Source organism: Hordeum vulgare, chromosome 5H (genome assembly GCF_904849725.1).
Source record: "Hordeum vulgare subsp. vulgare chromosome 5H, MorexV3_pseudomolecules_assembly, whole genome shotgun sequence".
Taxonomy (NCBI): domain Eukaryota; kingdom Viridiplantae; phylum Streptophyta; class Magnoliopsida; order Poales; family Poaceae; genus Hordeum; species Hordeum vulgare.
In genome coordinates, this window is record NC_058522.1 from 293,739,778 (window position 1) to 293,811,866 (window position 72,089).

Sequence of the window (72,089 nt, forward strand, 5' to 3'; positions counted from 1 at the left end):
CCTCGAGAGAGGGCCTGGCAAACACTCGAACCACCAAACCCCTGCGTAGCACACCAAAGAGGTAGCGAGGCTAACGGCGAGAGCTCCATCTCCTTCCTCACGAACACCTCGAGGAGCACCATTGTACTATGATCATCCATAGTCACACTGACAGGACTAGGGGTTTTACCTCATCGGAGGGCCCTGAACCTGGGTACATCGGCATCATGTGTCTTGCGCCTACACCCGTTCCCACACGGTGACGGCGCCCGTCGGCCCCGAACCACGATCTAAGCCACCCCCTGGCATCTGTCGCAGAAGTACCACGAGAGTTCTCTTATTGTTTCAATAACCTTAGTTGTCACTATGGAAAATACTTATCTATACTGTGATGCATCATCCACTCCTGTTTGGGGGAATACCCAACAGAAATCACAAGTATGAGGAAGGAATTCTTGCATCGTTGCCCGGGAGTATCACCAATTTCCTATCAATTACCTTCTCACAAATTAGTATTCACTTATTCTACTTCTTATTTGTTGTCATATTTTTCTTGCTATAAAAATAAAAAATAAAAAATAATTTATCTTTTCTAGTTTACTTGTTCGCTTGCTTTATTTTCTTGTTTACTTGTTCTGCTTGTTACTTTGCTTGTTTCGTTTGTTTGAAGTTGCTATCATGTATGAGTTTGAAATTAATGGTTCTTCTTCCACTATTGTAGAGGCCCTAGATCATCCAACTTCACCTTTCGATGAGAACACTAAAAGAAATTTTGATGAAGTTGCTAAATAAAAACTTAGTAATCTTGTGGAGGATGATCCTTACAAAGGAGAACCTATTACGCAATCAAAGAAATTCCCCATAGGTAGTGGTAATATTATTGGGAAAAGTGTTATTCAAGAATTTTCACTTGTGTTGGCTCAATACCATTGATAGGACGATCTATTATTGCTAGAACTACTAGTTATGTGGATGCCTTATCTTTGCCCGTGGTTCAATAGAAAAGACAATTCGTTCATATGCATCCCTTGTAGAATTGTCTAATATTCAGGATGCTTCTACCAAACGCTTACCAACATTATTTCCCATTCATGTGTTCAATCACATTATGCATCAAGCTAGAAGAATATTTTCTCATTATAGGGTTAATGGCGAGTGCCCACCAATAGAAGGAATTTCTATGATTTGGAAGAAATAAGGAAATTGAGATCAATGGATTATGTTGCTTATAATGAGAACCTTAGAAAAAGGGTTCTGCCTAATGACTTAGTTGATAAAATTACTGAACATAATGATCAATTTCTTATGCCAAATCCTGGATTGCATCATGTGCTTGAGAGGGAATTAAGGAAGTTCCTTTATCGAAACCTATACAATGAAGAGCTTGTCATTACTTATGAAAAACCTAATGATGAGCCTACTCTACCTCTTGAAATAGATCCCACGGACCCTTATGTTGTGTAATATAGTCCAATTATTTTTCGTTACCTAATAGAAAACTTGTTGCTAAAAGAAGGGAATATGATTATAGCAGTATGAACTTTCCTCATGAATGTTACAACACTTGAAACTATGCATTATGCCTAGCTAGGGGCGTAAAACAATAGTGCCTCTTGGGAGGCAACCCAATAGTTATATTATTTTTCTTGTTCTCCTTTATGTTATTGTGGGTTCACATGATTATTGCTAATATAATGATTGTGTTTTTATGTTTAGATTAGTGTGTGTGCCAAGTAAAGCCATTGGGATGATTTGAATGATAAGTAGAATTGATACAATGCAAAAATAGAAACTTTTACGTCCAGTGTAGAATTTATTCGATTTTAAGGGAACGTCTTTTTGATCTGATTTTTTTACACAGTATTATTATCGTCAGGGTGTACTATTGTTTTAGAATATCTGTAGAAATATAAGTATTGTTTAAATGTTGATCACTATTGATTGTTCTGTTCTAGATTGATTCTATTTTTGCTTGTATAGTTTGCTTGTTTTTATGATGCTATGGATTATATCAGGGGGTATAAATCATGGAGAAGTTAGAACACAGTGCCTTATTCTATAATAAAATATGAATCAATTTATCACATCACCTATTGTTTATGGTTCGTCTATCCTACTAACGGATCTCACTAGTTTTCTATTGAGTTTTGTGTGCTAAAGTTTTAAAGTTATGGGTCTTATCACGATGGAGTAAGGAATAAGGAGCGGCAAAGAGCCCAAGACTTGGTATGCCCACGACACTCCAAGTCAAATTCTAGTAGGACTCAAGCATCTAAGCATGGGGATTCCCCGGAAGGCATCCCCTCTTTCGTCTCAATCCATCGCTATGCCACTTGAGCTACATTTTAATTCATCACATGATATGAGTTTTGTTTGGAGCATTGTGTATTATAGCTTTATTTTATTTTAGTTTTACACAATAATTTTTTGCTGGACACACTCACTTGAGAGAGACAGTTTTCACCATGATTTGTTAAAATACTCTATCTGCTTCACTTATATATTTTGAGCTAAGCAGTTTCTCTAGTGCTTCACGTATATCTTCTCGAGCACAATGGGGTATAAATTTTATAGAAATACTTGCAATCTAGTTCTTCAATTAAATTTGTTTGAGAGTTAATAAATAGTGACAATAATTTGCATGGGTTATAATAATATTCCAAAAATAGTAGGTATTCAATGATTGTATAATCAAAACCTTCATGTAGCACATAAAAGAGAAATTGTGGGTTAATGATATTGATGTGGTAATAAGAAAGGGTGTGAGTGCATGGTTGTTGGTTAGTACAAAAATCGATAGTTGAAGGGTGCCAATTTGTTGTTCAGTTAAATATTGGTTATGGCATGGTGATGATGTGTGAGCATTGTTATTCCTCGTTCAAATCCTACTGTTGTTTAGGACGGGCGCGCGCGTTTGTTAACTCCTACTAACCTCTTCCCTAGGGGCATGTGAGTTGTACTTTGCTTCGAGAGAGCTAATAAAACCTTGCAATAAGTATGTGAGTTCTTTATGACTAATGTGAATCCATGGATGTACGCACTCTCACATCCTCATATTTGCTAGCCTCTTCGGTACCGTGCATTACCCATTCTCACCTTGAGAATCGGTGCAAACTTCGCCGATGCATCCATACACCGCGACATGATACACTATGTTGCACATAGGCCACCTTATATCTTCCTCAAAACAGCCACCATACCTAACTAGGTTGGCATTTCCATAGCCATTCCGAGATATATTGCCATGCAACTTCCACCGTTACATCATATGTGAAAGGATCAATACAGTTGACTGGAGGGCGTTGAATAGGCAACTATCAATTTTAAGCTTTTCTATGACAAATTAAGTTTAGCAACAAATATGTTGTCTAGATATGCAGCTAGGTGAGCAACCTGCTGACAACAATATTAACAAGCAAGTAACAAATACAAGTAAAGGAAATAAATAACTACAAGTGGAATCGATGAAGACGAGGATGTATTTCTGAAGTTCCTTCCCTTTGAGGGGAAGCACGTCTCCATTGGAGTGGTCTGGAGGAACAATGCTCCTCAAGAAGACACTAAGGCCACCGTATTCTCCTCAAGCCCTCACATGGTGTGAGATGTCGTCATTACACTAGTGGTGCCCTTAAAGGCCGCGATTGAACCTTTACAAACAAGGTTTGAGCAGTCTCCACAATTGAATTGGAGGCTCCAAACAAAACCACGAAGCTTCACCACAATGGAATATGGATTCTAGGTGATCTCTTCCATCTAGGGTGCTCAAACACCCAAGAGTAACAAGATCCGCAAGGGATTAATGGGGGGACAAATTTCTCTTGGTGGAAGTGTAGATCAAGGCCTTCTACTCCAAACCCTAGAGCATCAACAAGAATCGATGTCTAGGGAGAGAGATTTGGGCAAGAGTAAGCTTAGGAGCAACAATGAAGCTTTTGGGGGAAGAAAGGTGTGGTCTCTTGGGGAAGAATACCCACTTAGATAGGGGAGCAGAATCAGACCGTTTTCTGCCAACAAGTCGTGGATAAGCGATAGTACTGCTCGAGGGAGCAGTACTTCCGCTTGCGCGGAAGTACCGAGCTTCACTGGCAGATTGACATAGTCAGGGAAGCGGTAGTTCTGCCGGAGCGATACTACCATTCCCGCTAGCAGTACTACCACTTCCGGGAGCGGTACTTCCGCTTTGCACTGTGTGAAGCCTAGACTTAGCAGAACTAAGGAGGGTTGCACACCAATACCGCCGAGAGTGGTACTTCCGCTCATTACTGGTGCTCAAAAATTGCTCGAGTGCCATAGACAACACAAAGCTAGAATAGGAGGAAGTGGGGCCAGAAGTGGAGGGCAGCAGTACCGCTAGTGCGGTCATACCGCTCCGCTCCCACTGATACTTGTGCTCAAAATAGTCAAAGGCACCGAAGACACCAGAGAGGTAATATAAGCGGAAGTGGGACCAGAACTGGAGGGCGGCAGTACCGCTAGATTAAGTTCACATCAATATCATTATAATTTTTCTCAATAAATGTAGACAAGGCCATATCATTGATATCAACATGAGCATATTTACTAGCATCCATATTCATAAGAGCATCCACTTTCTCACTCAAAGTAACGATTTCTCAACAGAATTTACCTTCTTACCAGGTGGAGCTCTTTCTGTATGCCATTGAGAATAGTTTGTGGCCTCTCCTAATGTCACCTAAATGAAGGTACCACCAGTTGCAGAATCTTGAAGATTCTAGATACAATGTTTAGTCCAACATAGAAATTTTGTATAACCATCCATAAGTTCAAACCATGAGCGGGACAACTTTTAATCATCAACTTCATCCTCTCCCAAAGCTTTGGAACACATGTTCTTAATCATGTTGCTTAAAATTCATAATTTCATTTCTAAGGGAGATGATCTTAGTAGGAGGAAAATACTTGGTAATAAAATCATATTTACATTTATCCCATGTTCCAATACTATTGTGTGGTAAATATGAGAACCAAGATTTAGTTTTATCTCGTAGTGAAAAAGTAAATAATTTTAATTCAACCACATCATTATCCATATCCTTTTTATTTTGCATATCACATAACTCAACAAAGGTGTTGAGATGAGCAATGGGATCATCAGTAGGACCTCCCGAGAATTGTTCTTTCATCACAAGATTTAGCAACACAACATTAATATCATAAAACTCCGCACTGGTGGAGGGTGGTATAAGAGTACTAATAAATTTGTTGTTATTAGTATTTTAGAAGTCACACAACTTTGTGTTATCTTGAGACATGGTGTAACATCCCAAATTTTGAAATGTTATAATAAATAGTTGACTGATTCTTTGATTGATTGAGTGATTTAATTTGAGTGAAAATTTGAAACTTTAAAAAATTTGAATGAGGGAATAAAATGACTTTCCCCTTTTCCTATGAATTCAAATTCATCCATTTCAAATTAGTGAGAGAAGATAACATGACTTCTTCAACTATAAAGAATTTGAAAGGTGGATTTGAAAACTACTAAAAAATTCCTATTTGGGTTTCAGTTTCGTATTTGATCCTATTGCTATTTCAAAGTTGGAAGAATTCAATTTTTTCTTGCAAAAAAAATTTTCGAAAAGTATGAGAGGAGGTAATATGACACCCCAAAGGTGAGAGGAAATCAGTGCCATTTTATTTCAAAGTGAAATTTGGTTTTAGTTTATTACTATTTTTTAAAATATTTTTTTATAAAATTTCTGTTTTGGCTCTTAAAAATATTCACGTTGTAGGAATTATTTTTCCGATCATTTTGGTATATAATACCCTATATTTATTTTTGTGTTTAGCATATGTTTTTGCCTTGTATTTTTTTGTTGCTATAAAAAACATATTAAAATAATACTAGGCAGGCCAGCGCACCGGTTGGCCTAGCCAGTGCACCAGCAAGCCACGTGCGAGCGCCTAGCCCAAGCGAGCGGTAGGGCAAGCTAGCGATCGAGCGCTTGCTCTTTACCAGGAGCCGCCGCCACACGTGAGTATCTCCCTCTTTTCTTTTTATTTCTGACAAAAAGGACCCACATCCATCTTCTTCCCCTGCACGAAGTCGAACAGGATGGCAACTCCCGCAAGTACCCGTACAGACGCCAACCTCGTTTCAAATCCTTCTCAAATTCTATCCCGAGTCAACCCTTGCCTCAAGTTTCTTGTCCTATAAATACTTATAGTTCTCCTCGACCGATTCCCCTAAAAATCCCACGCCAAAACCACCTATACGTCGCGAGCTCATCGTTTGGATCTCGCCGCAAAAGTTGATGTTCATCGTTTGGATCTTGTGTATTTTGACTTCTTTTGATCCCTAGTTTCTATTTGACAAGGTCTAATCTTGTCTCTCCGTCTACAGCAACCACCTCAAGCTCATGAAGCTGCTGTATTTCACAGAGTTCACCTCAATGCTCCGCTCGCTTCGGTCTCAACCAACCTTCACCTTCAGCAAAAATTGGTCGCCCTCGTTGTCCCGCATCTGTTGGACAACTTCCCCGATGCCGTTGATCGCCGGAACCGCCGCACCATCGTCATCTTCTTCCCTGCCTCCTCACGTTCCTTGTGTGTAAGTTATTTTCGTATTAGTTAAGTAGATATCGTTCACCTTTTAGCCCTTGTGGCGAATGCTTCCAGCAAACCAGTGATAGCCACGTGTCGCGTGTCCGCATTCTAACATTTTTAGATTAATCCCGTTTTAGATTAAATCCCAGTTTTTTTGTATCTTTAGTTTTGTAACTCAGATTTAGTTGATTCTTTTTGCTACTAATTCACAAAAATCCCCTATATCCCCTAGAACCATCAAACAAATATTTTTGGCCTTTTAAATTACGAGTTCAAACATAAATGTATTTAACACTAATTTAGGTATAACTTTTATTTAAAATTTTGTTTTTGAGTAATTATATTTGCTGCTGATTTCTATTAGTTTATATCTTTCGAGAGAAATAATAAAAGTAATTTTTTTTATTAAAAATTTGATCTGGACAGATTCAACATCTATTTTAATTAGGCCATAACTTTTATTTTACAAACCTTTTTATTTGATTCTTTTCGTGTAGAAAATTTTAGGTAAAATACTTTTTGTTATTTATTTGTTTTACGTTTTTTGTTTTCTATATTTTACTATTTTAGTGTTTTATTTTCTATTAACTTTAATTAGGAAAAAAACTATTATGTGTTGTTGTAGTAGAAGACTCCATAGTTTTTCTTTGAAGTTTCTTTTGGATTCTTATTTGATTTTTCTTATCGATTTATGGGATCAATTTTAAGTGTTGTTTGTTATACGGATTGTTAGGATGATTGCTAGTATGCTTGCTTATGTGAATACTATGTTTGATTATATAGATTTCATCGGAGAGTGACGAATAGTTCTATCAAGTTATTTTCTGTGAGCGATATTTATCTTCATCAACCTCGCCAGGCAAGTTCACATTGATCATCTTTTTACCTATGGTTTTATTGAATTAGTTCAACCTTCTCCACCCATTGCATGCAAAGTAGGTACTTGGAAATGGTGGGTCTTGAGTAATATACTGTGATAGGCACCCTTAAACCCTTGTTACTTTGGCCGGGACGTTATTTTGCTATGCTTCTAGTTGACGGGGTTTGGTTGAGTGTTTATCATGAGTGTTGTGAGAACTTAATACTCAAGACCTGAAGACTTCAAGACTTCCAAGACCTCATTATGCAATATACCTCTGTGTGAAGGACGGTTCAGATGGGCACCCTAGCGAAGCCAGTGGATGACCCGAGATGCATGGGGAAGCGCCATGACATCTTGCGGAAAGCTTCACCCAGAAAAAAGAGATGGATGGATTCTTCAAGAACTGAGTCTTACCTGCACAGCCACAAGTCATTATGGGCTCTGGCTTGGTTGGACATTGTGGTGACTCTGGACGGGTGGTGCTACGAGATGTAGAAGAACGGTAGGATTGGATGGGCACCGACAGTATCTCAGAGGAACCCTTTGGAAGACCCTGTTTTGATAATCCGGCTCTCAAACACCCTGAAGTATGATGACTTCAACGGAGGCGGTCAAATATTGTGGGGAACGTGTGCAAAACTCTGCAGAGTACTTAAACCTAATCGATTAGCCGTGTCCACGGTCATGGACAACTTGAGACAAAGGAACTGAAGCTATCAGGAATTCTCAACACCAATAATTTCATTGATGTGGGTGTTATTGATAACTTCGGTATGAGAAATGGTTGCTGAAACATTCTCATTACGAACCAACTATGTAATAAATATTTTGCTTTTACCCTTCTCTTGTTGTAGGAAAAATTTGCTTTATGCAAAACTGAAACTACAGCCCCACCTGCCATATATGCATATAGTATAGATGATATTTTCACCCCTCTTTTTTGTGACTTGCCGGCACCTACATGGCTGCAACATCTTATGTTTGCAGATACTTTCTACAACGAGTAATAGTACGATTCAGGGTTACGGTCTGCACTCAACCTGTCGTTGATGTTTATTGGGACTCCACTCCCTTTGACTGTTTCCGCTGAGATTTTGAGGTATATATCAGTATTACGTTATTTACATGCGATTGCACTTTGATATATACATTGATGTACTATGTGTTCCAGCATACTGATCCAGGGATGGCAGATAAAACATAGAGGCTTGACTTGTTTTGAGTCGGGTCGCTACAAATATGGTATCAGAGCACATGTTGACTATAGGACGTGACCCTAGGAAATGGCTTAGAAATAGGAAGACCTTGATAGGAACAACTTCTGTTTTCACTACTCTTGTACCTCTGAATTATTTTACTTAACAATTCCTATTTCAAAACTATAGATGGAGAGCTACACTCTGAACGAAAGAGAGCACTATACAAAGATGTTCTCGGAGGCCCATTTCTCATGGAGCTGGTACAGATGATGAAGTTGCCGATACCAAAGATTAAGGTGACTAAGAGGAAGTCTGGATTTTGGGGTGTTAGAACTAAAGTTTTTGGACATAAAGAAGACCCCAAGACTAAAGACATCAACTATGGCACATTGACCCATGAATGTGATATGGGCATGAACACTGTTGTTCATGATGCTATCGCCTATTTGAGCTATCGTCATCGTGTTGAGTTAGGTACTCACTACTTTGGAAGGCTTGGATGGCAGAAGCCTGAGGGAGCACACATCATCCTGACAGACGAGGAGAAGGTGAAGTTTTCATTTGTACTGGTGTATAATCAAGAACTGGAACATTATATCAAGAACCTTCAAATGACCCTTCTCTCAGAATTATTTGAGAATGACAGAAGCTTACGGCGGCAGAAAAGTGTTTTCGTGGCTCTCTTGATTTTTTCTGGGATTTTAGGGAATATATAGGTGAAAGACCTACGACAGAGGAGGCCCAGGGAGCCCACAAGCCTGGGAGCGTGGGCTCCACCTTGCCGCGACTAAAGGGCTTGTGGGGTCCTTGGTGACCCTCTGCCTTGGTTCTCAAGTCTCACGATCGTCTTCTGTTTCGGAAAAAAATCTTTTTGGAAGTTTCATTCCGTTTGGACTCCATTTAAAATCCTCCTCTGAAAAGGGTCAAAAACACGGAAAAAACAGGAACTGGCACTTGGCACTTAGTTAATAAGTTAGTCCCCAAAAAGATATAAAAGGCATACAAAACATCCAAAGTTTGACAAGATAATAACATGAAACCATAAAAAATTATAGATACGTTGGAGACGTATCAAGCATCCCCAAGCTTAACTCCTGCTCGTCCTTGAGTAGGGAAGTGATAAAGACTGAATTTTTGATGTGGAATGCTACCTAGCATAGTTGTCCTTCGTAACTTCTTTCATGTGACATGAATGTTCAGATCCGTAATATTCAAAACAATAGTTTGCTATTGACATGAAAACAATAATACTTCAAGCAAACTAGCAAGGTAATCATGAAATTTCGAAATAACAAGGCCAAAGAAAGTTATCCCTACAAAATCATATAGTCTGGCTATGCTCCATCATCCCCACACAACTAATGTAATCATGCACAACCCCGGTATTGGCCAAGTAATTGTTTTCGCACCTTACTTTCTCAAACCTTTTACAACTATCACGCAATACATGAGCGTGAGCCATGGATATATCACTATAGGTGGAATAGAGTGTGGTGGTGGTTGTGAGACAAAAAAGGAGGAGATGGTCACATTGACTCGGCATATCAAAGGGTTATGGAGATGCCCGTTAATAGATATCAATGTGAATGAGTAGGGATTGCCATACAAAGGATGCACTAGAGCTATAAGTATGTGAAAGCTCAAAAGGAGAACTAGTGGGTGTGCATCCAACTTGCTTGCTCATGAAGACCTAGGGAAATTTGAGGAAGCCCATCATTGGAATATACAAGCCAAGTTATATAATGGAAATTCCCACTAGTATATGGAAGTGTCAAAATAAGAGGCTCTCAATCATGAAGAACATGGTGCTATTATGAAGCACAAGTGTGGAAAAAGATAGTAGCATTGTCCCTTCTCTCTTTTTCTCTTTTTTTATTTGGGCTCTTTTGGCCTCTCTTTTTTCGTTTGGGCTCTTTGGCCTCTTTTTTTCCTCACATGGGACCATGCTCTAATAATGATGATCATCACACTTTTATTTACTCACAACTCAATACTTAGAGCAATGATGACTCTATAGGACATGCCTCCAACAGTGTACCGGGATGTGCAACGATCTATCTTGGCGTATGACGTTGACACATCTTGCTAGCTATCTTACGATCATGCAAGGGCAATATGAGAGTGATGGCAAAAGTCATGAGACGGAACGGCGGGAGTTGCATGGCAATATATCTCGGAATGGCTATGAAAATGCCATAGTAGGTAGGTATGGTGGTTGTTTTGAGGAGTGCATATGGTGGGTTTGTGCACCGGCGAAAGTTGTGCGGCGCTAGAGAGGCTAGCAATGGTGTAAAGGTGAAAGTGGATCTATACCATGGACTCACATTAGTCATGAAGAACTCACATACTTGTTGCAAAAGTTTTTATTAGTAATCGAAATAAAGTGCTAAACGCATACTCCTAGGGCAAGGGTTGGTAGGTGTTAACCATCGCGCGATCACGACCGCAACACAAAGGATGACAATCAATAGATCAATTATGCTCCGACTTCCTAACATAGCGGTTCACCATACGTGCATGTTACGGGAATCACTAACTTCAACACAAGTATTCCTAGATTCAAAACACCCTACTAACATAACTCTTAATATTACCAAATCCACGTCTCAAAACTAATTGAGAGGAATCAAAACTTCTCTTTCTACTCAATGCACATGAATATGGAGGTTTTTGTATCCTCTTTGGGTACCTATCACCTTTGTACTACTTTCATAGCACAAGACAACTACCAACTCACGCACCGCCGTGCTCTAAAAGATCTAAGTGAAGCACATAGAGCAAAATTATCTAGCTCACAAGATATAAGTGAAGCACGATGAGCATTCTAGCAAAATCACGATGAGTGCATGCCTCTCTCAAAAGGTGTGCAGCAAGGATGATTGTGACACAACAAAAAGAAAATACTCCTACGATACAAGACGCTCCAAGCAAAACACATATCATGTGGTGAATAAAAGTATAGCTCCAACTTATGTTACCGATGGATTGAAGATGAAAGAGGGGATGCCTTCCCGGGGCATCCCCAAGCTTAGGATTTTTGGTGTCCTTGAATTTGGCTTTGGATGCCTTGGGCATCCCCAAGCTTGATCTCTTTCCACTCTTTATCCATTTGTCCATGAGAACATCACCCAAAACTGGAAAACTTCACAACACAATACTTAATCAGAAACTCGTGATATCATTAGCAAAAGAAAACAAACTACCACCCCCTTAGGCACTGTAGCAATCTTGATTTATATTTATATTGGTGTTAGATTACTGTATTCTAACTTTTCCATGGCTAGTACCCCCCGATACTATCCATAGTTTCATCAAAACAAGCAACCAACTCAACAAAAACAGAATCTGTCAAAAACACACCAGTCTGTAGAAATTTGTATACTTTGTATACTTCTGGTACCTCACAAATTCTAAAAAATTACGATTGCCTTGGAAACAGACATATAAACCAGAAGCAAAAAGAATCAACTCAAATGCTCTTTCTGAATAAAATGAAAAATAATCTCGTGAGAGAAAAGTTTCTGTCTTTTTCCAGCAGGATCAAACAACCATCACCAAGACTAGTCATAAAGGTTTTGCTTGGCTCAAACACAAAAAGAAATACAAAAGACACAATCATAACAGAATTATGATAGTGTGGACGCAACAAAATAGAAAGAAAAGGATAAATTCATTGTGTTGCCTCCCAACAAGCGCTATTGTTTAACACCCTTAGCTAGGCATAAAGCGATAGAATCACGTATCGTCGTCTTTGGTGCTCAAACCATAAGTAGCCCTCATCATGGATTCATAAGGCAATCTTATTTTCTTTCTAGGAAAGTGTTCCATGCCCTTCTTTACAGGAAATTGAAATCTAATATTCCCTTCGTTCATATCGATGATAGCACCGATAGTCCTTAGGAAAGGTCTACCAAGAATGATAGGGCATGTAGGATTGCAATAAATGTCAAGCACAATGAAATCCACGGGTACATAGTTCCTATTTGAAATAATAAGAACATCATTGATCCTTCCCATGGGTTTCTTGACAGTAGAATCCGCAAGATGCAAATTAAGAGAACACTCCTCAATCTCATTAAAACCCAGAACATCACATAAAGACTTTGGAATCGCGGAAACACTAGCACCCAAATCACACAAAACATTGCATTCATAGTTTTTCATTTTTATTTTGATAGTAGGTTCCCACTCATCATGAAGCTTTCTATGGATAGAAACTTCCAATTCAAGTTTCTCTTCAAGAGATTTTATCATAGCTTCGACGATATGATCGGTAAAGGCCTTGTTTTGGCTATAAGCGTGTGGAGAGTTTAGCATGGATTGCATCAAGGAAATGCATTCAATCAAGGAGCAACTATCATAATTGAATTCCTTGAAATCCAAAGTAGTAATTTCATTACTACTCAAAGTTTTAATATCTTCTACTCCACTTTCAATGCTTTTAGCATCAAGATAGATGGACTCCGAATCAATGGCGCGTTTTTCAACCAAAGTGGATTCATATCCAGCCCCATCGTCATTAGGTTTGACACAAGAAAACAAAGATTCAATGGGAGTCATACCAAGCACTTTAAGATCTTCGCGATTCTTATCATGAGAACACTCCTTTTTAAGCCATTCATGTCTAGCACGAATTTGGGCGGTTCTTTCTTTGCTCTCACTCATGGAAACACGCATAGCTTTCAAAGTTTCATCCATATTGATCTTGGGAGGAGCACATCTAACTTTCAAAGCATCAATATCACTAGACATTCTGTCAACGCTCGTAGCCAAATCGTCAATTTTGAGTAGTTTTTCCTCTATGGACGCATTGAATATCTTTTGTGAGTTGATAAACTCTTTGATATTACTCTCTAGATCAGAGGGTAATCTATTGTAATTTCCATGAGTATTGTTGTAGGAGTTGCCAAAGTTATTAGAGGGGTTACTAGGAAAAGGACTAGGAACATAGTTTCCTCTAAAAGCATTGTTGTTGCCAAAATTACTCCTACCAACAAAATTAACGTCCAAGCTAGCGTTGCTACTCTCAATCAATGAAGACAAGGGCATATAATTAGGATCTAAAGGAGCACTTCTACTAGCAACCAAATTCATCAACTCATCCATCTTAGCACTCAACGAGTTAATTTCTTCTATAGTGTGTACCTTCTTACTAGTAGGTGACCTTTCAGTGTGCCACTCAGAGTAGTTCGTCATGATGTTGTCTAGGAGTTTTGTAGCTTCTCCTAATGTGATTTCCATGAACGTTCCACCTGAGGCGGAGTCCAAGATATTTCTAGAAGAGAAATTCAAGCCAGCGTAAAAGATTTGTATAATCATCCAAAGACTCAAGCCATGAGCAGGACAATTTTTAATCATCAATTTCATCCTCTCCCAAGAATGTGCAACATGTTCATGATCAAGTTACTTAAAATTCATGATATCATTACGGAGAGAGATAATCTTAGTCGGCGGAAAAATACTTGGATATATAAGCATCTTCGCACTTGTTCCAAGAATCAATACTATTTTTGGGCAAAGACGAAAACCAAGTTTTTGCTCGATCTCGCAACGAGAAAGGAAAAAGCTTCAATTTAATCACATCATTATCCACATCTTTCTTCATTTGCATATTGCAAAGCTCAATCAAGGTATTAAAATGGGATGCGACATCTTCACTAGGAAGGCCAGAGAATTGCTCTTTCATAACAAGATTCAACAAAGCAGCATTGATTTCGTATGACTCCACACTAGTGGCGGGAGCAATCGGAGTACTAATAAAATCATTATTATTAGTATTCGAGAAGTCACAAAGTTTGGTGTTTTCAGTCAGGCTGACTTCAGCAAGCAAGCAAGCACACAAGCGAAGAGAGAGCAAGCGAGAGAAGCGGCCGAGCGAAAAAGGCAAATGAAAAAGGGCAAATATTTTTGTAAATTTTTGTTTTTCAGAAGTGGGGGAGAAGAAAACGAGAGGCAAAAATGTAAATGCAAGAGATGAGTTTGCGACACTTACTTGGATGAGTTCCTGACTTGATCCTCCCTGGGAAAGGCGCCAGAAATCCTTCTGCTACTACTCAAACAACAGCGCCAAAAATTGACACGTTGACGGAGACTTGCTTGCGTTGGTTTTTCCCTTGAAGAGGAAAGGGTGATGCCGCACAGGAGCAGTAAGTATTTCCCTCAGTTTGAGAACCAAGGTATCAATCCAGTAGGAGAATAGCGTCAAGTCCGGAGTACCTGCGCAAACACAAAAGAGCTTGCACCCAACGCTATAAAGGGGTTGCCAATCCCTTCAAGATTGATTGCAAAGTGAGATCTGAAGGCGGAAAGTGCAACGAAGTAAAAGTGTAAGGCTGAAAATATGATGTGAAGTAGAGCCGGGGGCCATAGTGTTCACTAGAGGCTTCTCTCAAAATAGCAAATATTATGGTGGGTGAACAAATTACTGTCGAGCAATTGATAGAACCGCGCAAAGTCATGACGATATCTAAGGCAATGATCATACATATAGGCATCACGTCTGAGACAAGTAGACTGATACTTTATGCATCTACTACTATTACTCCACATATCGACCGCTATCCAGCATGCATCTAGTGTATTGAGTTCATGACGAACAGAGTAACGCCTTAAACAAGATGACATGATGTAGAGGGATAAACTCAAACCAATGATGAAAACCCCATCTTTTTACCCTTGATGGCAACAACACGATGCGTGCCTCGCTACTCCTTCTATCACTGGATGAGGTCACCGCACGGTATGAACCCAAAACCAAGCACTTCTCCCATTGCAAGAATCATAGATCAAGCTGGCCAAACAAAACCCACAACTCGAAGAGAATTACAAGGATACGAAATCATGCATAAGAGAGATCAGAAGAAACTCAAATAAGATTCATAGATAATCTGATCATAAATCCACAATTCGTTGGATCTCGACAAACACACCGCAAAAGAAGATTACATCAGATACATCTCCATGAAGATCATGGAGAACTTTGTATTGAAGATCCAACAGAGAGAAGAAGTCATCTAGCTACTAGCTATGGACCCGAAGGTCTATGGTGAACTACTCATGCATCATCGGAGAGGTCATGTTGTTGATGAAGAAGCCCTCCATATCCGAATCCCCCTCCGGCAGGGCACCAAAACGTGCCCCAGATGGGATCTTGCGGAGACAGAAGCTTACGGCGGCGGAAAAGTGTTTTCGTGGCTCTCTTGATTTGTTTTGGGATTTTAGGGAATATATAGGAGAAAGACCTATGGCAGAGGAGGCCCAGGGAGCCCACAAGCCAGGGAGGCGCCCCCCCCCCCCCGGCCGCGGCTAGGGGGCTTGTGGGGTCCCTGGTGACCCTCTGCCTTGGTTCCCAAGTCTCACTATCGTCTTCTGTTTCGAAAAAAATCTTTTTGGAAGTTTCGTTCCGTTTGGACTCCATTTAAAATCCTCCTCTGAAAAGGGTCAAAAACACACAAAAAAACAAGAACTGGCACTTGGCACTAATTTAATAAGTTAGTCCCAAAAATATATAAAAGGCATACAAAACATCCAAAGTTTGACAAGATAATAGCATGAAACCGTAAAAAATTATAGATATGTTGGACACGTATCAACCACCATGACGACTTCCTCTTATACTACTCTTGCTATTCGAAATGGTAAATCTGAGTGACTTACCCATAGTAAAGAGGCGATGCCCTTTGAAGCTTTTGTTTAAACCTTAGAACGATATGATGGAGACCCCTTATACTTGGCAGTTGTTGCCAAACGTAGGAATTTTTCAGTGAGGATGAAACCAAGACCCTTTTCACTGCAGAATAACCACAAATGGTAGACCACCATGAGATCATCGATAAGTTAATTAGAATGACCACGAGACTTGTCAGCTAAGAAGACCTAGTATCAGAAGAAAATCTACTTGTTATGAGAACAGAACACTTTGAATGAAAACGGAAGAGCTTCACCAAAAGATTACTGCAAAGAATGTGAAGAGACGCATATTTCCAAGGACCCCAGAGGATTGCCATGAAATTTGAGGGACCGGTAACTCTCATTTTAAGTGTGGTGGCACCCACACATTGAAAGACAATTGATTCGTTAGAAGACCCCCAAACCCTAACCTTTTCTTTCTAGCCTCTTCAAATCTCGAGGACGAGATTCATTTTAAGTGTGGTAGGTTTGTAACATCCCAAATTTTGGAATGTTATAATAAATAGTTGATTGATTGTTTAATTGATTGAGTGATTTAGTTTGAATGAAAATTTGAAACTTTTAACACTTTTGAATGAGAGGGAATAAAATGACTTTCCCCTTTTCCTATGAATTCAAATTCATCCATTTAAAATCGGTGAGAGAAGATAACATGACTTCTTCAACTATAAAGAATTTGAAAGGTGGACTTGAAAACTACTAAAAGTTTCCTATTTGGGTTTCATTTTCGTATTTGATCCTATTACTATTTCAAAGTTTGAAAAAATTGATTTTTTTTCTTGCAAAACAAAAATTCAAAAAGTATGAGAAGAGGTAATATGACAACCCAAAGGTGAGAGGAAATTAGAACCATTTTATTTGAAAGACAAATTTGGTTTTAGTTGATTTGTTTTTGAATTTTTTTTGTTTTGCCTCTAAAAAATATTCACGTTGTAGGACTTATTTTTCCGATCGTTTTGGTATATAATACCCTATATTTATTTTTGTGTTTAGCATATGTTTTTGCCTCGTTTTATTTTTGTTTCTGAAAAAAGTATTAAAAAACTGCTGGCCAGGCGAGCGCACTGGCCGGCCCAACCACTGCACCAGCCAGCCACGTGCGAGCGCCCAGCCCAAGCGAGCGCTAGGGCAAGCTAGCGATCGAGCGCTAGCTCTTTCCCAGGAGCCGCCGCCACACGTGAGGATCTCCCTCTTTTTTTCTGACAAAAAGGACCCACATCCATCTTCTTCCCCTGCACGAAGGTGAACCCGCAAGTACGAGTACACACGCCGATCTTGTTTCAAATCCTTCTCAAATTCTATCACGAGTCAACCCCTGCCTCAAGTTTCTTGTCCTATAAATACTTATGACTCTCCTCGACCGATTCCCCAAAAAATCACACGCCAAAACCACCTATACGTCGCGAGCTGGTCGTCTGGATCTCACCGTACAAGCTGCTATTCATCACCGGATTCCGACGCCCATGAGCCATCCCGGGCCTTCATCTCTTGTATGTTGACTTCTTTCGGTCCCTAGTTTCTGTTTGACAAGGTCTAATCTTGTCTCTCCATCTACATCGACCACCTCGAGCTCACAATGATGTTGTAGTTCACAGAGTTCACCTTGATGCCCCGCTCGCTTCCGTGAACACCAACCTTCACCTTCAGGAAAAATCGGTCGCCCTCGACGTCCCGCATCTATTGGACAACTTCCCCACACCATCGTCATCTTCTTCCCTGCCTCTTCACTTTCGTTCTTTGTAAGTTATTTTCGTATTAGTTAAGTAGAATCGTTCACCTTTTAGCCCGAAACCAGTGATAGCCACGTGTCGCGTGTCCGCAATCTAACGTTTTCAGAAAAATCTTGTTTTAGATTAAATCTCAGTTTCATTTTTTTGTATCTTTAGTTTTATAACTCCGATTCAGTTGTTTCCTTTTCCTACTCATTCACAAAAATCCCCTCTATCACGTGGAACCATCAAAATATTTTTGACCTTTTAACTTTCGAGTTCAAACAGATATGTATTTAACACTAATTTAGGTATAACTTTTATTTAAAATTTTATTTTTGAGTAATTCTTTTTGTTGTTGATTTCTATTAGTTATATCTTTTAAGAGAACTAATAAAAGTAATTTTGTTTTTTATAAAAATTTGATGTGGACAGATTCAACATATGTTTTAATTAGGCCATAACTTTTATTTTATAAAACCTTTTTATTTGATTCTTTTTGTGTAGAAAATCTTAGGTAAAATACTTTGTGTTATTTATTTGTTTTATTTTTTTTGTTTTCTATATTTTACTATTTTAGCGTTTTATTTGCTGTTAAGTTTAATTAGGAAAAAACTATTATGTCTTGTTATAGTAGAAGACTCCATAGTTTTTCTTTCAATTTTCTTTTGGATTCTTATTTGATTTTTCTTATCGATTTACTGCATCAATTTTAAGTGTTCTTTGTTATACTGATTTTTAGGATGAATGCTAGTATGATTGCTTATGTGAATACTATGTTTGATTATATAAATTTCATGGCAGAGTGACGAATAGTTCTATCAAGTTATTTTCTGTGAGCGATATTTATCTTCATCAACCTCGCCAGGCAAGTTCACATTGATCATCTTTTTACCTATGGTTTTATTGCATTAGTTCAACCTTCTCCACCCATTGCATGCAAAGTAGATACTTGGAAATGGTGGGTCTTGAGTAGTATATTGTGATAGGCACCTTTAAACCCTTGTTACTTTGGCCGGGACGTTATTTTGATATGCTTCTAGTTCACGGGGTTTGGTTGAGTGTTTATCATGAGTGTTGTGAGAACTTAATAATCAAGACCTGAAGACTTCAAGACTTTAAAGACCTCATGGTGCAATATACCTCTGGGTGAAGGGCGGTTCAGATGGGCACCCTTGGGAAGCCAGTGGATGACCCGGGATGCATGGGGAAGCGCCATGACATCTTGTAGAAAGCTTCACCCAGGCACAAATAGATGGATGGATTCTTCAAGCCTCGAGGCTTACCTGCACAGCCACAAGTCATTATAGGCTCTAGCTTGGTTGGACATTGTGGTGACTCTAGACGGGCGGTGCTACGAGATGTAGAAGAACGGTAGGATTAGATGGGCACCGGCAGTGTCTCAGAGGAACCCTTTGCAAGACCATGTTTTGATCATTCGGTTCTCAAACACCCTTAAGTGCGAGGACTTCAACGTGTGCAAAACTTTACAGAGTACTCAAATCTAATCGATTAGCCGTGTCCACGTTCATGGACAACTTGAGCCAAAGGAACTGAACCTATCAGGAATTCTCAACACCAATAGTTTCATTGATGTGGGTGTTATTGATAACTTTGGTATGAGAAATGGTTGGTGGAACCTTCTCATTAACATCCAACTATGTAGTAATTTTTTGCTTTTACCCTTCTCTTGTTGTAGGAAAAAATTGCTTTACGCAAAACTTAAACTACGGCCCTACCTGCCATATATGCATATAGTATTGATGATATTTTCACCCCTATTTTTTGTGACTTGTCAGCATATTCAATATGCTAACCTACACGGCTGCAACGTCTTATGTTGCAGATACTTTCTACGATGAGTAAGAGTACGATTCAGGGTTACGGTCTGCACTCAACCTGCCATTGGTGTTTATTCGGACTCCACTCCCTTTGACTGTTTCCGCTGAGATTTTGAGGTATATATCAGTTTTACGTTATTTACATGTGATTGCACTTTGATATATACATTGATGTACTGTGTGTGCCAGCATACTGATCCAGGGATGGCACAAAACACACAGAGGCTTGACTTGTTTTGAGTCGGGTCGCTACACATGGTGACCAAGCAACCAAAGTAACAAGAAAAATGAGTAAACTAGCAAGTAGAGCAAGAAAACATGTAAACTATCATAGATAAATATTTGGTATTATTGATTTTTACAGCAAGAAAAATATAATCGAAAATAAAAACTAGAACAAGTGAATGATTATTTGTGAGAAGGTAATTGATAGGAAATTGATGATACTCCCCAGCAACGGCGCCAGAATTCCTTCCTCATACTTGTGATCTCCGTTGGTTTTTCCCTGGAGAGGGAGGGGATGATGCAACATAGTATAGATAAGTATTTACCTCGGTGATAACCAAGGTTATCGAACCAATAGGAGAACCACGCAATTTCCCCTTCTTCAGCACCGACACACAAAATAGCACACACTTGCACCGAGCGCGGGCAAGAGGGTTGTCAATCCCCTTGAACTTGTTACTTGCAAGAAAATGCATAGTGTAGATGATAGTTGATACTTATAAATTGGAAAATAAACTACATGTAAATAAGAACAACGAATTATTTTGTGTTTTTGTATTTATATTTGTGAATAGACCTAGGGGCCATAGTTTTCGCTAGAGTCTTCTCTCTTGTAGAAAGCATACGGTGCGTAAATAAATTACTGTTGGGCAATTGATAGGAAAGCGCATAGTTATATAATATTTATTCAGGGCAATGATCATTACATACTTGCATGACATCCGAAAGAAAGTAGACTGACTCCTACTTGCATATACTACTCTTGCTCCACCAATCGCCCGCTATCTAGCATGCATCTAGAGTATTAAGTATAACAGAGTAATGCTTGGATAACACTTACATGATGTAGACAAAGAAATTTAATTAATACGAATCAACCCCATCATTTATTCTTAGTGGAAGCAATACAAATACGTGTCTTGTCCCCTACTTTCTCACTAGGATATAGAGCACCACAAGATTGAACCCACTACAACACACCTCTCTCACTGAAGGTAAATCAATATAGTTAGCCAAACCAAATCAATAGATCATAGAGAATTAGAAGCTACCATAATCATGCATATATATGAAAGAACATCAAGGAACTCAATATAAGCTCATGAATAATCTAAACATAAACCGACAATTCATGAGATCCCAACAAACGCACCACACAAAAAGATTACATCGAATAGATCGTCACGGAGATGCGATGAACTTTGTATCGAAGATCAGAAAGAGAGACAGCCATCTAGGTACTAATTACTGACCTGTAGTTGTTTGGTTAACTACTCACACATAACCATGGGAGCAGCAAGGATGAAGTAGAGGCCCTCCGTGATTAACTCACCCCCCTCCGGCGGGGCACCATAACAGCTCTCCAGATGGCACACCGGGGAACATAAGCTTGCGGCGGCCGAAAAAGTGTTTCAGGAGGATCTCTAGGGTTTTGGGGATATTAGAGAATTTATAGGACAGAGATAGGCACTGCAGGCTAATGGAGGCGGCCACAAGCTGATACGTCTCCAACATATTTATAATTTTTGATTGTCCCATGCAATTATATTATCTTTCTAGGATAACTTTTTAGTAATTATTTACCAATTTATATTATTTTTGAGCACTAACCTATTGACCAAGTGCCTAGTGTCAGTCCTTGTTTATTGTGTGTTTTTGTTTCATAGAAATTCCATATCAAACGGAGTACAAACACGATAGAAGTTGACGGAGATTTTTTGTATATATGTGAATTTTGGGAGTTTGAATCAACACAAGACGATTCTCGAGGGAGGCACAAGACAACAGGGCGTGGCTTGGGGGCGCCCTGATGGTTTGTACCCATCCCATATGTCGGTTGAGGCTCTCCTTCTACCACAACAAAGATATTTTCGTGATAAAAATTCAGCGAAATTTCAGCCTGATCGGGGTTATGGATCTCTGAATATTTAAGAAACGGTGAAGGACGAGAAAACAACACGGAAAACAGGTGGGAAATAGAGAGAGAGAGAGATCAAATCTGGGAGGGGCTCTCACCCTTCTGGGAGCCATGGCGGCCAAGGAATAGAGGGGAGAGGCCATGGAGGAGGAAGCTTATGGGGGAGATTCTCTCCCCCTCTCTCCCGGTGGCACCGGAGTGCCGCCCAAGGAACCATCGCCACGGTGATCGTCCTCATCAACATTATTGTCTCCATCACCTTCCCTCGTGTATCTACAGCGGTCCACTCTCCCACACACCGCTATAATCCCCTACTTGAACATGGTGTTTCATGCCACATTTTATTAATCAATGATGGTTGCCATCCTATGATATTTGAGTAGATCTATGTTGTCCTTTGGGTTGATTGATGATATTGATTCGTTTGAGTGTATGTTTAATTTTGGTGCTTTCCTAAGTTGCCTTCCATGAGGCGCACACATGAAGGGTTCACGCTGGAGGGTGTTGCAATTTGTTCATGATTCGCTTATAGTAGGTGTCTAGAATGACACAAGCTTACACCCTGGTAAGTGGTTTGGTTACATATGGGAGTAAAGGGGACTTGATGCTTAATGCTATGGTTGGGTTTACCTTAATGATTTCTTGTAGTTTTGGATGCTTGCTAGAGGTCCAATCATAAGTGAATATGCTCCAAGTAAGAAAAGTGTGTTAGCCTATGCCTCTCACTCATTTGCATTTGATAAGTATCTATCATGTTATATTCAATTGCCTATGGACAATGTTTCTCTTGCGTTACACAAAAATCTTTCTACTAAACAACTAAGTAAATTAATATTTATATAAAATAGTACCTAAATTTTAGTTTCTTGTTCTTTATTATCTTGCAAAACTATAAATTACATCTATTAAGTACTTCTGGTTTCCTTCCCGCAAAATAGTTTCATACTTGTTCTAGGTAAAGTAAGCGTTAGCATGCGTAGAGTTGTATCGGTGGTCGATAGAACTTGAGAAAATACTAATTCTACCTTTATCTCCTCATTGGGTTCGACAACCTTACTTACCGAAAAAGGCTACAAATAATCCCCTTGTAACATCCCAAATTTCCTAATTTGGAATGTTTTACAATTGTAGCTAAGCATCTATGCATATTGATTGAAATAAAGATTTGCATTTGAATTCATTCATTTTTTTTGCTTTTGCATTTGTTTTCTTCACGTGAGAAATGCCGGGAAATAATTCTTGCAAGCAAGAAAGAGAGGAGGAATATGACCCTCCAAAACCAGGGGCATTTTTGAAATGTTTTGAGCCAAGAAAACCAAAACTTTTATTGAGAAAATAATTGCAAAAAGAAAATAAAGCCTTTAGGGGTTTTTCTGAAAAAAAAACATTTTTTAAAAGTTTTTATTTTTGTCTTGGAAAAATTTTCAATGTACAAATATTTTTTCCTGAAAAGTTTGCTATATAATACCCCTATTTTTGAATTTTATTTACTTACCTTTTTTCGTTTTAGTTTCTGTTTTAGAAAAAATAGGAAAGGAGGTTTTTTTAGTAAGCGCATCGGCGTTAGATAAGGCCACCTGGGCCGAATCCTGTGGCCAGATCCGAATCAATTCCGGTCGGTGACCGATCCTTTCTCCCCTCGCCCCTCCCCTCTCTGACCGTGGCCCCCACTGGCCGATCTGCTTCCCCCTCGGTCGCCTTCTTCCCTCCCTGCCGATTCCTTTCCTACCCGAGGCCGAGACCTTCCATGCTCACCAAAGCCCGCCCCGATCCCGATTCCCTTCCCCCCCGACCATCCCCTCTCTCCCCCTATATAAGCCCTCGCCTCCCAGCACCCCGAGCCCCCTCATAGTCGCCCCCCTTGCCACCCCCCAGCCGCCTGACCCTCCCTGCTAGTCGGAGCCGAGCTCCAGGGAAACCCCCGGCGCCCTGCCGCGCCACCCATCACCTCCCCGCACCACCCGACGTCGCCAGGAGCTTCCCCATCGCCGCCGCATTACGTTTTTCCACCAAGCACCCGAGATCCTCGCGCCGCGCCACCGCACCGCCTCGCCGGAGTACTGCACAGCCCTGAAACTTCCCCGAGCATGTTATGTCCCTCGTCGCCACCCCGGACCTCTCCGACGCCTCCAAAGGACGCCAGAGGTTCGCCGCGTCCCCCTGGTGCTCTCGCCGTCGAGGGAGGACCACCGGAGCATCATCCTCGACCACCACCACCTCCCTGCTCGCCGGAGTTGAGCCCAACCGCCCCCCCTGTGAGTTCATCATCCCCTTCCCTACCTGAGTCGTTCGATCTAAGCCAACGCCTGAGATTAGACTAGAAGATACCCCTTCGGCTTTAGACAAAAAACCAAAACGGTTATCTTCTTCACTTATTAGTTAGCCGGAGTTTTGTTTAGTTATCGGCCATTTGCTAGTTAGTACCGCAGCACACACCACCTGAGCCAATCAGGAGCTGCCACATACCCCCACGGTTCACTAGAGTAGTTTTTCTTTTCTGTTTTAGTTAGAAAATAGAGAGAGTTTCAATTTTGTTTTCCCTATAACTTCTGATCTAAAGGTCCAATGTGGTTGATTCTTTTTCCAGTAGATCACAAGTTTTCTGTAGTTTTCGAAAACATGTTATTTGCCTATGTTTGAAATTTCAAAATTTGAATTAGATCATATTTAGTTTAAATCTTGTTTTGCTTATTCCAGGAGTTTTAAAATAGCTTTTAATTTGATTCTTTTTGCTGATGCTTCCTAGTGATCATATCTTTCTGTAGTTTAAGTTTCAATTGTTTTTAAATATTTTACTTGGGGTTTTATCAAAAACAGATTCTGTTTTGATTAGGTGAAGTGAATTTCTTCACTTTATGCAATAGTAGTTTTATGTTAGTGATGTTATTTTGCTTGTTAATGATTGTAGTGCTTATGGTTCGTATTTCTTTGTATCGATAGATCACCCGAAGTGCGAAGCGTGCTACTTAGAAGCGCTCGATAACGACAACTATCAGGAAAGCAATTCATTTGATCATGTATTACTTATGTTTTATGCATTGTAGTTCTACCCTTCAAACACCCTATTGCATGCTGAGTAGGTACTTGGAAATATTGGTTACTAGTTGTAGTATCATGTGGTAGGCACCCAACAACCCCGTTACTTGGCCCGGGACGACAAATTCTATATTGCTATGCTTGTGTAGACGGGGTTCTGGTTGAGAGTTTATCACGAGTGATGCGAGATTAATTTAATAACCAAGACCGGTTAAGTCAAGACTTTCAAGACCTCGTGATGCAATGCAACTCTGGGTGAAGGACGGTTTAGATGGGCTCCCTCGTGAATCCAGTGGAAGACTCGGGATGCATGGGGAAGTGCCATGACATCTTGCGGAAAGCTTCACCCAGGCTCGAAGGGATGGACGGAGGCTTCAAGACCCAAGGCTTACGCGCACAGCCACAAGTCATTATGGGCTCTGGCTTGGTTGGACAACGCGGCGACTCTGGACATGCGGTGCTAGCAGATGTAGAAGAACGGTTGGATTGGATGGGCACCAACACGGGATCAGAGGGACAGTTGAAAGACCATGTTTTGATCATCCGTTCTTCATACACCCTGAAGTGCGAGGACATACCCGAAGGCGATCAAATCTTGTGGGGAACGTGTGCAAAACTCTGCAGAGTACCCAAACCTAATCGATTAGCCGTGTCCACGGTCATGGACAACTTGAGCCGAAGGCATTGAAATTTTCCTGAACTCTCAACACAATTTAAAAATGATGTGGGAATTATTGACAACTCGGGTACGAGAATTGGTTGGCGGAACCATCTCGTTAACAACCAACAATGTAGTAACATTTTGCTTTTAACCCTCTCTTGATGAAGGAGAAAACTTGTTTTTCGCTGAAAACTTATAGCCCCACCTCCCATATATGCATGTAGAATAGATGATTATTATTTCACCCCCTCTCTTTGATGACTTGCCGGCATATTCCATATGCTGACCTACACGGCTGCAACGTATCATGTTGCAGAGTATTTTTCCGACCAGGAGTGAGGCTACGATCCACGCTCGGTGATATGCCCTAGAGTCGGATGGACTCGTCTACCTTTGAAGCTTCCGCTAGTCTTCATTAGTTATCTCATGAGATGGCCTTCAACCACTTTATTGTAATTCATTATTGTAATAAAGAACTCGATATGAGATTTCAATTAATAAAGATGTGTGATTGAACTCTCGATATATACATTGATATAATGTGTGTGTACCAGCATGATCTTGGGATGGTACGAAAACACCAGAGACTTGACCGTTTCAGGTCGGGTCGCTACATATATGGTATCAGAGCACACGCTGACCATAGGACGTAACCTCTAGGAATGGAAAAGCCTTAGGAAGGAAACTATTTTTCTTATGTCTATAAATCTTCTATTTCCTCTTCTGCTCATTTTTGACTTCTCTCCGATTCTCCAATATTTTTAGATGGTCACCTTCATCCCCATTAAGTTCACGAAGTTTTGCCATCCCAACACCACTATGCCTTTCGGAAAGGAGCTGATGCAGATCACCAAGGACTTGAGGATTGCTCTGCCGACTATCACAGGGAAGCCTACTTCGTCTTACCCGGAGGATTCCCGCTACAGGATTGAGGTGCACATCCCCGGAAGGACATTCGAGTCGAGCACTGATCCTGTGGACTTCAAGGTCATCGCACCCAACTGGATTCTCAGAAGGTACATGGCGGTCCATTGTGCACTCGGACGTATCAAGGAAGTGTACAGAGGCTGCCCTATTTCACCGGACCTATTCACGGTATCCCGGAGAGGAGAAGATGGAGAAGTCATCTAAATCAAGACCAAAGACGCTCTCCTGTCCTATGCCTAGACCTTGGAGAAGCACATCGGGACTCTGGAGCATCGTGTGGTCAAGGACGCTAGGAAGATCAAGCAACTGTCGCTCCGCGAACTCAAACTCGAAGAAGTAGCCCGGGAAGCCCACTATGAGCACGAATTGGAGGTGAAGGACTTCTTGCAGAGGATCGAGAAGCTGAAGGCTCGTGTCGCATATCTGGAGGAAGAACTGGACATGGGCGAGAACCTTCATCCCGAAGGAGACGTAGCCCCCTTGATCATCAATGAGGAGGACTAAGAAGCAAGCTCCTCCGAAGGACCCACCACCATGCTTTTCTGAGGAGGACACTTAGACTATTCCACCAATTTATCTTATCGTTAAACGCTTAGGCCGATGTTTAGGTTATCGAAACTTGTATCCCCGTGTGTGAACCTTTTGTGATGGTATTGAATAAAATGTGTGGTGTGATATTTGTTTGTTGCATTTTCATATGGGTAGTGTAATTACTCTTTAGACCATTGTTCTATGCTAATCCCACCCCTCTACAAACACCAGATGCCTCCAAGACGTGACCCTGCTTCCAACTTCCCGCCGGAACTCACACAGTTGATTCAGCAACAGAATACCCCTGATGCAACTGATCATTCAGAACCAGAACAATAACAACAACCATCATCCACCCCAGGCCGACAATCTCACCCGTTTCCCTAGGTTGAACCCTCCGACTTTCTCCAACAGCATTGAGCCCATTGTGGCAGATGATTGGCTCCGCAAGATGGAGCGGGAACTAATCACTGCTGGATGTACTGAAGCAGAGAAGGTGCACTTTGCCGCGCATCAACTTGAAGGCCCTGCAGCTGCATGGTGGGAGAACTACACCACCACATACCCCATTGCTGGAGTCGCTTGGGAGCAGTTCAAGCAAGCCTTCTACACCGCTCATGTCTCACCTGGGGCCATGACTCTGAAGAAGCGTGAGTTTCGCAACTTACGCCAGGGAAATTCATGTGGGGCTCAGTATGTTGATGAATTCAGCATGCTCGCCCGTTATGCACCTGGAGATGTGGCCGATGATGCGGCCAAGCAGGAAAAGTTCTTGGAGGGACTCAATGATGAGCTGAGCATTCAGCTGACTGTAGCCAACTTCAACAATTACCAGGAGCTAGTAGATAAGGCCCTCATCTTGGAGGGGAAACATCAGCAGATGGAGAACCGCAAGCGAAAGTATGGCAATGGGAAGTTCAACTCCGGCACTCAGCAGAAGCATCACTACACCCCCTATTCAGGGAATACCGGGACTGGATCCGGTAAGTTTGGAGGACACGTCCAGCATAACCACCCAGTGCACAACCATGGAGGCCACAACCATGGAGGAAATGGGAACCACCGCAACAACAGCCACTTCAAGAATGGCGGTACCGACACTCAGCATCATTTCGCTCCAGCTCAGAAGGATCTGAATCACATCACCTGCTTCAAGTGTCAGAAGATGGGACACTATGCCACTGAATGTCCCCAGAATAAGCAGGGAAATGGAAACGGCAACGGCAACTCAGCAACAAAGAAGCCCAACCCTTTTCCTTGAGCTCAGGTGAATCACATTGATGTTGAAGAGGTCTATGATCACCCCGATACTGTGGTTGGTAAGTTTTTGCTAAATTCACATCCAGTATTGGTACTTTTTGATTCTGGTGCAACGCATTCATTCATATCAAGGGTAGTTGTGGAAAAGTATAGTTTGCCCACTAGAACCCTCAGCCAACCTATTAAGGTCAGTTCCCTAGGAGTCATGATGACAGCCAGGATAGGATGCCATGCTTTGAATCTCAACATCGGGAACCATAAGTTTCCCACCGACCTCATCGTATTTGAGTCTCAGGGATTGGATATAATCCTAGGTATGGATTGGTTGGCCAAGTACGAAGGGAATATTGATTGTGCTCTTAAGACTATTTTGCTCACCACCCCCGAGGAAAAGCGGATTAAGTACGTATCCCAGCGCCCGACACGGAGTAATCGGGTAAACTCTCTCACGGGAGTAGTCCAGGAGGAAGTACCGATTGTGCAAGTATACCCAAATGTATTTCCGGAGGAATTGCCGGGCATGCCACCGGATAGAGAGATTGAGTTCCTGATTGAGCTATTACCCGGAACATCCCCGATATCCAAGATACCCTATCGGATGCACGCAGATGATTTAGTAGAGATCAAGAAGCAAATTAAGGAGTTGTTGGACAAAGGGTATATTCGCCCAAGTTCTTCACCTTGGGGAGCCCCAGTGCTAATGGTTGAAAAGAAGGATAAGTCCTCGAGAATGGTTGTCGATTATCGTGCATTGAACGAGGCGACCATCAAGAACAAGTATCCCTTGCCGATGATCAACGATCTATTTGACCAATTAGTTGGATCTCGAGTGTTCTCCAAGATCGATCTTCGATCCGGGTATCATCAACTGAAAATTCGCGAACAAGATATACCCAAGACGGCCTTCACCACCCGGTATGGTCTATATGATTACACGGTCATGTCATTTGGACTGACTAATGCTCCGGCATATTTTATGAATCTGATGAACAAGGTATTTATGGAATACTTGGACAAGTTTGTCGTGGTGTTCATCGATGACATACTGATATTCTCCAAGAATGAGGAGGAACACAAGGAACACTTACGTCTGGTTTTGGAGAAACTTCAAGAGCATCAGCTGTATGCAAAGTTCAGCAAATTTGAATTTTGGTTGAAGGAAGTCGGATTCCTCGGACACGTCATTTCAGGAGAAGGAATAGCAGTGGATCCTGCCAAGGTTGCACCAGTTACCGAATGGGTAGCCCCCACTTCAGTTAAGGAGATCCGCAGTTTCCTCGGACTTGCTGGACATTACCGGAGGTTCATTGAGAATTTCTCAAAGATCGCCAAGCCCATGACAGAGTTGTTGAAGAAGGAGTCAAAGTATGTTTGGACCGAGGAATGTGAAGCCAGTTTCCAAGAGTTGAAGAAACGTCAGGTTACAGCCCCAGTGTTGATATTGACGAACATTTGGAAGGATTTCCAGGTTTACTGTGACGCTTCTCGTCAAGGACTTGGAGGAGTGCTCATGCAAGAAGGTAAAGTTGTAGCCTATGCATCAAGACAGCTCAGAACCCATGAGTTGAATTATGCCACGCATGACTTGGAACTAGTAGCCGTAGTGCACGCTCTCAAAACCTGGAGACATTTCCTGATCGGAAATAGTTGTGATGTTTACACTGATCACAAGAGCTTGAAGTATATATTCACGCAGAAGGAGTTGAACCTCAGACACAGGAGATGACTAGAGTTGATCAAGGACTAGGACATGAGATTGCACTATCACCCAGGCAAGGCAAATGTTGTAGCTGATGCTTTGAGCCGCAAGAGTTATGTAAACACACTCATAGCGGGAGGATTACCCCAGGAGTTAGCCGATGATCTCAGAGAGCTCAAATTGGAGATAGTTCCAAGAGGATTTGTAGCCACACTGGAAATTCAGTCCACCTTGACCGAAAAGATCCGCGAAGCACAGAAATCAGACAAGGAGATAGCTGAGATAAAGCATAGAATGAATGACGGGAAGGCTAAAGATTTTCGTGAGGATGAACACAGAACTTTATGGTTTGAGGATCGCATCTATGTGCCTAATGATTCTGGAACTCAGGAAGTTGATACTTCAGGAGGCCCACAATTCCCCGTACTCGATACATCCAGGCAACACCAAGATGTATCTGGAATTGAAAGAAAGTTTCTGGTGGACAGGAATGAAGAAAGAAATTGCCGAGTTTGTAGCAATATGCGATGTTTGTCAGCGAGTGAAGGCCGAGCATCAGAAGCCAGCAGGATTGCTTCAACCTCTGCCAATACCCGAGTGGAAATTGGAAAAACTTGGTCTGGACTTCATCACAGGATTACCCAGGACCCGTTCTGGTTATGATTCTATCTGGGTTGTGGTCGATCGTTTGACCAACGTAGCTCACTTCATTCACGTGAAGACTACCTACACGAGCGCCAAGCTGGCCAAGATATATATGACCATGATCGTATGCCTGCATGGAGTACCAAGAGTATTGTGTCAGATAGAGGAACTCAGTTCACGTCAGAATTCTGGCACCAACTACACGAAACCTTGGGAACAAGATTGGAGTTCAGTACAGCTTTTCACCCTCAGACCGACGGACAGACCGAGAGAGTTAATCAGATTATGGAGGACATGTTGAGAGCTTGTGCACTAGACTATGGGTCTAGCTGGGATGACAATTTACCTTATGTCGAGTTCTCATACAGCAACAGCTATCAGACCAGCCTGAAGATGGCCCCTTTCGAAGCTCTATACGGAAGGAGGTGCAGAACACCGTTGATGTGGGATGGAGTTGGAGACCGTCAACTTTTTGGTCCCACCTTATCCGAGATTCTGAAGAGAAGGTCAAGCTGATTCGTGACCGACTCAAGATAGCTCAGTCCAGAAAGAAGAGTTATGCTGACAACAAGCGCAAGGAAGTGACATACGAAGTGGGAGACCGAGCATACCTTCGGGTGTCTCCACTTCGAGGAATCAAGAGATTTGGTGTAAAAGGAAAGTTAGCCCCTACAAAATTCTTGAACGTAGAGGCGAAGTTGCTTATAAACTGGAATTTCCAGAAGGATTGTCCGCAGTTCATGATGTCTTCCATGTTTCCCAGTTGAAGAAATGCCATGCCGAGATGGCTGATGTTCCGTTGAGAGATAAAGTGCCCCTAGAGCCCATACAACTCGACAGTGATCTGACGTATGAGGAGAAACCCGTCAGGATTCTCGAGACTGCCAACAGAGTTACCCGCAGCAGGATCATCAAGTTTTGCAAGGTTCTGTGGAGTCACCACACCGAGGAAGAAGCCACCTCGGAACGAGAAGAGGATCTTCGTCGAGACCACCCGCACCTATTTTCTAGCCAACCCAAATCTCGAGGGCGAGATTCATCTTAAGGTGGGTAGGTTTGTAACATCCCAAATTTCCTAATTTGGAATGTTTTACAATTGTAGCTAAGCATCTATGCATATTGATTGAAATAAAGATTTGCATTTGAATTCATTCAATTTTTTTGCTTTTGCATTTTTTTTCTTCACGCGAGAAATGCCGGGAAATAATTCTTGCAAGCAAGAAAGAGAGGAGGAATATGACCCTCCAAAACCAGGGGCATTTTGAAATGTTTTGAGCCAAGAAAACCAAAACTTTATTGAGAAAATAATTGCAAAAAGAAAATAAAGCCTTTAGGGGTTTTTCTGAAGAAAAAAATTTAAAAGTTTTTATTTTTGTCTTAGAAAAATATTCAACGTATAGATATTTTTTTCTGAAAAGTTTGCTATATAATACCCCTATTTTTGAATTTTATTTACTTACCTTTTTTTCGTTTTAGTTTCTGTTTTAGAAAAAATAGGAGAGGGTTTTTTTTAGTAAGCGCATCGGCGTTAGATAAGGCCACCTGGGCCGAATCCTGTGGCCAGATCCGAATCAATTCGGATCGGTGACCGATCGTTTCTCCCCTCGGCCCTCCTCTCTCTGACCGTGGCCCCCACTGGCCGATCTCCTTCCCCCTCGGTTGCCTTCTTCCCTCCCCGCCGATTCCTTTCCTACCCGATGCTCACGGGAGCCCGCCCCGATCCCGATTCCCTTCCCTCCCGAGCCTCCCCTCTCTCCCCCTATATAAGCCGTCACCTCCCCGCACCCCGAGCCCCCCGTAGCCGCCCCCCTCGCCACCCCAGCCACCTGACCCTCCCCGCTCGCCGAAACCGAGCTCTAGGGAAACCCCCGGCGCCCTGCCGTGCCACCCATCACCTCCCCGCAGTACCCGATGCCGCTAGGAGCTTCCCCATCGCCACCGCGTTCCGTTTTTCCACCAAGCACCCGAGCTCCTCGCCCTACGCCACCGCACCGCCTCGCCGGAGTACTTCCCAGACCCGGAATTTCCCTGAGCACGTGACATCCCTCCTCGCCACCCCGGACCTCTCCGACGCCTCCAAAGGACGCCGAAGGTTCGCCGCGTCCCCTGGTGCTCTCGCCGTCGCCGGAGGACCACTGAAGCGTCATCCTCGACCACCGCCACCTCCCTGCTCCCCGGAGTTGAGCCCAGCCGACTAATACATCTCAAACGTATCTATAATTTTTGATGGTTTCACGCTGTACACTACAAGGATTTCGGTCTATTGCAACGAAATCGTTCGTCGCAATACATGACGATTTGTGGCGATAAGTACCTATTGCCACAAAACGACATTCGTTGGTAGCCGTTGCGACTGGACGCATGGTAATAGGTTATTGCCACAAAAAATCAATCGTGGCAATAAAGTGATCTATTGCAACATCCATTGCGGGAAGTTGCCACATGTTCCCCCGTTGCAATACTTACCTGATGCCACAATTTGATTTGTGAAGATAGCTTTAATGCAACATGCCACAAATCGTCGCGCCTGGTAGTTCGTGGCGATAGACATTTGTGGCAAGAACCTATAACAACGACGATCATTTCGTGGCGCATACTCTTTCGTGGCAATAGTAAATTGTGGCAACAAACTATGGCAACAATCCTTATTTTCGTGGCATTAGGAATTTTGCCACGAACCACTACACTTGTGGCATTAACGTATCCCAACAAATATTTCATTCGTCGTAACAGCAAATTGCAACAAAATCATGTTGGTGGTGATAAAAAGGTATCGCAACGGATGAAATGTTTGCAGACGGAAACTATTGCGCCAATTTACACATTTCGTGGTGATACTGTATTTCAACAAAACTTAGTTTGGTGGCACCAAATAGTTATCGCAACGTCAACATGTTTGTAGTGAGAAGCTACCGCGACAACGTAAACTTTTCGTGGTGATACTCTATTTCAACAAAACTTGCTTTTGTCGCGCCACACAGTTATTGTATCATGGGGAAAAATTGTGGTGCCAAAGCTATTGCCACAATATAAAGTGCTCTATTGCAACACTATAATTTTCGGTGTGCAAACATGTGGCAACCAAAAGGGGGTCGTGGTAATAGCCTATTGCAACCATAAAAAAAAATATGGCATTCAATTACACTATTCAAAACCGTACATATAATAGATTCATAAAACTCATAATTCTCATAGCAAACCATCAAATGAAACTGGCCCAGTCATAGACTAAATTGTGCGTGGTCTCGAGTCTAGTCCAGGTAGTTTTTTGGATCCTCCGTCATCTCGAGTCCAGTCCAGCTAGTTATTTGGATCATGTAATCAAGAAATCAAAAAAAACATCCAGTTAATGAGCCTAGTATAACATACCTCAAAAATCATATCGATGGTACTGCAATAATCCAAAAAACTCTTTTGCAGAGACCTAGTCCTAATAAGAAAGGACACATCATTTCGATGAGATATTTTCTGGGACTCAGTATGTGACGGCTAATATTTACTTTCCAAAGATCTATGAAATCTTCTATTATATACTTAAAACGATAGAAAATGAACGGCTAAGATGTAACAGTAAAAAAAAGCTTGAAAGAACGATCATGATTAGTTTTAAAGTACACGTATGCATGATTCCTGTTCACGTGCATGTCCACATCGTGAGCATTGTAAGACTGAGGGAAGGTGTCCAGGAGACATACGCTATACTTGAACTAATAAAGGATTCCTGAAGGCACACTTATATTAATTTTAAAACATCTGATCTTCACAAGGAAAATATTTCAGAAATATAATTAGGAAACAGAAAAAACAAGGAAAGAAAACACGTAATGTGAGCAATCAGATCTTTTCCTTTTTATGGTCAATAATGTTTACAATTTTAAGAATCTGACACGTGCAAGGTTTAACCATATTTACAAAGAAAAATTCCTATACATGTTGGTCTAGGATACGCGGCAGCTTTCTAAAAGAAGATACAAGGCACCTAATCAATCGGTTTACGACCGGCTGTACAGAACTTTTCTTAACACTTGCGGAAAAAACTTAACCGGCAAGGTTGATGTCATGTTACGGACAGCCATCCATGAAACGCGTACGTGCAGAATTCGTGTTTCTCACATAATGGGTGATGTCAACATCATCTAATTCTTTTTCTTAGAAATCAGCAATATCTAATTAATCACATATTTTTCAAATAATAAAATAGTTCTATCTTTGTTTTTGTTTACATGCTCTACAGATGAGACGGGATATTTTTTGAGGGGTAAATCAGACGCGATGTTGATTCTCAATGTCACCATCGACGAAGTAACAGATTATTAAATATATTTTTATAATCAAATATACAATCGACTGAGATAATTAACTTAGTCTAAACCTTAGAGTTACCTTTCCCTAGATAATAAGCAATATACTATGCTTTGGGAATACTATGTAACATGTCCTGCATAAGTACATGCATGCATACTTTTAATATATTAATGTAACATGTCATGATTTTTTATGTCAATAAATTCATATAAGATATCAAGGCCTCATGGGTATTGCTACACTCCTTAATCCATGGTTTAAGATTGATATGCTGCATGTGTGCTTTGAAATGCTCCTTGGTGACGAGTCCATTATTGATGCTGAGCGTAAAGTTTGGGAAAAAAGCTGGGCTAATAGTCTTCACACAAATATTTTTGGGCTTGTTGTCCCAGCTAACATGACCAGCTATGTTATTCTTTTCTTTCCTAGTATTGGAATTCCAATCGGACCCAGCTGCACGACAATCCCTTCGGAAAACAAACCCTTTTAAAAAAAACTGCAACGTCCCTTGTCCCCCTAAAAAAAAAATTAGCATCCCTAGTTTATAGTTTACACGTGTCCTTCTCCTATACACAAACCTGATTGCAAATTTTCATTGTACAAACAAACGCGACAGACATGCATGTCCAAAAGAATATATGCATGCACCCATACATATCAGGACCATCATGCGGGCTTTAAAAGGTAATTTTTAAAGTAGGTATCCTAATTAATATCCATCGTTAAAATATCTATGGCTTTCATTATTCAATCTTCACCGTTCCTTTTCTATTGTCTTAATAATATAATAGATAGATAACGTTGTAGTTGAAAATGAAGAGAAAGCAAAGTTGTGACTTACAATTGCTTTAAACATTCGATAATTTCTTGTTGAAGCATGTATGAGCGCATTTGAAGAAATAACAGTTGGCCTTGCACCTGCAACCTTATTAGGACTAGGTCTCTGTAAAAGAGTATTTTGGAAGTTTGGATTACTATTTTCTTTGTCAATCCTGTTCGTAAACACCTGTAAATAGAAGTGCACTTTTAACAATGCAAGTAAACAACATATATCTTAAGAGGTTTGAAGCATATGCATGTAATCACCTGTTGGGTTCCCATCTGTTTGCTGAATTCTGCAAACTTTGCCATCATGCTTTTTTCAAATTTCAATCTTGATGTTCGCTCCACTTCCAACAATCTTTCCCTTTCAGCACGCTCTTCTTTTAACTTTTCCTCAAGTTGTTCTCTCTCAGCGCGCTCCAAGTTAATAATCTCTTGTGTGTTTGCACGCTCAGCTTGTAGTTGATCTTGTAAATCATTGACCTGGTGGCTGAGCTCAGAGTTTCGCTGCTGGAAGGCTGCTGTAGCACGAGCTTGCTCTTCAATCTGTATATGAATCCTTTCAGAACCAGTTGACGGTTTGGCCATGTATCCGTACCCACGAGGCTGCGATGACTTGCATTGCAGAGTGCCTTTGTATGTAGTCTGGAAAATATTGTGTCTTTGCTCATCTGAAAGTGGACCTTGAGTTTCAGTATCTTTGTTTTTAACCTCTTCACATGCTTTGTCCTGAAAATGGAAAGAACAGTTATAAATATGGCATTATTTTAACATTATAAAAGATGAAACAAGAATAACACGATCCAACGCATGAATAACCCCTGCTGATGATGAAGCATGTCGAATGCACATCATTGAATAACTATAGAATATCAAAAGTCAGTGTACTCACATAAACATCATGTGACTCTGTGTTAGACCATGTTCCATTCTTCGTGTGGGTGAGTTCCCACAGAGTAATACAATCTGGCTCTTCTCCAGTTTCCGGGTTTCTCTGCAAGTGATAACAATGAGAAGATTGAAACATGAAACCATGTTTAGCAACGAGGCATAAATAATTAGTTAGACTCATACCGTCTCAAAACTTACTTGCGAGTAAGATTTTGATCCAATTCTGTGTTTTGTCTTCTGTTTCTTACGGTTATCGGTGTTCTTTTGGTTGCGTTCCTATCAATTCATGAAAACCAAATATAACGAGTCAAACAAGCCATTTCATCTTAACACATAGTAGACAAATTGTGTTCTTAGAGATAACCTGGAATTTTAAACCAGTGCCAAAGTACTCAATCATCCATTCCCATTCTTCTGGTTGTAAATCTTCCGGTAGATTAGCCAATCTAGCTGCATCTGTTTTGTATGCCTTGTAAGTGGAGCTTAGAGTTGATCGCCAGCCTCTGTACCGCTCTTTCGCAATTGTGAGTACCTTTTCTTCTGTGTCAGGTGTATCTTCGAGATCCCATCTATCCTGTAAATCATACAACAAATGAACATACATAAGCACTACATTATAGATAGTAAAGTAAGATAACACATGTGAAAAAGATTGTACGCACTATCATATCTGCAACAATGAGTCGATGTATGGTAGGGTGAATGTCCGACCACCTCCTTACTCCAATGAGTGGTAACTTTCTTTTCATTATGACTACCACCTCATCCTTGAATGAACGATAGTTCATTCCTACTGTACCACCCAATTTTTCAGAGAATGCAATATTTAGCTTTGCAAATCCATTGGCAAAACGCTTCTTAGATGCTTTAAAACCTTTTAGAACACCTCGCCCTTTCTTCTTCTGTCCACCAGCTTCTACATCCCACATCATACAAGAACTATTGTATTACTGGGTAGTAGATTGTAAGAAATGATGACACAAATATAAACTAAAGCAAGTACCATCCTGTAGTTGCGCATGGTTGCGGCGAGCATGGGATGGCCATTCTTCTAGTGCACACATGTCATTAGCAGACACTGGAGTGTTAGATTGGTCTTGAGTTCCTGTATAATGTTTAATATTTTTCAAGATTAAGCAATCCAGGATTTTCTGCATTGTAGCAAATGTTACAGATGGCTTAAATGCCATAAACTTTTTACCGGATCTCCGCTGTCCATGTTGGTTTTTATAAGTTGTTATACTTTCCATCCTTGTTAGCAGAACAGATCCTTTCTTCACTGAACACAAAAAAATTAAGGGACTTAGCATTATCAATGTGCACCATTCAGATAAGTGATTAAGAATTAATGATGTCGTGTACCTTGCAGAAAGGAGTCATGTGCATCATCTCTTTCCTCTGAAGTGTAAACATTACCTGACGCATCCCTAATTGCTTGTTAATCCAAAATGTTAATTACCTACTCTGATATGGCATAAATTGAAGTGAATATAAATGTTATTACCAAGTTGTCGTTGTATTGTACTCGATCTCCTACCAGCAGGATCTTGTGTTGAATTCATCATTGTGTCATTCTGTAAGCAATATCATAATTTGAAAAAAATATCAAAAGAAACACAATACTTAAAGTAGGCAGAGTTTCTTGCCGAGCGACAGTCGAGACCGTCCTTGCCGTAGAAACGTACGACCATGAGACACACATACAATTGTTCTACATGGTAAGCACGCCTCTTCATCGCTTACAAGAATTTTCAGAATCAATACGCCCTTGACCTCTATACTAATTGGCAACCATCTTGCTATGATCCAGTTTTTTTGAATATAAATTCACATGCTTGCTAAACTACTTAGTCCCTATGTAAACATGTCTAGCTTGATTTTAAATTACGTTCTGAACACAAAGTTAGTTAACACTTCATTGCCCGTGTATGTTATTTCTGCTTGGTCCAGGGTCTGATGGAGAAGCAAGAAAGGGGACACCAAATATAGCCCAGTTCTTTTTTATCTATCAATGATTTCCTTACATAATTGGAAGTAGTCATTCATACCTAAAAGTATGTTTGTGTGGTTTGCTTTTATCATTTTGTTATATGTCAGAAGAAGCAAGGGAAATAACATTGAAATCAACTTGAGTGAACTCATGCCAACACACTGACCTCTCACCTATGCTGCCACCAAGGTCTGTTCGAAATAAATTAGTGCAAATACATTATATAGATGACCTACTGTTTCATTTCTCAAACCAGTGATATTCTTCTTTTTCTCCTCTTGCCGATGTTTCATTCTTCATCTTTTGGAATTCAATTATATAGATGACCTACTGTTTTCTTTGAGACATAAATATCAGACGCATGCTACACCGTCAGCTTTGCTAGCATCCAACAATGGCAGAAATAACATTTCGGTTTCCCTTGTGAGAAACGAATGACTAACAGTGACATATGTGTTTGGTGGAGTAATGATTTGTTTGCTTTTGGAGGCAAGCTAGCTCGTAACTGCAGCTAAATCCTTGCCTGGCTGGGAGAGCCAAATTGACTCTCTCGCGATGGCAAGCTAGTGAATCGAGATAGTAGTTAGTCAATTACCTGCACTGCAACTCCCCTGCTTCCCCATGGCAGCCTCTTCCTCCCTCCACGCCCCCGCCTCCTCCCGCTCCTCCGGAACCCCGCCCCGAACCTCGCCCTCCCTCCACGCCCCCGCCTCCTCCCGCTCCTCCCGAACCCCGCCCCGAGCCTCGCCGGGCCCCGGCGCTGGCCGCGGAGCAGCGGCCGGTGAACGAGTACGAGGCGCTGGCCGCGTCACTGCCCTTCTCCTGGGCGGCGAGGGACCTGGTGCTCTACTGCTCCCGCCTCGCCTTCACGGGGGCCGCCTTCGCGCTCTTCATCGGCCTCCCCGTCGCGGCCTTCGGCGGCCGCGGGGGCGCCGGCGGCGACGCCCTGCACCTCGCGCTCGGGGCCACCGGCTCCGGCATCCTCGCCGTCACGCTTGCCGTTGTGCGGATGTACCTCGGCTGGGCCTACGTCGGGAACCGCACGCGCTAGCTGTCGCTGGTGGTGGAGGATTTCTGTTCTAGAATGGGAGGAGATCAGGGAAAGAACAACCTGAGACATCCCCCTGCAGTTGACTCCGACGTGGTTCGCTGTGTTGACGCCGTCATGACGCCGTCGGAGGAGAGCTCAGAGCCAATCGCCCAGTAAGACGCGGTTTAGAATAATAATCGGGGTAATAATCTTTTAGGAAGGTATTTCGTGGGAGGGTTAAATATAGGCTATTTTTTAGTGGGAACTTTTAGGGGAAGCTAAATTTTTTTGACGCAAACTACACTACACCTAAATTAAGTGGTGGTAAAGTAATTTTATTGTTTTGAAAGAAGTAATTATTATTAGAGGGAATGTTCTAGTTCAGCTACATTCATATTTTGATAAATCTGAGAAACCTATTTTCTTAGGGTTAAGAAATCTATGTTGAGACACAAGGAATACTATTTTTTTTGTAAAAAGTTATATCGTTGTGAAAAAAAAACCAAATCTGAGAATCATGGAGGGGCGACACGGTATAATGTACGAACCCGTATAATTCTTACGTGCATACGGGCTCGATTCAATTTTCTGGACAGAACAGAGCCCGTATGCTCGTCCGACCCATATTTTTTTTTACCGTGGCCCGCGAACCTCAGCCTCAAAGCCGTATATTTACTGGTTTACGAGGCAGATACGGATCGAAACCCTATCCCCCACCGTCGCCACGGATTTGCGAGACGGACGAGTACGACCGCCGACACGAGGCGTCCTCGGGCCCGAAGAATACGCGGGCGACGATGTCGACGCAGTCGACGCCGCCATTGCCGAACGGAGCTTGCACGAGGAGGCGGAGCACCGCCGCCAGGACGAGGAGCTCGAAGACAATCCGTGAAGGTTCCACCGCGCTAGATTCAGTCCAACATAATTATGTCGCTTTTGTTTAAATGAAAATCATAAAGATTCAACTATTTAAATTAACAACAAGACCAAATTAGTTTTGAGATTTTTTATGTTAGAAACGCGTTTTTTCATCACGGATCTATAATTGTGTATATTTGGTTACTCCCTAGTTATCATGACAATTTTGCATCACTAGGGGATTGTTGCAACATGCTGTAGATATTACCATGATTGCACAATTCATCGCAGTATATAATAGTTATTGCAACACAATGAAGGTGAGGAAAAACGTCGTCCTATTACAACCAATACATGTTTTGTCGCAATACAAAGCCATTTATTTGCAACAATGTCTATGTCTAGTGCCTCACTTCGAAATTGTTGCAATATGCGCCAGCATATTACCACAAAGATTTACTTTGTTGCATTACCTAAGTCTCTGTCGCAACAAAATGACTAATTCCCGGAACGAAACTTATTTGTTGCAATATCACTGCCATATTACAACGGTGATCCAGTTTGTGGCAATACACGATTTCTATTGCAACAAAACGGAGTACTTAGAGCGACAAAACTGAAAAGTGGCAATATGTAGGGCATATTACCACGAACTGGAAGTTTGTGGTAATATAGCGTTTTATTGCCACGAAAGATTGTTGTAGAAATAATTTTTGTTGCAATAGACCGAAATCCTTGTAGTGTGTTATCTTGTCTTCTTTGTTTGTTTTATGTTCCTTTCTTATATCTTTTTGGGGACTAACTTATTGATTCAGTGCCAAGTGCCAGTTCTTGTTTTTCAATGTTTTTGACTCTTTTCAGATCTGATTTTGGAACGGAGTCCGAAATGATTTTTTCCTGAACATAAGAAGACCAGGGAGCCTTTGGGCCAAGCCAGGTGGGCCCAGGGAGCCCACAAGCTTGCACCACGCCACTAGGGGGGGAGGCGGTGGTGGGCAAGCTTGTGGCTTCCCTGGCCGCCTCCTGACCTAGGTTTTGCGCCTATATATTCCCAAATATTGCGCAAAAAATCAGGGGAGCCTCGAAAATACTTTTCCGCCGCCGCAAGCTTCCGTTTCCGCGAGATCTCATCTGGAAACCCTTCCCGGCGCCCTGCCGGAGGGGACTTTGGAGGTGGAGGGCTTCTTCATCATCATCATCGCCCCTCCAATGACTCGTGAGTAATTCACTTCAGACCTACGGGTCCATAGTTAGTAGCTATATGGCTCCTTCTCTCTCTTGGATCTTCAATACAAAGTTCTCCATGATCTTCATGGAGATCTATCTGATGTAACCTTCTTTGGCGGTGTGTTTATCGAGATCCGATGAATTGTGATCAGATTATCTATGATATATATTTGAGTCTTTGCTGATTTCTTATATGCATGATTTCATATCCTTGTAAGTCTCTCCGAGTCTTGGGTTTTGTTTGGCCAACTAGATCTATGATTCTTGCAATGGGAGAAGTGATTGGTTTTGGGTTCTGCCATGTGGTGACCTTTCCCAATGACAGTAGGGGCAGCAAGGCACACATCAAGCAGTTGCCATCAAGGGTAAAAAGATGGGGTTTTTATCATTGGTTTGAGATTATCGCTCTACATCATGTCATCTTTCTTAAGGCGTTACTCTGTTCTTATGGACTTAATACACTAGATGCATGCTGGATAGCGGTCGACGTGTGGAGTAATAGTAGTAGATGCAGACAATATCGGTCTACTTGCATAGATATCGTCACGACTCTGCACAGTTCTATCAATTGCTTGACAGTAATTTGTTCACCCACCGTCTACTTGCTTTCATGAGAGAAGCCACTAGTGAACACTACGGCCCCCGAGTCTATTCACATCCATCGTTTACACCTCCACTTTTACTTTGCTTTGTTACTTTGTTGCTTTCAGTTCTCACTTGGCAAACAATCTATAAGGGATTGACAACCCCTTCATAGTGTTGGGTGCAAGCTTTTGTGTTTGTGCAGGATCTTGAGATACTCTTCCGCCGGATTGATACCTTGGTTCTCAAACTGAGGGAAATACTTACCACCGCTACGCTACATCACCCTTTCCGCTTTGAGGGAACACCAACGCAAGGCTCCAAGGCCACAGGGGAAATCCTTTGCATACTTGCCTAGGAAGTCCCTTAAGGCGTAGCCATAGCTGAAGGATTCCCGGTGCCATTGCTGAGGAGTATCAAGCAACACTCCTATTTCTGGCGCCATTGGAAGGTCTTTTGTTGCAGTAGCAGAAGAATTTCTGGCGCCGTTGCCGGGGAGTATCAAGCAGCACTCCTATTTCTGGCGCCATTGGAATGTCTTTTGTTGCAGTAGCAGAATAATTTCTCGCGCCGCTGCCGGGGAGGAGAAATCATGATCTATCCAAGTAGGTCTCACAAACCCTTCTCTTGCATTTACTTTGGTTGCCAGTTGCCTTTCGTTTTCCTCTCCCCCACTTCACATTTGCTGTTTTCATTTGCCTTTCTCCTTCGCCGTTTTCTTTTGCCTTTTTGCCGTTTCCCTTTGCCGGTTTTCTTGCTTGCTTGTGTGCTTGTTTGTTTGTTGAAGACATCATGTCTGAAAACACCAAACTTTGCAACTTCTCGAGCACTAATAATAATGATTTTATTAGTACTCCGATTGCTCCCACCACTAGTGCGGAATCGTATGAAATCAACGCAGCTTTGCTGAATCTTGTTATGAAAGAGCAATTCTCTGGCCTTCCTAGTGAAGATGTCGCATCCCATCTCAATACCTTCATTGAGCTTTGTGATATGCAAAAGAAAAGAGATGTGGATAATGACGTGATTAAGTTGAAACTTTTTCCTTTCTCGTTGCGAGATCGCGCAAAAACTTGGTTTTCTTCTTTGCCTAAAAATAGTATCGATTCTTGGGATAGGTGCAAAGATGCTTACATATCCAAGTATTTTCTGCCGGCTAAGATCATCTCCTTATGTAACGATATCACGAATTTCAAGCAACTTGATCATGAACACGTTGCACAATCTTGGGAGAGGATGAAGCTTATGATTATAAATTGTCCCGCTCATGGCTTGAGTTTGTGGATGATTATACAAATCTTTTACGCTGGCTTGAATTTCACTTCTCGCAATATCTTGGACTCCACCTCAGGTGGAACGTTCATGGAAATCACATTAGGAGACGCTACAGAACTCCTAGACAATATCATGACCAATTACTCTCATGGCACACTGAACGGTCGCCTGCTAGCAAAAAGGTGCACGTTATAGAAGAGATTAACTCGCTTAGTGCTAAGATGGACGACTTGATGAATTTGGTTGCTAGTAGAAACGCTACCGTAGATCCTAATGACATGCCACTGTCTTCTTTGATTGAGAATAGCAACGCTAGTTTGGACGTGAATTTTGTTGGTAGGAACAATTTTGGCAACAACAATGCTTTTAGAGGAAACTATGTTCCTAGGCCTTTTCCTAGTAACTCCTCTAACAATTATGGCAATTCCTATGGCAACACTTATGGAAATCATAACAAATTACCCTCTGATCTAGAGAGTAATATCAAGGAGTTCATCAACTCTCAAAAGATTTTCAATGCGTCCATAGAGGAAAAACTACTCAAAATAGACGATTTGGCTAAGAGCGTTGATAGGATGTCTTGTGATATTGATGCGTTGAAAGTTAGATGCGCTCCTCCCAAGATCAACTTGGATGAAACTTTGAAAGCTATGCGTATCTCCATGAATGAGAGCAAAGAAAGAACCGCCCAAATTCGCGCTAGACATGAATGGTTTAAAAGGGTGCGTTCTAGTGATGCAAATCACGAAGATCTTAAAGTGCTTGGTGTGTCTCCTCTTGAATCTTTGTTTTCACGTGTTAAACCTACTGAGGGGCTGGATATGAATCCACTTTGGTTGAAAAACGCCTCGATGATTCGGAGTTCACCTATCTTGATGATAAAGGTGTGGAGAGTGGAGTAGAAGAAGTCAAAAATTTGTGTAGTAATGAAACTCCCACTTTGGATTTCAAGGAATTCAATTATGATAATTTCTCCTTCTTTGAATGCATTTCTTTGATGCAATCCATTGCAAACTCTCCACATGCTTATAGCCAAAGCAAAGCCTTTACCACGCATATCGTAGATGCTATGATGAAATCTCTTGAAGAGAAGCTCGAACTAGAAGTCTCGATTCCTAGAAAACTTCATGATGAGTGGGAACCTACTATCAAAATCAAGATAAAAAACTATTAGTGCAATGCTTTGTGTGATTTGGGTGCTAGTGTTTCCACGATTCCAAAGTCTTTATGTGATATTCTTGGTTTTAATGAGATTGAAGAGTGTTCTCTTAATTCGCATCTTGCGGATTTTGCTGTCAAGAAACCCATGGGAAGGATCGATGATGTTTATATTGTTGCAAATAAGAACTATGTACCCGTGGATTTCATTGTACTTGACATATATTGCAATCCTTTATGTCCCATTATTCTTGGTAGACCTTTCCTAAGGACTATTGGTGCTAGTATCGATATGAAGGAAGGGAATATTAGATTTCAATTTCCCTTAAAGAAGGGCATGGAGCACTTTCCTAGAAATAAAATAAGATTGCCTTATGAGTCTATGATGAGGGGTACCTATGGTTTGAGCACCAAAGATGACTATACGTGATTCCATCACTTTCGCCTAACTAAGGGTGTTAAACAAAAGCGCTTGTTGGGAGGCAATCCAACGAATCTATCCTTTTTCTTTCTGTTTTATGTTTTCCACACTTTCATAATTCTGTTATGATTGTGTTTTTTGTGTTTCTTTTTGCGTTTGTGCCAAGCAAAACCGTTATGATTAGTCTTGAGGATGATCGTTTCGTCATGCTGGGAAAGACAGAAACTTTTTGCTCACGAAAAGAATTTTCAATTTTTTCTGTAAGAGCTTTTGAGTTGATTCTTTTTGCTTCTGATTGCTACGCAAATTCTTCATACTGTCGTAATCTTTCAGAATTTTTGAAGTACCAGAGGTATACGAAACATACAGATTGCTACAGACTGGTCTGCTATTAACATATTCTGTTTTTGTTGTGTTGGTTGCTTATTTTGATGAAACTAAGGATAGTATCGGGGGGGATTAGCCATGGAAGATTGAAAGTACAGTAACCCAACATCAGCACAAGTAGAATTTAAGTTTGCTACAGTACCTAAGAAAGTGGTGGTTTGCTTTCTTGTACTAATGTTATCACGAGTTTCTGTTTAAGTTTCGTGTTGTGAAGTTTTCAATTTTTGGGTGAAGTTCTTTTGGAAAAAAAGATAAAGAGTGGCAAGAGCTCAATCTTGGGGATGCCCAAGGCACCCCAAGAGATTCAAGGATGCCGTAAAAGCCTAAACTTGGGGATGCCCCGGGAAGGCATCCCCTCTCTCGTCTTCAATCCATTGGTAACGTTACTTGGGGCTATATTTTTATTCTCCACATGTTATGTGTTTTTTCTTGGAGCGTCTTGTATCGTAGGAGTATTTTATTTTTGTTGTGTCACAATCATCCTTTCTGCACACCTAGAGAGATAGACACGCACACACCATGATTTTGCCGAGCTTCACTTATATCTTTTGGTAGACAATTCAGCTCAGATGTGCTTCACTTATATCTTTTGAGCTAGATACTTTTGCTCTATGTGCTTCACTTATATCTTTTAGAGCGCAGTGGTGCGTGGCTTGGTATTTGATCTATGCTTTGAAAGTAGTCTCAAAAGGGGTAGTTATCCAAAGGGATACGAAAACTTCCTCCTTCATGTGCATTGAATAGTTAGATAAGTTTGATTCATCTCAATTAGTTTTGAGTTGTGGTTATGGTAATATTGAAATCATGCTAGTGAGGTGTTGTGAATCTAGAAATACTTGTGTTGAAGTTAGTGATTCCCGTAGCATGCACGTATGGTGAACCGCTATGTGATGAAATCTGAGCATGATTAGTCTATTGATTGTCATCCTTTGCGTGGCGGTCGGGACCGCGCGATGGTTTATACCTACCAACCCTTCCCCTAGGAGTATGCGTTGAATGCTTTGTTTCGATTACTAATAAAACTTTTGCAACAAGTATATGAGTTCTTCATGACTAATGTTGAGTCCATGGTTTAGATGCACTTTCACCTTCCACCATCACTATCTTCTTAGTGTCGTGCAACTTTCGCCGGTGCACAAAACCCACCATTAGCCTCCCTCAAAATAGCCACCATACCTACCTACTATGGCTTTTTCAAAGTCATTCCGAGATATATTGCCATGCAACTACCACCATGATATGTGCCACCATGTCTACATTGCCATTGCATGATCATAAGATAGCTAGCATGATGTTTCCGTTGATGTCTATGCCATGCTAGATCATTGCCACGGTACACTACCGAAGGCATTCCATATAGAGTCATAATTGCTCTAAGTTTTGAGTTGAAAGTGTGATGATCATCATATTGGAGCATTGTCCCATGTGAGGAAATAAAAGAGGCCAAAGAAGCCCATAAAAAAGAGGCCAAAGAGCCCACCAAAATAAATAAAAATGAGAGAAAAAGAGAGAAGGGACAATGCTACCATTTTTTTCCACACTTGTGCATTTTGAGCACCATGATCTTCATGATTGAGAGTCTCTCGTTTTGTCACCATCATATAGCTAGTGGGAAATTTTCATTATATAACTTGGCTTGTATATTCCAATGATAGGCTTCCTCAAAATTACCTTAGGTCTTCGTGAGCAAGCAAGTTGGATGCACACCCGCTAGTTTTCTTTAAGAGCTTTCACGTACTTATAGCTCTAGTGCATCATTTGTATGGCAATCCCTACCCATTCACATTGATATCTATTGATGAGCATCTCCACAGCTCATTGATATGCCTAGTTAATGTGACTATCTTCTCCTTTTTGTCTTGCAAACTCCACCACATTCCACACCATCTGTAGTGCTATAACCATGGCTCACGCTCATGTATTGTGTGAGATTTGAAAATGTTTGAGAAAGTAAAGGTGTGAAACAATTACTTGGCCAATATCGGGGTTGTGCATGATTTAAATTCGTTGTGCAATGATGATAGAGCATAGCTAGACTATATGCTTTTGTAGGGATAACTTTCTTTTGGCCTTGTTATTTTGAAAGTTCATGATTACTTTGCTAGTTTGCTTGAATTATTATTGTTTCCACGTCAATAGCAAACTATTGGTTTGAATCTAATGGATCTGAACATTCACGTCACATAAGAGGAATTACAAAGGACACCTATGCTAGGTAGCATGAAAGCATCAAAAATTGATTCTTATTAGTTCCCTATTCGACGACGAGCAGGAGTTAAGCTTGGGGATGCTTGATACGTCTCAAACGTATCTATAATTTTTGATGGTTTCACGGTGTTATCTTGTCTTCTTTGTATGTTTTATGTGTTGGGGAACGTCGCATGGGAAACAAAAATTTTCCTACGCGCACGAAGACCTATCATGGTGATGTCCATCTACGAGAGGGGATGAGTGATCTACGTACCCTTGTAGACCATACAGCAGAAGCGTTAGAGAACGCGGTTGATGTAGTGGAACGTCCTCACGTCCCTCGATCCGCCCCGCGAACAATCCCGCGATCAGTCCCACGATCTAGTACCGAACGGACGGCACCTCCGCGTTCAGCACACGTACAGCTCGACGATGATCTCGGCCTTCTTGATCCAGCAAGAGAGACGGAGAGGTAGAAGAGTTCTCCGGCAGCGTGACGGCGCTCCGGAGGTTGGTGATGATCTTGTCTCAGCAGGGCTCCGCCCGAGCTCCGCAGAAACACGATCTAGAGGAAAAACTATGGAGGTATGTGGTCGGGCTGCCGTGGCAAAAGTTTTCTCAAATCAGCCCTAATACCTCAGTATATATAGGAGGGAGGGGGAGGGAAGAGGCAGCCTCAAACCCTCAAGGTTTGGCCGAAATTGGAGGTGGAGGAGTCCTACTCCAATCCTACTTGGAGTAGGATTCCACCTTCCCACTTGGAAACTCTTTCCACCTTGTGTTTTTTTTCCTTCTCAAACCTTATGGGCTTTAGTGGGAACTTATTCCAGCCCACTAGGGGCTGGTTTATCTCTTCCCATAGCCCATGAGACCCCTTGGGGCGTGACACCCCTCCCGATGGTCCCCGGCACCCCTCCCGGCACTCCCGGTACACTACCGATGAGCCCGAAACTTTTCCGGTGACCAAAACAGGACTTCCTATATATCAATCTTTACCTCCGGACCATTCCGGAGCTCCTCGTGACGTCCGTGATCTCATCCGGGACTCCGAACAACATTCGGTAACCAACCATATAACTCAAATACGCATAAAACAACGTCGAACCTTAAGTGTGCAGACCCTGCGGGTTCGAGAACTATGTAGACATGACCCGAGAGACTCCTCGGTCAATATCCAATAGCGGGACCTGGATGCCCATATTGGATCCTACATATTCTACGAAGATCTTATCGTTTGAACCTCAGTGCCAAGGATTCATATAATCCCGTATGTCATTCCCTTTGTCCTTCGGTATGTTACTTGCCCGAGATTCGATCGTTAGTATCCGCATACCTATTTCAATCTCGTTTACCGGCAAGTCTCTTTACTCGTTCCGTAATACAAGATCCCGCAACTTACACTAAGTCACATTGCTTGCAAGGCTTGTGTGTGATGTTGTATTACCGAGTGGGCCCCGAGATACCTCTCCGTCACACGGAGTGACAAATCCCAGTCTTGATCCATACTAACTCAACTAACACCTTCGGAGATACCTGTAGAGCATCTTTATAGTCACCCAGTTACGTTGCGACGTTTGATACACACAAAGTATTCCTCCGGTGTCAGTGAGTTATATGATCTCATGGTCATAGGAACAAATACTTGACACGCAGAAAACAGTAGCAACAAAATGACACGATCAATATGCTACGTCTATTAGTTTGGGTCTAGTCCATCACATGATTCTCCTAATGATGTGATCTCGTTATCAAGTGACAACACTTGCCTATGGCCAGGAAACCTTGACCATCTTTGATCAACGAGCTAGTCAACTAGAGGCTTACTAGGGACAATGTTTTGTCTATGTATCCACACAAGTATTGTGTTTCCAATCAATACAATTATAGCATGGATAATAAACGATTATCATGAACTAAGAAATATAATAATAACTAATTTATTATTGCCTCTAGGGCATATTTCCAACAGTCTCCCACTTGCACTAGAGTCAATAATCTAGTTCACATCACCATGTGATTCCAACGAATCCAACACCCATATAGTTATGGGGTCTGATCACGTCTTGCTCGTGAGAGAGGTTTTAGTCAACGGTTCTGAAACTTTCAGACCCGTGTGGTCTTGACAAATCTTTATGTCATCTTATAGATGCTGCTACTATGTGCTATTCGGAAATACTCCAAATATCTACTCTACTATACGAATCCGTTTCACTACTCATAGTTATTCGGATTAGTGTCAAAGCTTGCATCGACGTAACCCTTTACGACGAACTCTTTAACCACCTCCATAATCGAGAAAAATTCCTTAGTCCATTAGTTACCAAGGATAAATTTTGACCGCTGCTAGTGATTCAATCATGGATCACTCTCTGTACCTCTCAACATACTTTGAGTCAAGGCACACATCAGGTGCGGTACACAGCATGGCATACTTTAGATTCTACGGCTAAGGCATAGAAGACGACCTTCGTCTATTCTCTTTATTCTGCCGGGGTCGGGTTTTGAGTCTTACTCAAATTCACACCTCACAACGCAACCAAGAACTCCTTCTTTGCTGACCTATTTTGAACTCCTTTCAAAAACTTGTCAAGGCATGCATCTTGTTGAAACTTCCGTTAAGTGCTTTTCGATCTATCTCCATAGATCTTTGATGCTCAACGTTCAAGTAGCGTAATCCAGGTACTCCTTTGAAAACTTCTTTCAAAACAACCTTGTATGCTTTACAGAAATTCTACATTACTTCTGATCCACAATATGTCAACCACATATACCTATCAGAAATTCTATAGTGCTCCCACTCACTTCTTTGGAAATACAGGTTTCTCATAAACTTTGTAAAAAACCCAAAATCTTTGATCATCTCATCAAAGTGTATATTCCAACTCCGAGATGCTTGCACCAGTCCATTGAAGGATCACTGGAGCTTGCATACTTGCTAGTATCTTTAGGATCGACAAAACCTCATGGTTGTATCTCATACAATGTTTGCTCAAGGAAACCGTTGAGGAAACAATGTTTTGACATCCTACATGCAATATTTCATAAATAATGCAGCAACTACTAACATAATTCTAACAGACTTTCAGCATCGCTACGAGTGAGAAAGTCTCATCATAGTCAACTGTTTGATCTTGTCGGAAACATCTTTGCGACAAGTCGAGCTTTTCTTAATAGTGACTTATCACTATCATCGTCTGTCTTCCTTTTAAAGATCCATCTTTACTCAATAGTCCTATGACCATCAAGTAGTTCTTCCAAAGTCTACACTTTGGTTTCATACATGGATCCTCTCTCGGATTTCATGGCTTCCAGCCATTTGTCGGAACCCGGGCCCACCATCGCTTTCTCCATAACTCGTAGGTTCACTGTTGCTCAACAACATGACCTCCAAGACAGGGTTACCGTACTACTCTGCAGCAGTACGCGACCTTGTCGACCTACGAGGTTTTGTAGTAACTTGATTCGAAGCTCAATGATCATCATCATCAGCTTCCACTTCAATTGGTGTAGGCGCCACATGAACAACTTCCTGCGCCCTGCTACACACTGGTTGAAGTGATGGTTCAATGACCTCATCAAGTTCTACTACCCTCCCACTCAATTCTTTCAAGAGAAACCTTTCCTCGAGAAAGGATCCGTTTCTAGAAACAAACACTTTGCTTTCGGATCTGAGATAGGAGATGTACCCAACTGTTTTGGATATCCTATGAAGATGCATTTATCCGCTTTGGGTTCGAGCTTATCAGACTGAAACTTTTTCACATAAGTGTCGAAACCCCAAACTTTCAAGAAACGACAGTTTAGATTTCTCTAAACCTCAGTCTATACTGTGTCATCTCAACGGAAATACGCGGTGCCCTATTTAAAGTGAGTGCGGTTGTCTCTAATGCATAACCCATAAACGATAGTGGTAATTCGATAAGAGACACCATAGTATGTATTATACCAAATAGTGCGTGGCTATGATGTTCAGACACATCATCACACTATGATGTTCCAGGTGGCATGAACTGCGAAATAACTTCCACATTGTCTTAACTGCGTACCAAAACTCGTAACTCAGATATTCATTTCTATGATCATATCGTAGACAGTTTATCCTCTTGTTACGACGAACTTCACTCTGAAACAGAATTGAACTTTTCAATATTTCAGACTTGTGATTCATTAAGTAAATACTCTAGTATCTACTCAAATCGTCAGTGAAGTAAGAACATAATGATATCCACTGCGTGCCTCAGCACCCATTGGACAGCATACATCAAAATGTATCACTTCCAACAAGTTACTATCTTATTTCATCTCAATGAAAACAAGGCCTTGCTCATGTGGTATGATTTGCATGTCACTAGTGATTCGAAATCAGGTGAGTACAAAGATCCATCAGCATGGAGCCTCTTCATGCAATTTATACTAACATGACTCAAGCGGCAGTGCCACAAGTAAGTGGTACTATCATCATTAACTCGTATCTTTTGGCACCAATATCATGAACATGTGTGACACTACGATCAAGATTCAATAAACCATTGAAGGTGAATATTCAAGAAAATAGAGTAACCATTATTCTCCTTAAATGAATAATCGTATTGCAATAAACACGATCCAATCATGTTCATGCTTAACGCAAGCACCAAATAACAATTATTTAGGTTTAACACCAATCCCGATGGTAGAGGGAGCGTGCGACGTTTGATCATATCAACCTTGGAAACACTTCCAACACGTATCGTCACCTCGCCTTTAGCTAGTCTCCATTTATGTCGTAGCTTTCACTTCGTGTTACTAATCACTTAGCAACCGAACCGGTATCTAATACCCTCATGCTACTAGGAGTACTAGTAAAGTACACATCAACATTATGTATATCAAATACACTTCTTTCGATTTTTGCCAGCCTTCTTATCTACCAAGTATCTAGAGTTGTTCCGCCTCAGTGACTGTTCCCCTCATTACAGAAGCACTTAGTCTCGGGTTTGGGTTTAATCTTGGGTCTCTTCATTAGTGCAGCAACTGCTTTGCCGTTTCACGAAGTATCCCTTCTAGCCCTTGCCTTTCTTGAAACTCAGTGGTTTTACAAACCATCAACTATTGATGCTCCTTCTTGATTTCTACTTTCGCAGTGTCAAACATCGCGAATCGCTCAAAAGATCATAGTATCTATCCTTGATATGTTATAGTTCATCACGAAGCTCTCATAGCTTGGTGGCAGTGACTTTGGAGAACCATCACTATCTCACCTGGAAGATTAACTCCCACTTGATTCAAGCGATTGTCGTACTCAGACAATCTGAGCACACGCTCAACGATTGAGCTTTTCTCCTTTACTTTGTGGACAATGAATCTTGTTTGGAGGTCTCGTACCTCTTAACAAGGGCACAAGCATGAAATCACAATTTCATCTCTTCGGAACATCACTTATGTTCCGTGACGTTTTACAACATTTTCGGCGCCTTGCTTCTAAGCCATCAAGTATCTTGCACTGAACTATCGTGTAGTCATCAGTAACGTGTATGTCGGATGTTCATAGCATCCACAGACGACGCTCGAGGTGCAGCACACCGAGTGGTGCATTAAGGACATAAGCCTTCTGCGTAGCAACGAGGACAATCCTCGGTTTTACAGACTCAGTCTGCAAAGGTTGCTACTATCAATTTTCAACTAAATTTTCTCTAGGAACATATAAAAACAGTAGAGCTATAGCGCAAGCTACATCGTAATTCGCAAAGACCATTAGACTATATTCATGACAATTAGTTCAATTAATCATATTACTTAAGAACTCCCACTCAAAAAGTACATCTCTCTAGTCATTTGAGTGGTACATGATCCAAATCCGCTATCTCAAGTCCGATCATCACGTGAGTCGAGAATAGTTTCAGTGGTAAGCATCCCTATGCTAATCATATCAACTATACGATTCATGCTCGACCTTTCGGTCTCATGTGTTCCGAGGCCATGTCTGCACATGCTAGGCTCGTCAAGCTTAACCCGAGTGTTCCGCGTGTGCAACTGTTTTGCACCCGTTGTTTGTGAACGTTGAGTCTATCACACCCGATCATCACGTGGTGTCTCGAAACGAAGAACTGTCGCAACGGTGCACAGTCGGGGAGAACACAATTTCGTCTTGAAATTTCAGTGAGAGATCACCTCATAATGCTACCGTCGTTCTAAGCAAAATAAGGTGCATAAAAGGATTAACATCACATGCAATTCATAAGTGACATGATATGGCCATCATCACGTGCTTCTTGATCTCCATCACCAAAGCACCGGCACGATCTTCTTGTCACCGGCGCCACACCATGATCATCCATCAACGTGTTGCCATCGGGGTTGTCGTGCTACTTATGCTATTACTACTAAAGCTACATCCTAGCAAAATAGTAAACGCATCTGCAAGCACATATGTTAGTATAAAGACAACCCTATGGCTCCTGCCGGTTGCCGTACCATCGACGTGCAAGTCGATATTTCTATTACAACATGATCATCTCATACATCCAATATATCACATCACATCATTGGCCATATCACATCACAAGCATACCCTGCAAAAACAAGTTAGACGTCCTCTAATTTTGTTGTTGCATGTTTTACGTGGTGACCATGGGTATCTAGTAGGATCGCATCTTACTTACGCAAACACCACAACGGAGATATATGAGTTGCTATTTAACCTCATCCAAGGACCTCCTCGGTCAAATCCGATTCAACTAAAGTTGGAGAAACCGACACTTGCCAGTCATCTTTGAGCAACGGGGTTACTCGTAGCGATGAAACCAGTATCTCGTAAGCGTACGAGTAATGTCGGTCCAAGCCGCTTCAATCCAACAATACCGCGGAATCAAGAAAAGACTAAGGAGGGCAGCAAAACGCACATCACCGCCCACAAAAACTTTTGTGTTCTACTCGAGAATACATCTACGCATGAACCTAGCTCATGATGCCACTGTTGGGGAACGTCGCAGGGGAAACAAAAATTTTCCTACGCGCACGAAGACCTATCATGGTGATGTCCATCTACGAGAGGGGATGAGTGATCTACGTACCCTTGTAGACCGTACAGCAGAAGCGTTAGAGAACGCGGTTGATGTAGTGGAACGTCCTCACGTCCCTCGATCCGCCCCGCGAACAATCCCGCGATCAGTCCCACGATCTAGTACCGAACGGACGGCACCTCCGCGTTCAGCACACGTACAGCTCGACGATGATCTCGGCCTTCTTGATCCAGCAAGAGAGACGGAGAGGTAGAAGAGTTCTCCGGCAGCGTGACGGCGCTCCGGAGGTTGGTGATGATCTTGTCTCAGCAGGGCTCCGCCCGAGCTCCGCAGAAACACGATCTAGAGGAAAAACTATGGAGGTATGTGGTCGGGCTGCCGTGGCAAAAGTTTTCTCAAATCAGCCCTAATACCTCAGTATATATAGGAGGGAGGGGGAGGGAAGAGGCAGCCTCAAACCCTCAAGGTTTGGCCGAAATTGGAGGTGGAGGAGTCCTACTCCAATCCTACTTGGAGTAGGATTCCACCTTCCCACTTGGAAACTCTTTCCACCTTGTGTTTTTTTTCCTTCTCAAACCTTATGGGCTTTAGTGGGAACTTATTCCAGCCCACTAGGGGCTGGTTTATCTCTTCCCATAGCCCATGAGACCCCTTGGGGCGTGACACCCCTCCCGATGGTCCCCGGCACCCCTCCCGGCACTCCCGGTACACTACCGATGAGCCCGAAACTTTTCCGGTGACCAAAACAGGACTTCCTATATATCAATCTTTACCTCCGGACCATTCCGGAGCTCCTCGTGACGTCCTGGATCTCATACGGGACTCCGAACAACATTCGGTAACCAACCATATAACTCAAATACGCATAAAACAACGTCGAACCTTAAGTGTGCAGACCCTGCGGGTTCGAGAACTATGTAGACATGACCCGAGAGACTCCTCGGTCAATATCCAATAGCGGGACCTGGATGCCCATATTGGATCCTACATATTCTACGAAGATCTTATCGTTTGAACCTCAGTGCCAAGGATTCATATAATCCCGTATGTCATTCCCTTTGTCCTTCGGTATGTTACTTGCCCGAGATTCGATCGTTAGTATCCGCATACCTATTTCAATCTCGTTTACCGGCAAGTCTCTTTACTCGTTCCGTAATACAAGATCCCGCAACTTACACTAAGTCACATTGCTTGCAAGGCTTGTGTGTGATGTTGTATTACCGAGTGGGCCCCGAGATACCTCTCCGTCACACGGAGTGACAAATCCCAGTCTTGATCCATACTAACTCAACTAACACCTTCGGAGATACCTGTAGAGCATCTTTATAGTCACCCAGTTACGTTGCGACGTTTGATACACACAAAGTATTCCTCCGGTGTCAGTGAGTTATATGATCTCATGGTCATAGGAACAAATACTTGACACGCAGAAAACAGAAGCAACAAAATGACACGATCAACATGCTACGTCTATTAGTTTGGGTCTAGTCCATCACATGATTCTCCTAATGATGTGATCTCGTTATCAAGTGACAACACTTGCCTATGGCCAGGAAACCTTGACCATCTTTGATCAACGAGCTAGTCAACTAGAGGCTTACTAGGGACAATGTTTTGTCTATGTATCCACACAAGTATTGTGTTTCCAATCAATACAATTATAGCATGGATAATAAACGATTATCATGAACTAAGAAATATAATAATAACTAATTTATTATTGCCTCTAGGGCATATTTCCAACATTATGTACCTTTTTTATATCTTTTTGGGGACTAACTTATTGATTCAGTGTCAAGTGCCAGTTCCTGTTTTTCTGTGTTTTTGACTCTTTTCACATCTGATTTTGGAACGGAGTCCAAACAGAATAAAATCCCCGAAATGATTTTTCTCGAACAAAAGAAGACTAGGGAGCCTTTGGGCCAAGCCAGGTGGGCCCCAGGGAGCCCACAAGCTTGCACCATGCCACCAGGGGAGAGGCGGCGGTGGGCAAGCTTGTGGCTTCCCTGGCCGCCTCCTGACCTAGGTTTTGCGCCTATATATTCCCAAATATTGCGCAAAAAAATCAGGGGAGCCTCGAAAATACTTTTCCGCCGCCACAAGCTTCCGTTTCCGCGAGATCTCATCTGGATACCCTTCCCGGTGCCCTGCCGGAGGGGACGAGGTGGAGGGCTTCTTCATCATCATCAACGCCCCTCCAATGACTCGTGAGTAGTTCACTTCAGACCTACGGGTCCGTAGTTAGTAGCTAGATGGCTTCTTCTCTCTCTTGGATCTTCAATACAAAGTTCTCCATGATCTTCATGGAGATCTATCCGATGTAATCTTCTTTGGCGGTGTGTTTGTCGAGATCCGATGAATTCTGGATTTGTGATCAGATTATCTATGATATATATTTGAGTCTTTGCTGATTTCTTATATGCATGATTTGATATCCTTGTAAGTCTCTTCGAGTCTTGGGTTTTGTTTGGCCAACTAGATATATGATGCTTGCAATGGGAGAAGTGCTTGGTTTTGGGTTCTGCCATGTGGTGACCTTTCCCAGTGACAGTAGGGGAGCAAGGCACACATCAAGTAGTTGCCATCAAGGGTAAAAAGATGGGGTTTTTATCATTGGTTTGAGATTATCCCTCTACATCATGTCATCTTGCTTAAGGCGTTACTCTGTTCTTATGGACTTAATACACTAGATGCATGCTGGATAGCGGTCGACGTGTGGAGTAATAGTAGTAGATGCAGACAGTATCGGTCTACTTGTTTCAGACGTGATGCCTATAGAAATAATCATTGCATAGATATCGTCACAACTCTGCATAGTTCTATCAATTGCTTGACAGTAATTTGTTCACCCACCGTCTACTTGCTTTCATGAGAGAAGCCACTAGTAAACACTACGGCCCCCGAGTCTATTCACATCCATCGTTTACACCTCCGCTCTTACTTTGCTTTGTTACTTTGTTGCTTTCAGTTCTCACTTGGCAAACAATTTATAAGGGATTGACAACCCCTTCATAGCGTTGGGTGCAAGCTTTTGTGTTTGTGCAGGATCTTGAGATACTCTTCCGCCGGATTGATACCTTGGTTCTCAAACTGAGGGAAATACTTACCACCGCTACGCTACATCACCCTTTCCGCTTCGAGGGAACACCAACGCAAGGCTCCAAGGCCACGGGGGAAATCCTTTGCATACTTGCCTAGGAAGTCCCTTAAGGCGTAGCCATAGCTGAAGGATTCCTGGTGCCGCTGCTGAGGAGTATCAAGCAACACTCCTATTTCTGGCGCCAATGGAAGGTCCTTTGTTGCAGTAGCACCGACCCCCGTGTGAGTTCATCATCCCCTTCCCTACCATAGCCGTTCGATCTAAGCCAACACCTGAGATTCGACTAGAAGATACCCCTTCGGCTTTAGACAAAAAACCAAAACGGTTTTCTTCTTCACTTATTAGTTAGCCGGAGTTTTGTTTAGTTATCGGCCGTTTGCTAGTTCGCCCTGCAGCACATACCACCTGAGCCAATCACGAGCTGCCACATACCCCCACGGTTCACTAGAGTAGTTTTTATTTTCTGTTTTAGTTAGAAAACAGAGAGAGTTTCAATTTTGTTTTCCCTATAACTTTTGATCTAGAGGTCCAATGAGGTTGATTCTTTTTCCAGTAGATCAGAATGTTTCTGTAGTTTTCGAAAACATATTATTTTCCTATGTTTGAAATTTAAAAATTTGAATTAGATCAGATTTAGTTTAAATATTGTTTTGCTTATTCTAGGAGTTTAAAAATAACTTTTAATTTGATTCTTTTTGTTGCTGCTTCCTGGTGATCATATCTTTCTCTAGTTTAAGTTTATTTTTTTTAATATTTTACTTGGGGTTTTATCAAAAACAGATTCTGTTTTGATTAGGTGAAGTGAATTTCTTCACTTTATGCAATAGTAGTTTTATGCTAGTGATGTTATTTTGCTTGTTAATGATTGTAGTGCTTATGGTGTGTATTTGTTTGTATCGATAGATCACCCGAAGTGCGAAGCCTGCTACTTAGAAGCGCTCGATAACGACAACTATCAGCAAGGCAAGTCATTTGATCATGTATTACCTATGTTTTATGCATTTTAGTTCTACCCTTCAAACACCCTATTGCATGCTGAGGAGGTACTTGGAAATATTGGTTACTTGTTGTAGTATCATGTGGTAGGCACCCAACAACCCCGTTACTTGGCCCGGGACGTCAAGTTCTATATTGCTATGCTTGTGTAGACGGGGTTCTGGTTGAGAGTTTATCACGAGTGATGCAAGATTAATTTAATAACCAAGACCGGTTAAGTCAAGACTTTCAAGACCTCGTGATGCAATGCAACTCTGGGTGAAGGATGGTTTAGATGGGCTCTCTGGAGAAACCAGTGGACGACCCGGGATGCATGGGGAAGTGCCATGACATCTTGCGGAAAGCTTCACCCAGGCTCGAAGGGATGGACAGAATCTTCAAGACCCAAGGCTTACCTGCAAAGCCACAAGTCATTAAGGGCTTTGGCTTGGTTGGACAACGCATCGACTCTGGACAGGCGGTGCTAGCAGATGTAGAAGAACGGTAGGATTGGATGGGCACCGACAGGGGATCAGAGGGACCCGTTGAAAGACCATGTTTTGATCATCCGATCTTCAAACACCCTGAAGTGCAAGGACATACCCGGAGGCGATCATATCTTGTGGGGAACGTGTGCAAAACTCTGCAGAGTACCCAAACCTAATCGATTAGCTGTGTCCACGGTCATGGACAACTTGAGCCGAAGGCATTGAAATTTTCCTGAACTCTCAACACAATTTAAAAATGATGTGGGAATTATTGACAACTCGGGTACGAGAATTGGTTGGCGGAACCATCTCGTTAACAACCAACAATGTAGTAACATTTTTCTTTTAACCGTCTCTTGATGTAGGAGAAAACTTGCTTTTCGCTGAAAACTTATAGCCCCACCTCCCATATATGCATGTAGAATAGATGATTATTATTTCACCCCTCTCTTTGATGACTTGCCGGCATATTCCATATGCTGACCTAGGCGGCTGCAATGTATCATGTTGCAGAGTATTTTTCCGACCAGGAGTGAGGCTACGATCTACGTTCGGTGATATGCCCTGGAGTCGGTTGGACGCGTCTACCTTTGAAGCTTCCGCTAGTCTTCGTTAGTTATCTCATGAGATGGCCTTCAACCACTTTATTGTAATTCATTATTGTAATAAATAACTCGATATGAGATTTCGATTAATAAAGCTATGTGATTTAACTCTCGATATATACATTGATGTACTGTGTGTGTACGAGCATGATCTTGGGATGGTACGGAAACACCAGAGACTTGGCCGTTTCAGGTCGGGTCGCTACACCCCTACACTTGTTTGTTATCAAGACCTTTTTCTCGTGCCGTTGTCGGGGAGCAATAGCATAGCGGTTGATATTCTCGTGTGTGCTTGTTTTCTTTATCACTAGGTAATTCTATTTTTTGTTATTAGTTGTTTCCTATCTTTAATTATGGGTAGGAGACGCAAAATACCAAATCAATTAGATGTACTTGCTAACCCAGTCATTGAGGAACCACCCAAAATGTATCCTTCTATTGAAGCTTATAACTTGGATCATCTTCGATCCCTTTGTACTCGTGCTGAAAATCCAACTAGAAATACTATCTTCGTGTGGCAAGGAGGCCTATTTTATTGTGATGTTGAAAAAATAGAAGAATGTGTTGCTTTTGAGGGTTCTTTTGAAATTGCTACTTTGATTGAAAAGTATGATGCTACTCTTTACAAATTTGAAAATTTCCCATGCTTAAATATCGCTAGGAAAACTATGCTTCTAATGCTTATGTTAAAGAATTTACTGGAAGAATGACTGCTGCCTTGGAAGAGAATAATATTTCGCAGGTATCTATGGAAGAAGAAATTGTTGAAACTATGACCTCATTAGATGAAAAAGTGAGGAGAGCGAAGAACAAAAGGAGGAACAGCGGATTAGCTACCAGTTCCCACCTTGTAATGAGAGTAAATCTTCAAATCATACATTGTTTAATTCCCCTTCGTGCTTACCGTAGGATGAATTCTATGATGAATGTGTTGCTTTGTTTGAAATTTCCCTTTTTGGTGAACTTGATGCTTGCTACGCTTGTGGCCATGATGCCAATATGAATTATGCTTATGGATATGTACTTTTTTTAGTTCCTTATGTTAAGCATCAAATTGTTGTTATTGCACCCATACACGATAGTCCTATTATCTTTTTGAATTCTCCCAACTACACCATATTGGAGAAGTTTGCACTTATTAAGGATTATAATGATACGTAGCAGTTTACCACCACACATGATGATGTTAAACGATACAATATGCATGTGCTTGCTGCTCCTACTTGCAATTATTATGAGAGAGGAACCAAATCTTTACCTCGCTATATTTCCAGTATGATAAAATTGCAAGAAACTACTTATGCTATGTATTGGCCTTTACTTTGTGTGAATGAATTGTTCGTTTATGACATGCCAATGCATAAGGAAAGAGTTATACTTTGTTGTTACATGATATATATCACTTTGTTTTCAATACTTAATTACAAATCATTATTAATTAAAATTGGCCTTGATATACCTTCAAGATATCGATCTTCAGCCTGACCTTTCTTATCGTGAGCATCCAGTTGCGGTTCTCGAGGCGACTGAGCACAAGACCCGTAACAAGTCTGTCAAGTTTCTCAAGGTGCAGTGGTCACACCATTCCGATAAAGAGGCTACGTGGGAACGCGAGGATCACCTCCGTTCCGAATTTCCCGAATTCTTTCAGTCTTAGATCTCGAGGTCGAGATCTTCTTTGTAGTGTGGGAGAGTTTGTAATGCCCCAAGTGTGGAACCTTCCCTATTTGGAACCTGTTGCATGTGGGTCCACCCTGTCAGAGATATGATGATGTCACTTGTGTCTATGATTTCCTGTGTCACCTTGTGTCCCTTGCATATCTTCCTTGCATGCATGCTTAGCATAACATATCATGTCATCTCCTTGTCCTTGTGATTTCATGTGCCTCATATTTTTAGTTTCCCTTGCATGCATGCAAACTATGATGCTCCATGTCATGTCTTGTGTGCACATATCTTGCTAGGTGTGATTGTGTGATCTTTTGATTACATATGTGGTTCCATAAGTGAAGTTGTGGGGTGATTTAGTGGAGTGTGGTGTTTGGCTTTGTTTTGTTTTCATCCCCTTGTTAGTTTCCAACCTATCTCTCTTTAATTCCCAAGTTCAAAATCTATTTGCTCCTAGGCTGTTTTAAAAATGTTACACCTTTAGTCCATTTTATTTGGAGTGTGGGAATGTAAGGGAGGGGTTTTTAAAACCTCTTTTCCTTGAGGTTTTTCTTTTTTTCATATTTATTTAAATCTGTTTGGCAATTATTTTTAGTTGCCCAATTAGCCATTTTGGTATTTTATTTATTTGGGGCATAATTCCCTTATGCCGAGGGATATTTCACCTCCAATTTTATGCCCTTGGTTTTTCCTAGGAATTTCGTTGCATGTGATGATGTATTTTAATTATAGAGGGCCTCAGGTTTTCTCTCCCTCACTTCCTGGTAGCAAGAGCCGAGTTTCTCTCCTAGGCCCATACCCCCCCTTCGCCGTAGCAGCCCACTCGCCGTCCCTCTTCTTCCTCCCGACGTCACGCACGTACGACCTGCTGGCAGCCTCCCGTTCAGCGAGCCCTTGATCCTGCGGTTCGAGCTCGTTCCCCGAGGCTCATAAAAACGCTCCTCTCCCTCCCCCAGGCAGGTAGGGTTCCTCCTCTCCCTCCTCTTCTTCCTCCTGCGCCGCCAGAGACCTCGTGGTCGTTCCCAAAGCCATGACCAGCTCCAGGTCGAGCTCGTCGCCGGCGCAGCGGCCACCCCGTCGCCTCCCCGCAGCTGCGCAGGCAAGAGGACCCAGGAGGGGTCCCATTTTCTCGCGGAGCCGAAGCCGGAGCTTCTTCCTCGACGTCCCCGACGTGCGCCTCCTTCCTCGTCTTCCTGCAGCGACGTCCTCCTCCCTCGTCTTCCTGCAGCGACCAACGCCGCGCCGCCCTCCTCCCTCGTCTTTCCTCGGTGATCAGCCGTAGTACGTGTCCTTCCTCCCCTACGCGCGCATGGGCTCGAGTTCGCCGTTTCGTTCGCTCGGGCTTAGTAGCAGAGAACGGCGCTGGCTTAGGCAGCAGCTCTGCTCGTCGTGGTAGCAGCACTAGGGCGGCCTCGAGGCAGGGAAGGATCCCCTGTGGACCCTACTTCCTCCTCCGCAGCGTAGTACAGCCGTTGGTATTCGTGGAAGTCGCCGCCGCCTCCCTCCGTTTAGTTCGCCGGCGTGCTGTGTAGCAGCAGAGAGGTGCTTCGCTACTCGTGTTTTGTGTGTGTGTGGGGTGCAGAGTTGGGGTGCTTGTGGGGCTCGCCGGTTTCGTCAGCAGGAGGGGTGCCCTCCTCGTAGCCAGCGCACCCCCCCGTCGTAGCGCAGCAGCAACGGTAGGATAGTTCCTCGGCGGCCTCTCTCTTGCCGGTGCACCCGGAGCAGTGCAGGCACGCAGAGAAGCAGTGTATTGTTTCCAATACTACTCTCCTCTGACAGTAGCCGTGTCGTAGCGCGTTGGTGTATGTCCCTGCTTGTTACCTGGAGGTGCGGGGTTCGATCCCTAGCTGATGCACTCCCCCTTTTTTGCTGATATTTCGACAGTGCCTAGTGCAGCAGGGTAGAGTTTCTTGCTGTGTAGCCCTGTTCTAGGAAAGCCTGTTCCTTAACAGAGTGGTAGTGATGTTGCTGTTTACTAGGGGAGGTGCAAAGTTCGAATCCTCTTCCCCCCATTTTATTCTTTTTGTTGTGTGCATCTTCCATGTTCATGGGCATGTAAATGTGCTGTGTGCACTAGGTAGATTGGAGGCATTATTTTTGCTACTATCAACAGCTTGTGAATTCTGTTCCTTTTGCTCCATTCACATTTCTTGAAGATGAGCTTGTGGATTCATGGGCATGTGTAGGGTAGTGTTGCATGCAAGTGTGTGTTTATTTGTGAGTTACTTGTGTGCCTTGCTAGGCTAGAGCATGTGGGTGCTAGTTGTCCTCCTGATGGTGGCCTTGTGCAAGTTGGTGTGAGTGTAGGCATGCCCTCCCTCACCACATATATATGTGTGTGTGAGCTTATTCTAGTGCTTATTGCAATCATAACATGTGTAGGTATGTGCTTGATCTAGAGCAAGATGTGCTTGTGGATGATGTGGAGTATATGTTTGGTGTGGAACTTCTCCACCTTTGCAAGAACTATGCACCTTCACATGTCTATATGTGAGAGGGCATGGTGTTTGTGTGTGGGGATAGCTTGGTAGATGTGATGGTGTTGTTGATGGGCATGACACAAACATGGGGTTCAAACCCCCATGTCACTTTGTCATTGTGCACATGAACTCTACCTTGGAAGTGGTTGTCTTAGTAGGGTGTTTTGTGGAGTTGCATATTTAGTTTTGTTGCAAGTTCGATCTTTGATTCCATGGAATAGGTGGAGCCCAAGGGCATGGGTATTTGTGTGATAGTAGTAGGGGTTTTGCTTTACACCATAGTGGTGTCAATTACCTCTTGGTGTCATGTGTGTGCAAACTATGCCTAGACAAAGTGGGCATGTGGCTGAAAAATTCCAGATTAGTGAACTCTGAAATTTCACCTCCAATTTTATGCCCTTGGTTTTTCCTAGGAATTTCGTTGCATGTGATGATGTATTTTAATTATAGAGGGCCTCAGGTTTTCTCTCCCTCACTTCCTGGTAGCAAGAGCCGAGTTTCTCTCCTAGGCCCATACCCCCCCTTCGCCGTAGCAGCCCACTCGCCGTCCCTCTTCTTCCTCCCGACGTCACGCATGTACGACCTGCTGGCAGCCTCCCGTTCAGCGAGCCCTTGATCCTGCGGTTCGAGCTCGTCCCCCGAGGCTCATAAAAACGCTCCTCTCCCTCCCCCAGGCAGGTAGGGTTCCTCCTCTCCCTCCTCTTCTTCCTCCTGCGCCGCCGGAGACCTCGTGGTCGTTCCCAAAGCCATGACCAGCTCCAGGTCGAGCTCGTCGCCGGTGCAGCGGCCACCCCGTCGCCTCCCCGCAGCTGCGCAGGCAAGAGGACCCAGGAGGGGTCCCATTTTCTCGCGGAGCCGAAGCCGGAGCTTCTTCCTCGACGTCCCCGACGTGCGCCTCCTTCCTCGTCTTCCTGCAGCGACGTCCTCCTCCCTCGTCTTCCTGCAGCGACCAACGCCGCGCCGCCCTCCTCCCTCGTCTTTCCTCGGTGATCAGCCGTAGTACGTGTCCTTCCTCCCCTACGCGCGCATGGGCTCGAGTTCGCCGTTTCGTTCGCTCGGGCTTAGTAGCAGAGAACGGCGCTGGCTTAGGCAGCAGCTCTGCTCGTCGTGGTAGCAGCACTAGGGCGGCCTCGAGGCAGGGAAGGATCCCCTGTGGACCCTACTTCCTCCTCCGCAGCGTAGTACAGCCGTTGGTATTCGTGGAAGTCGCCGCCGCCTCCCTCCGTTTAGTTCGCCGGCGTGCTGTGTAGCAGCAGAGAGGTGCTTCGCTGCTCGTGTTTTGTGTGTGTGTGGGGTGCAGAGTTGGGGTGCTTGTGGGGCTCGCCGGTTTCGTCAGCAGGAGGGGTGCCCTCCTCGTAGCCAGCGCACCCCCCCGTCATAGCGCAGCAGCAACGGTAGGATAGTTCCTCGGCGGCCTCTCTCTTGCCGGTGCACCCGGAGCAGTGCAGGCACGCAGAGAAGCAGTGTATTGTTTCCAATACTACTCTCCTCTGACAGTAGCCGTGTCGTAGCGCGTTGGTGTATGTCCCTGCTTGTTACCTGGAGGTGCGGGGTTCGATCCCTAGCTGATGCACTCCCCCTTTTTTGCTGATATTTCGACAGTGCCTAGTGCAGCAGGGTAGAGTTTCTTGCTGTGTAGCCCTGTTCTAGGAAAGCCTGTTCCTTAACAGAGTGGTAGTGATGTTGCTGTTTACTAGGGGAGGTGCAAAGTTCGAATCCTCTTCCCCCCATTTTATTCTTTTTGTTGTGTGCATCTTCCATGTTCATGGGCATGTAAATGTGCTGTGTGCACTAGGTAGATTGGAGGCATTATTTTTGCTACTATCAACAGCTTGTGAATTCTGTTCCTTTTGCTCCATTCACATTTCTTGAAGATGAGCTTGTGGATTCATGGGCATGTGTAGGGTAGTGTTGCATGCAAGTGTGTGTTTATTTGTGAGTTACTTGTGTGCCTTGCTAGGCTAGAGCATGTGGGTGCTAGTTGTCCTCCTGATGGTGGCCTTGTGCAAGTTGGTGTGAGTGTAGGCATGCCCTCCCTCACCACATATATATGTGTGTGTGAGCTTATTCTAGTGCTTATTGCAATCATAACATGTGTAGGTATGTGCTTGATCTAGAGCAAGATGTGCTTGTGGATGATGTGGAGTATATGTTTGGTGTGGAACTTCTCCACCTTTGCAAGAACTATGCACCTTCACATGTCTATATGTGAGAGGGCATGGTGTTTGTGTGTGGGGATAGCTTGGTAGATGTGATGGTGTTGTTGATGGGCATGACACAAACATGGGGTTCAAACCCCCATGTCACTTTGTCATTGTGCACATGAACTCTACCTTGGAAGTGGTTGTCTTAGTAGGGTGTTTTGTGGAGTTGCATATTTAGTTTTGTTGCAAGTTCGATCTTTGATTCCATGGAATAGGTGGAGCCCAAGGGCATGGGTATTTGTGTGATAGTAGTAGGGGTTTTGCTTTACACCATAGTGGTGTCAATTACCTCTTGGTGTCATGTGTGTGCAAACTATGCCTAGACAAAGTGGGCATGTGGCTGAAAAATTCCAGATTAGTGAACTCTGAAATTTCACCTCCAATTTTATGCCCTTGGTTTTTCCTAGGAATTTCGTTGCATGTGATGATGTATTTTAATTATAGAGGGCCTCAGGTTTTCTCTCCCTCACTTCCTGGTAGCAAGAGCCGAGTTTCTCTCCTAGGCCCATACCCCCCCTTCGCCGTAGCAGCCCACTCGCCGTCCCTCTTCTTCCTCCCGACGTCACGCATGTACGACCTGCTGGCAGCCTCCCGTTCAGCGAGCCCTTGATCCTGCGGTTCGAGCTCGTCCCCCGAGGCTCATAAAAACGCTCCTCTCCCTCCCCCAGGCAGGTAGGGTTCCTCCTCTCCCTCCTCTTCTTCCTCCTGCGCCGCCGGAGACCTCGTGGTCGTTCCCAAAGCCATGACCAGCTCCAGGTCGAGCTCGTCGCCGGTGCAGCGGCCACCCCGTCGCCTCCCCGCAGCTGCGCAGGCAAGAGGACCCAGGAGGGGTCCCATTTTCTCGCGGAGCCGAAGCCGGAGCTTCTTCCTCGACGTCCCCGACGTGCGCCTCCTTCCTCGTCTTCCTGCAGCGACGTCCTCCTCCCTCGTCTTCCTGCAGCGACCAACGCCGCGCCGCCCTCCTCCCTCGTCTTTCCTCGGTGAGCAGCCGTAGTACGTGTCCTTCCTCCCCTACGCGCGCATGGGCTCGAGTTCGCCGTTTCGTTCGCTCGGGCTTAGTAGCAGAGAACGGCGCTGGCTTAGGCAGCAGCTCTGCTCGTCGTGGTAGCAGCACTAGGGCGGCCTCGAGGCAGGGAAGGATCCCCTGTGGACCCTACTTCCTCCTCCGCAGCGTAGTACAGCCGTTGGTATTCGTGGAAGTCGCCGCCGCCTCCCTCCGTTTAGTTCGCCGGCGTGCTGTGTAGCAGCAGAGAGGTGCTTCGCTGCTCGTGTTTTGTGTGTGTGTGGGGTGCAGATTTGGGATCTTGTGGGGCTCGCCGGTTTCGTCAGCAGGAGGGGTGCCCTCCTCGTAGCCAGCGCACCCCCCCCCCCCCCGTCGTAGCGCAGCAGCAACGGTAGGATAGTTCCTCGGCGACCTCTCTCTTGCCGGTGCACCCGAAGCAGTGCAGGCACGCAGAGAAGCAGTGTATTGTTTCCAATACTACTCTCCTCTGACAGTAGCCGTGTCGTAGCGCGTTGGTGTATGTCCCTGCTTGTTACCTGGAGGTGCGGGGTTCGATCCCTAGCTAATGCACTCCCCCTTTTTTGCTGATATTTCGACAGTGCCTAGTGCAGCAGGGTAGAGTTTCTTGCTGTGTAACCCTGTTCTAGGAAAGCCTGTTCCTTAACAGAGTGGTAGTGATGTTGCTGTTTACTAGGGGAGGTGCAAAGTTTGAATCCTCTTCCCCCCATTTTATTCTTTTTGTTGTGTGCATCTTCCATGTTCATGGGCATGTAAATGTGCTGTGTGCACTAGGTAGATTGGAGGCATTATTTTTGCTACTATCAACAGCTTGTGAATTCTGTTCCTTTTGCTCCATTCACATTTCTTGAAGATGAGCTTGTGGATTCATGGGCATGTGTAGGGTAGTGTTGCATGCAAGTGTGTGTTTATTTGTGAGTTACTTGTGTGCCTTGCTAGGCTAGAGCATGTGGGTGCTAGTTGTCCTCCTGATGGTGGCCTTGTGCAAGTTGGTGTGAGTGTAGGCATGCCCTCCCTCACCACATATATATGTGTGTGTGAGCTTATTCTAGTGCTTATTGCAATCATAACATGTGTAGGTATGTGCTTGATCTAGAGCAAGATGTGCTTGTGGATGATGTGGAGTATATGTTTGGTGTGGAACTTCTCCACCTTTGCAAGAACTATGCACCTTCACATGTCTATATGTGAGAGGGCATGGTGTTTGTGTGTGGGGATAGCTTGGTAGATGTGATGGTGTTGTTGATGGGCATGACACAAACATGGGGTTCAAACCCCCATGTCACTTTGTCATTGTGCACATGAACTCTACCTTGGAAGTGGTTGTCTTAGTAGGGTGTTTTGTGGAGTTGCATATTTAGTTTTGTTGCAAGTTCGATCTTTGATTCCATGGAATAGGTGGAGCCCAAGGGCATGGGTATTTGTGTGATAGTAGTAGGGGTTTTGCTTTACACCATAGTGGTGTCAATTACCTCTTGGTGTCATGTGTGTGCAAACTATGCCTAGACAAAGTGGGCATGTGGCTGAAAAATTCCAGATTAGTGAACTCTGAAATTTCACTAAGTCTGGGATACTGGAAACATTTTCTTCCCCAATAGATGAGGATGCGCTGGTCATTCTGTTGAGAACTAGCCTTAGTTCAGTGCTAGGTTTTTGAACCTGGTATGTTTGTGAAGCTTCCTTTCAATTTTCAAGTCATTTGGAGTCCAGTAGGTTGTGTTTTGGTTGCTGTAAAAAAGCTTCAGAACAGAGACAGAAACTCAGGTGCAGGAATTTTCACAAATTCCGTGAGATCTGATGGTTTTGGGAAAGTTTGTGGCCTTGTATCTTCTAGAGTTTAATTCCTTTTGCGGTGATTCTTGCTGGTGCTTGTAGTGTTCTTGGTTGGCAACAGCCACATATATTATTTGTCATGTTTGGAGACCTGTAGCTATGTTGCATGTAGCTCCCAAATAGCTATGATGCAGATTATGGCAGATTATGCAGTTTTGTCATTTTGAGCAAAGTATGTGCTTAATTGATGTTGGGGTGTTCTACCTTACTCCATTTCATTCATGTTGGGTTGTTACATGTCTTTGCAACCTGGGAATACCAGATTTGTGCCATTGAAGTGTGTGGTGTTGATTCTTTCACGTAGAGCTTCATATCTTGTTCCGTTGATTCCCGTTGATCCGTAGCTCCATTTGCAATGTTCTTTATATGGTTTTGCACCATTTTCACGAACCGCATCTGATCAGGTCATTCTCATGCATGTCAAAATAGCTAGTGTTCAGTTGTGTCCAGAAACTTGCAGTAGTTTGTTTTGCTTGTGCTAGGATAGAAATAGTGGTGCATGTTCAAATTTCATCTCATGCATCATGTGATTGTTGCATATTGTGGTGCTGCTGTTCATTGGCTGTTATTCTTATGTTGGGTAGCACCGGGATCGGAGAACGAATACGTGGAGTCAGGAGAGTACGTGTAGGACGATCCAGAACCATTCCAAGCTGAGGATATCACAGGCAAGATGATATGACCTTGATTCCATCTCTAGACTTGGTATGCTAGTTTCGTTTCCATGTCATATTGCTCGCTGCCTACCACTGAAATTAAATTGCCTCTTCATATGCCATGAGCCCAAACACCGTACTCCTTCCAAGCAAGGTTGTGTGGCTAAGTAGGCTTGCTCAGCTTCTAATGTTAGCTTTGATAGTTGCAGGTGCTTTGCCTCATGTGAAAAACATGAGCTTTGATATCATTATCTTAAATTCTGTTATTTATTTAATGCACCTATATACTTGGTAATTGACGGGAGGCCTAGCCTTTTGTCGGGTGCTTTGTTCCGTTATTGCCGCCTTAGTTACCGGTTACCGGTGTTTGATTTCATAATGATCGCTCCTATCACGTTCGGGGTTGTTATGGGGACCCCCTTGATAAATCGCGTAGTGCTAAGGCTTGTCCGGCAGGACCCAACATTGGTTTTAATTTGCTAATCACTTAATAATAAACCGCATAGGGAATAGCTACCCCGAGGATCCTAATCAACAACCCGGGCCAGTGCTCCTCATGAGTGTTGGTCCAACCACCTAGCAGTCGGCAAGACCACCCCGGGGAAACTTGAGGTTTGGTCCTTGTCCACTTTGCATAGACGGTGTTGTCCTGAGACTGAGATACGCGGCTCTTATCGGGTCGTCGACACACCGGGAGGTCCTGCTAGCCTTGTCTTACCTTAGCAGTATATCTCGCGTATAGGAATCCCAGTGAAGCTTTGGGTTCCCCCTGAGTTGAGGTTTTCCTCTAAGGAATCCGACGAGATCACGAGATTCGTGATAGAGGATGCCTTTGCGGCCTGTGTTCGTTTGTGATGGACTAGTTGGAGCACCCCTGCAGGGTTTAATCTTTCGGAAAGCCGTGCCCGCGGTTATGTGGCAACTTGGAATGTTTTGTTAACATCCGGTATTAGAGAACTTAAACATAAATAAATAAAACTGCCCACTGTGTGCGTAACCGTGACTGTCCCTACGAAGATCTCTCTTCGATCGGGAACACGGTGGGGTTACGAATGCCGTAGGTAGGTGTTCAGGATCACCTAGTGATCAAGTAAATCCGACCGCTAGTGTAGACCACCTTTACTTCTACTTTGCGTAAGTTAGCCACTAATCAAGCATAGGTTGCTGCAGCCTGATACACCTCATCCTACCCTACCTAATAACATGACTAGTTCTGGCACCAAGGTCTTAAATTGCTGAGTCCGCGTGGCTCACGGATTCCTCCGAAACTCCCAGCAGGTACAGGTACCCCAGAGACAGATGATCCCGATGTCACCCAGCTGGCATGGCAGTACGACGAGGAGACAGACCGCCTCTACGTGAACTATCCCGAGGACTGAGGCGTGGTCGTGATCGTGGGCCTGCAGCAGGGTAGCATAACATTTTCCATGTTTTGTAGTCCGTAGCGGAACTACCTTGATTGTATCTGTGTTGTACTCTGAGTTATTAATAAGAAGACAGTTGAATCCCGAATTGTCTGCTTGTATTATTATTTTGTGCTATGTTACTTGCTTGCAAAACGTTTAGATGCGCTTCTTTCCTATTCGGGGGCTTCGACCCCCAGATCGGAAAGGACCGCATCTTGGTCGTTACAATCAATTACTTGAACACTATATGCCTAGCTTAATGGCTTTAAAGAAAGCGCTGCCACCGAGACAACCCAGAAGTTTTAGAGAGTCATTTATTTCTGTTCTATTCTTTTAAAATAATTAGAAAAATAAAGTGGGGAACCTAAAACTTTTTCAAAAAGAAAAGTGAAAGTGAGAAGGACATGCACCGTTGAAGTGGGGGCTAGCCTTGAACTTTGTTCATGCCCATGAAACTTTGTGAATCTTGATTACAGAAACTATTCAACAAAAATAATTATCCCTTGAACAAATCCACTGTATTATATAAATAACGCGCCAAGATTTACCTTTAGGATGTATAAATTGCTTATTTGATATGTGCTGTGTAAAACAAAAACTTTGGCTGTAGTGGTTGATTTTTCATATTTTACTTGAATGTAAAAAAGTTTCTAAAATTTTGACACAGTACTGTTATATAAACTATTTACCACGTCCTAAATTTTCAGAATTTGCAGAATATTTACATAAGTATATGTTTCATCTGCATCTTTATAGACTATTCTGTTT

The 72,089-nt window shown here is 42.8% G+C and overlaps 1 protein-coding gene across 2 annotated transcripts; it reads right to left on the bottom strand.

Moving 5' to 3' along the window:
* Positions 1–33,868: 33,868 nt before the first annotated feature.
* LOC123399004 lies at positions 33,869–39,970 on the bottom strand. 2 transcript variants are annotated; one of them, XM_045093439.1, is made up of 12 exons: positions 39,868–39,970; positions 38,271–38,340; positions 38,129–38,182; positions 37,968–38,045; positions 37,770–37,871; positions 37,429–37,682; positions 37,131–37,340; positions 36,965–37,042; positions 36,768–36,869; positions 36,140–36,604; positions 35,895–36,059; positions 33,869–34,048 (listed from the first exon to the last, which is right to left on the bottom strand). In XM_045093439.1, the coding sequence occupies exons 1-12, from the start codon at positions 39,874–39,876 to the stop codon at positions 33,977–33,979; spliced, it is 1,659 nt and encodes a 552-aa protein (XP_044949374.1). In that variant the 5' UTR covers positions 39,877–39,970; the 3' UTR covers positions 33,869–33,976. The 2 variants fall into 2 exon arrangements, with proteins under 2 accessions (XP_044949374.1, XP_044949375.1); XM_045093440.1 differs by having other exon boundaries at positions 33,869–34,063; positions 36,950–37,042; positions 39,868–39,967.
* Positions 39,971–72,089: the final 32,119 nt, after the last annotated feature.

Excerpts from the sequence above, each read along its gene's own strand:
- LOC123399004 (XM_045093439.1), bottom strand. Across the intron at positions 36,605-36,767 it reads CAGAGTCACATGATGTTTAT|GACAAAGCATGTGAAGAGGT; the intron begins GTGAGTACACTG and ends TTCCATTTTCAG. Across the intron at positions 34,049-35,894 it reads ATCGAATGTTTAAAGCAATT|CTGGACTGGACTCGAGATGA; the intron begins GTAAGTCACAAC and ends CCAAATAACTAG.